The sequence below is a fragment of the Amblyomma mixtum genome, chromosome 8 (assembly GCF_055824585.1).
Source record: "Amblyomma mixtum isolate Tamu chromosome 8, ASM5582458v1, whole genome shotgun sequence".
Classification (NCBI taxonomy): Eukaryota; Metazoa; Arthropoda; class Arachnida; order Ixodida; family Ixodidae; genus Amblyomma; species Amblyomma mixtum.
This window is the reverse complement of record NC_143019.1, coordinates 146,925,693-146,997,781: the sequence shown is the minus strand read 5'-3', so window position 1 is coordinate 146,997,781 and position 72,089 is coordinate 146,925,693. Positions and strand designations below refer to the sequence as shown.

Sequence of the window (72,089 nt, the reverse complement as noted above, 5' to 3'; positions counted from 1 at the left end):
ACGGGAGAGGCGCAACTTCCAACAGGACCGCGCCCGTCAAAGGAGCTAGACATGAGTCGTCCACCAAGAGTCGTTCAGTTCTTCACCGACCACAAGCTTCGACTCACTCAAGGGGACAATTGCCCAGACAACACCAAACGTCCGCAGGATGTCCCAAAAATGTACGCACGTCCCACATCCCTAACGGGACGTCCCTGGGTCATCGGTATGAAGTCCGCACTGGGATTATCCGGAAACAGTCGCGGCTCGAACGTTATACTGACATGACGTCCTTATAAAAGCCGCGGTGGGATCATCCCGAAAGTATTCGTAGATCGGATGTTATAAGGAAGTGTTTATAATCAGAGGGTCCCAATCGTGCAGGTGGCCATCTATCGAGTGAAACGCGAAGCCTTAGCTGCCGCCATTAGCTTGCCGAGCCACTCCGGTAGCATCCGTGCACGCACGCAGACGCGACGCCGTCCGTGCGGAATCGCCCGCTTTCCCCGCGTTTCTCAACCGCTGTGTTGAGAACTACCCGCATCATGCCCGTTCACTGCTGTGTGCCACTGTGCAAGCAAAGAGGAGTGCTCGACGAAAACGGCTCGAAGGCAAGTACACTCATTATCTGCCTTTTCTCATTCATGCACTTAGTTCGTGCGTGACCTTGCGTCTATTTCTTTTGTTGTAGGTGTCCTTCTATTGCTTCCCACGGGACGCTTATTGGAAGAAGAGGTGGCTGATTGCCATTAAACGTGACGAGGGGAAGTTTTTCAACGTGAAAAAATTCACCAAAGTGTGTTCGAGGCATTTCTTGCAAGAAATGCCTCGAAATCTTCGAAACGTAGCGGGGAATCGGCGTTTTCCCAGACAAGATGCTGTGCCGACTGTCTTTGCCTTCTCTGCGCCGAAACCTCCGCCGAGAAGAAAACCTCGAAGCAGGCAATCATGCAGCATAAACTCTGCTACCAACGGTGCTAGTGCCGCTACATCCGACCTTGTGCCGCCCACCGATGTTGTCACCGGAGGCGGCGGAAATGGGCGACGGGAGCATTCCTGCCGAGGCCAGCTCATCGAGCAGCATCGGTGACGACCCTGCGTGCGAGTGTGCGTGCTCGCGGGAAATGGCGGACCTCATGCAAAAAGTTGAAGCTCTGATGGCACATATTGAAACCCTTGAGGCAAAGCTTAAGGGCCAGGCAGAGCAACTGAGCTTAGCAAAAGCCTCTTTCTACAGGTTGCAACGTGAAGGTGAGCTTGTAGAAGCTAAAAATGTGCAGCTTGAAAAACGACTGAGTCGCAAATTTTCCGTTGAATGTTTAAAAGACAGCCCTGAATACATAGCATTCTACACGGGCCTTCCAAGCCATGAGGCTTTCATAAGCTTTTATGATTTCCTTGACCCAGGGGAGAACTGCGGAAATGTTAAGGCCTGGTCAAGGAGTTATAAGGAGGGCACTAACAATGCTGGAAGGCCCCATTTTCTGCCTGCCAAAGAACAGCTGTTCTTAGTGCTCGTGAGGCTTCGTCTTGGGCTGCTTGAAAAACACCTGGTCTACAGGTTTAAGATTTCAATGGCAACAGTATCCAGGTTGTGCACGACCTGGATTAGCTTCATGTACCTGCAGATAGACCAGCTTAACCTCTGGATGTCCAGAGAAGAAGTAAATGAATAAATGCCAGCTGTGTTTACCACACAGGGGTACTCAAGTACTAGAGTAATCATAGATGCAACAGAGGTAAGGTGCGAGGTCCCAAGCTCTCTTGTGTTGCAGTCGCAAACTTTCTCCACCTACAAGTCGGCACATACATTTAAAGCATTGCTTGCTATAGCACCAGATGGGACTATCAGTTTTGTGTCGAAACTATTTGCCGGGTCGATTTCTGACAAGGACTTGGTGCAGAAATGTGGATTTCTGAAGCTCGTGTTTCAGCCTGGAGACAGTCATGGCTGACAAGGGATTTAAGATAGATGACCTCCTTAGTAAGATTGGTGTCGCACTGAATACTCCTCCATTTTTACGGTGGGACTTTTTCACAGCAGAAGTAACCGAAACTCAAGAAATTGCAAAACTAAGGATTCATGTTGAGAGGCGTATTCAGCGCATCAAAGCATTCCACATCTTCGACAGGCCCGTTCCACTGACCATAGCGCCTATCATCAATGAAATGTGGGCTGTTTGTGCATTTCTGACCAATCTCCAGAGCCCGCTTATAGGGTGCAACGATACAGGATAGTGCATGGGCACTATTTGGTAGTCTTTTTCATTGCTGTAGATGTACGCATTTTCTTCCCTTCTTTGCAAATGTATAAGTGATGTTACTGTATGATGTTTTATTTTGCTGCATGCTCTATTCAATGTGTAGGATACCTGGATTCCATCAGGCGCAGCACATCTGCCCTTGCATCTAAGACCTTGTTGTCTGAATAAAAGACATCAATATCACTTGTATATGTTTCGTGTCGAAATGTAATAGACAGTGAAGCAGTTGTGTTATCATTTTCCACGGCCTTTGATGACCGTTTATTGTTCTGCCAAATATGGGAGAAGTGTGTCAAAGTAGAATTTGTCTAGCTTGTTTCTACATAGCTGCCAAGCAGCTTTGTCGAACCTTATCCTTTCGATGACAATGAAATGTGGTGAATAGACAACAAAATCTGCCCATGTGAGGCCAGTTAGTGCCATTTGGCCAAGAACTTGATAGTAATAAAAACCTTGGCGATGAAGCCTGATGACTCCGGTCACGTCCTTCACAAGGCATGAACCCTTCTAGGTTTGGGAAATCCATATCCTTCAATGAATAAGGGCATTTGACCTCAATAATTCCATGGCTGCCTTCTTCTGGGTCCCACACTATTCTATCTGGTGAGGCTCCCAGCCACCGGCAAGCTGGACGTACAGCAAATCCACAATAAAAAGTCTGCACGTGCCTGCATTGTCGTCACGTATCGGCGTATGGCTTGCTGCTCATTTGAAATGCCGTACCTGAAATGAAGATACCAAAAATAGTCATCCACACTGCATTGAAAAACAATATCTCCAGTTCACACAGAAAGGCTGCCAGTGAAAGCAGAAATATGATCATTAAGTAACCCATACCGAACAATATTAGCTATCTTATAATTGTGTCAAACTTTGTTGCATCAGATTGAAGCTGTTGTATCGAAGTGCCTTCGAATGTGTGTCTGTCAAAATGAACCGAGTTTGTTACAAGACGGCATGAACACTTATGATGAAATAACCTGTGCATTATGGAAGAAATATTTTTTCATGTCCAAGTTTGAATAAGAATGTACAAAAGCAGGGAGCACTAAATATTAATAAAGACTAATTTCATGCACTGAACTTTTCGTTACTTTTGCGTGCTTTTATGCTATCAGTGTTTGTTCACAGCGCTGCTAAAGGCTTCATGGCACATCAACCAGCCCTCAATGGCCTCTTCCTGTGATTATGTGATGCATTACTACAGGACGCTTCATAGGCTGAGTCACTTTGGGATGTTAAACCCCATAAACCAAACTGTTACTTCAGAGCCAATGTCCCGGCTTGTGTCCATACAAGAAAAAGGTGTCATAAAATGTAACACACTCGAACAGGTAACGCTAAAAGACTGATGCATTTTAAAAGCAGTGCATGCAAGGATTAGTCTGAGCACAAGACTATTTTTACATGTAAAAATGGGTGCTTACTGGATTGCTTTCACTCGTGACAGGTCCCTCTCGGCAGTCAAGTTCTTGAGCCCCTTCACTGTCCAGTTCTCCCGCTTCATAATTGCACCAAAGTTGGATGCGGTCAGTCGTTGACGGCGGGCTGCCTTCCATGCAGCACTCTTATTTTGCCCACTGGTACTTTTCTCCAGTTGAAGAGCCTCGGTGATGGTGAGAGTTAGTGACTGCAAAAAAAAACAACAGAAAAATATGCTTTCTCAGGTAAAAACAGATAGACTCCAGCAGCAGCTCTGCTTCAACTAGCAGATTTGCATTTGAGAGCAACAACAATTTGCTGTGCATGATGGTTGAAATATATGTGCACATATGTTTACGCAGAATAAGCAGCTACATTCAGCACTTCAATACACCATCCTGCGTTATACGCACGTATGTTATATGCACTTAAGAAAATAAAACTCAAAGCTGCAGCTGCGAACATTTTTGGGCATACTAGCCACATTCTTACTACCATACATTATTCAAATACAACATGTGTATTTACCTCAATTATGGCTTTCTGTGGTGGTAGCAGGCGTTGAGCTGAAGCCACATACACCCAGTAAACCATAAAACGTCACATAGACATCGGCGAGATATTTACGCTGGACATTAGACACCTCCATTAGACATCCATTTTAGTACCGTTTACGAAAAATCTACGTACCTACAACATGAAAATTGGGGTCCAGTTCACGTTGTAGGTACGTACTGCAGACATCACGCTCGACATTTATCAGATATTTGTGAACAAGTACGCCCAGTCTACGTAGTCTAGACGTCTATATAAAGAGAATTTGACTATGCACAGATCAATACCCAGGTGAAAATTTTTAACTGGTTCCAGTCCAACTGTTTTAAGGGACACATTTCCAATTGTTGCAACTAGAAATTTGTTCCTTAAACCAGTTGCGACTGGAACCAGCTGCAATACGAGATGCTGCTGACACCTGTTTCAATTTCAGATGGAACGGAGACCTACTGCATCCCAGCCACAGACTTCCCTATGGAGTCGTCGGGACGTCCAAGCACTCCAGCTAGCTCAAATACAGTTGAGTAAGCGAGTACATGGCCATCACGGGAGCCCAAAATACTGCAGATGATTTCCGCGTGCGTCAGTGTTTTATTGCGCTCGGCGCTTTCACTGAATCTTCTCGTTGAGCATAATCGTCAGGTGAACAGCTGCGGTGGCATCAATACTCTTCTGCCGAGCCCAATAAGTCAGGGATGCGGCAAAAGAAAGCATAATTGTTCACTTTTATAGGTGACAAGACAATAGCACAGCAACCACAACAAACACACCCAGTAATTTACGCCACTTTTACCGAGGCAAGTCTATGAAGCGTCAAAGGTTGCCCTTGCAGCACTAAAAGGCAGCCGTGAGGAGCGGAGTGTGCTTGCACACGCACTTCGGCACACCATCCGAACGCATGCCCACATTTCGGTAGTAGAGGCCAGTTGCATACATCACCAGCCTTTGTTTCAATACACAGCGAGTTTGGCAAAGCAGCCAAACAAGTGAGCGTAAAAATGTAACGTGCCGATAAATGCGTTAGAATTTTTTTCATTACGAACGCAAAAATAGCATAAAATACACTTCAATGAGTAAACTGAGACTGAGTACGCACCAGGAAAGGTCACGATTCCAGCCGGTGAAAATGACTTGTAGTCCTAATTCGTACTGACGGGTCCTCAATTATTTCCCTCGTGGTTCGGTCCTTGCTTCTTTTGAAAGTTCGGCACCTATGAAACATGGGTTTACACTTCCTGATTTTGAGGCCCAAAGGATATCAGCTCTGGGTGACCTTTGCGTCAGCACCCCTTCTCTTGCGCTATCTGAAAAAGAACGGGTGTACTTGGCAAAGCGCGCGACACGTCAATAGGTTTTTTTCAATTTTTTTGGCGCATTTTACCAGTTTGCCGCCTTCGCGCATCTTCCCTTATGTATATATACATGTATTTTCCATGAATAAATTTAGTTGTAAGTCAGCGCTGTGTGTGTCTTTTCTATCTGTGTCCCTGTCTTTTGCGCTGTTTTAAAGAATCATGGTTCACCAACTAGCCTGCACGTCTACCCTTGAAAATAAGCAATTCCAAAAGGGCCATTAGCTGAATACAGAAACCCCAAACTTTAGAACTTCGAAATTAGGGAAGGGCGACCTAGTTACTCTAACTGAACCTGGCTCAAATAGTCCAATTCCCGTTCTGTTATAGCTATCGAGGGTGTGCTTACACAATCTTCTCCTCCAAGATCACAACTTAACCACCTTGACGCCAACTGTATTCCCGCCTTCTGACCATAACAGACACTGACGACGACAGTGACACCACAGCAAAAACAACTGGCCACCTGTTCGTGCTCTTAGAGCAGTGATCGTAAAAACTAATAACAAACATCCTTTTTTGCAGTTATTTTTTGTTTTATTAAGGATCACAGTTTTATTTTTGTCTAAGGTGCATGTTGCATAAAAAAGGCTCTTTGCTCATACGCTCAATGGCACCACCATAGTCATCGCACTACTGAAACAATGCAAGTTATATTTTCTGAGCTTGGTGGTTTGAGGCGTGTATTAGCCAGTTTTCTGTTTTTTGGACCAAAATTTCAAATAATTATTGACGTTCCTACTGCATGTTGGTTTCGTAACGAGTGTATTTCTTTTACGTATTCAGCAAGGTTCCAGCGGCGGGAAACACGGATTGCACATGCGGCAAGTGAAAGTAAGTGGCAGTAGGTATAGTCCTTGCCTGGTGTGTGAGCCGTGTAGCGTGATTTCTAGCTATTGAAGTAATTTTAGCGGCGGTATTAAAGTTCAGTGACGTACTGATCTCTTAACTTAACTCGCTATCAGACACCAGATACTCTCATCTGAAAGATCATTGCCGCGATTGTGGGAAGGAAAATGATAAAAAGAAATAGAAAAACTGCCGCCCTTTGGTCACAAAAACTAAAATTTTTAGACACCGGGATAAATTGACCAGGGAGATTATGGAAGCTTATTTCACACGGAAGAAAGAATCGCAGTGTATCAGCCAGCCTTCTTTGGCATTAGTTGACAAAGAAGTATCGTTTTTAGATAATTCGTGACTTGCTTCATTTCGGTTCTCAGGGGTGCCTTTGTTCGGAGTTCACCACGTGGCATATTGTGCGTTTGATGATCTTGATTCCGCTAGACCAATGCTCGTTGCTCTATTTGTTCACGTGATTGTGATGTATTTAGAGCACTGCACGGGCCTCAATCTGAGGCCCAAGCCCGGCCCGGGCCCGAGACCTGGAGCCCGAGCCCGGCCCAGGCCCGCGGCTTCAACCTCGGGCCCGGCACAGGCCCGCTATATTATCGCTCTAGCGAGCCCGGCCCGGCCCGTGAATCCCGGAGTGAAGCCCAGCCCGGGCCCGGCCCGGCCCGTTTCACAGTAACGCTTGAGTATACTGCTCACTCTGAGCACGTAGACCGCTACTAGACCGATAAGAAACTGGCCGACAAAGGTTCTAAAACCACAGTGTGGCTTGCAGAAAGTTGGTTCTTTTTAACCCAGAAGGAAGTGATTAAGAGTAGTGCTCATCAGGCCCGTCTTTTGGACTGTGATCTCGTGTACGTGCGCAAAGATGAACTCTGAAGTTCCGAGAGCCAAATAAAAAGGGCTGCATACGCGCGTAATAGCCTACTTTGCATTCCCCCATGATTTTACTCAGTTATATTTTGCCGCCGGGAAGTATAACCATTAAAGCAACCTAGCAAGCAGTGGGATGCCATTTGTTTAGTGAACGCGATCTTGCAGGTTGAACTCATAGTCGAACTGGTCGCCTTTCAGCAGAAACGAAAAGCTAAAAGGCTTGAGTATTTCACGGTGTGTGTTTTGCAGACTATAAGCGTCCTAAACTAATATGTTATTTGCGAATGCATTTCTAATAGTGTATGGGTATGTTTTGGGATTACGAACGATCAATGGCCAATTAAGACCGGTTGAATCTTACTCTTGCTGGCGGAGCAGAAGATAACGTGCGAACTTACAGGGCAAAACACCTGTCACGACAACCAGGCTGAAGAAGCGAGGAGGGATAGATGTGATTATGAGATGAGATTTACAAACTCTCGCGAGCTTTTGTGGCTGTTTCATTTACGTGACGTTCCGGTCATCTGATCAAAAAGAAAGCCAAACGCGCTTTAGTTTGTGAATTTTATCGCATGAGAAAAATATAGCTATAAAATTAGAGCTATGTTTTTGGCCCAAGGGGAGTCAGGCCGCTAGAGACACCGAAGCAGAGGGCTCCGGATCATTTGGACCACATGGGTTTCTTCAATAAGCAATGATGCTTGCCGCCTAAATAGCAATGCGGCCGCCGAAGCTAGGACCCGGGTTCCCCTGCTCAGTAATCAAGCGCCTTGACCACTAATTCACCGCGGCGTGGAAATAAGGAAATAAATAAGTCAATGAATAAAGCATAGTTTTTTTCTCAGCGCGTACTATAACCCATGGCTCATCCGTGTCGCTGCTGCAATGCCGCAGCGACACGGCGAAACAAAAAATTCAAAAAATAAAAAAACAGACTAAAGCACACGCGTGCCAGCATTCACATTCAAGGTAGCGTTTTTCTTTTCCTGACAGCAGTATAGATGGCGCGCTTATGCAATCTTCAGTTTTTTGCAATTTTTTGTTTCCGCGGCATGACTTGTGTCTATTACTTTTCATTTTTCACCGCCTGCTAGGTACTTATTCAGGCTGGCAGATAATAAAGATTTCAGTTGTAAGTCAGCGCTGTGTTGTGTCTCTGCCTGTGTCCTTCTTCTTGTCCCGTTCTTTGCGCTGTAGTCATGGAATTAATAGTTTCGATGTCGAAGACCCTTTTTCTTGCAGGAACTCTCTTGATGTTGTTAAATTTTTGCATGACAACAAGTCTTCAGGCTATATGTTTTCTATTGACGTTGTCGATCTGTTCTATTCTATCCCACAGACTGAGTTGTTAGCTGCTGTACAGTCATGCATTGAAAAGAATGGTGTGGTTCCTTTCCAAAATGCTGCAGGTGTTTCTGCTGAGAATTTCATGGCAATGTTAGAGTTTTACCTGTCTTGCACTTTGGTATCATTTGCAGACCAGCTGTTTGTTCAAAAAAGGGGAATTTGTATTGGTTCCTGCGTCGCTCCTGTGCTGTATAACATCTTTCTTGCGGAGCTGGAGAGGTCATTGGTAGATACTTTTGACGAAGCCAAAGTGCTGGAAACTTTAGGATATGCTGACGATTTTTTTATAATTTAAAAAAAAAACAGGTTCCGTCATTTTACTCACAAACAGTGGAAGAAGTTTTATCTGCTTTTAAAGTACTTGGAAAAGGTTTGGACTTCATCCATGAGCTTGCCCAAGGCAATAGGTTGCAGTTTTTAGACATTAACATCACCCTTAAACACGAAAGCTTTTGCTGGATGTATTGCCCTCGCGTACGAAAGGAATTAATGCCCTATGATTCTGCCCATTCAAAGACTGTAAAGCACGCCATTGCCCAGGGGGCATATTCTGCACAATAAAATAATAAAAGTTAATAAAAGTCTATAATAAAAGTTACTAAAACGCTCACAATGCCACCATATGCAACGCTCCCATTGGTTGGCCTTGGCCGGCGTTTTTTGCGTCAACGGTGACGTAGTGAACACGGCTAAAGTGGTGACGTTGCGCACCTAATTATGCGGGCTGAAACTTGAGAGCGAAAAAGGCAGCTCATAAACCGCTCTCAAACTTTGTGATCGAATATGGCGGCTGTTCCGCGCGAGCAACGGTGTAGGAGGGTGCATGAAGACGGTTTTGACGTGCGAAACGAGTTGTTTCGACGCTTCAAGGAGACTGCACAATGTGCACAATGGCTGTGCGACGACCTCGCCGTTGAACTCGGAGTGTGCGGGTGAGCGCGCTGTCGGTGGATCAGCAGGTAGGTACTGTGCCCGCTGCGCTTCTTCACCACCCGTGGGTTCAAGGCGCCGTGGGAAATGAAGCAAACGTCGGCGTAGTTCAGCCGACCGTGTGTTTGCGGTGGGTGGCGGAGACCATTGTCAACGTTGGGTCGCAGAAGGGGATGTGTTCGCTTTCCGGCGAGACCCGAAGAGAAGGCGGCGGCGAAGCAGGGCTTCCTTCGCTTAAAATTTCACCGCGGCAGTATCGCCGGCTGCGTCGGGTGTGTCGATGACACACTCATCGCCATCAAGAAGCCGCGGGCCAGCGCTGCGAGCAAGTCGCAAGGGGTTCTACGCTGCTCACATGAGTGAGTAGACCTTGGCCTCTGTTTTCGACCGCATGAGTTCGGCTACAAGTGCTGGCCTCGGCAACGAGAGTAAGTTCGTGCTGTGCGTGTTTTTTCTCAGATCTGTGGTGCGAACATGCGTATTCTGGCCGTGGACACGCGCTGACCCGGATCCTTCCACGACGCTGTCTTCTGGCGCCACTCCGAGGCGGAGGAAGGCCTGCTGGACGATGGTGAAGTTTTTTTCTGAGTAAGCTGTAAAAAGGCCCTCCAGCCCACTGCATTTGCCCTGATCTGCTAAAGCTACAAGAATGAGCCTGGCTAGTTACACCAGTGCAGACACTTTAGAGTATGGTAGAGTGTATTTTTGGCCAATTACAAGAGAAACACAGCACTCATATAACGTTGTTGAAATACATGATATTTCCTGTCTAAGAAACCAAGGCAAAATGCACCTGACAGCGTTTGTGTTGTGTAGGCAATCATAATTCATCATTTATATCAGTAGGATGGTAGAATACTGACCTTATAGCAGTGCTCACTTATACATCACCATCCTGTGCTGTCTGTATACTCATGAATATAATATTCTGCAGAGCCTGGCTGTGGGCTATTGGCATGAGTCTTCCATTGTATAGTAGAGCGTCCTGTAAGGCTGTTGAGATCACCGAGAAGGAACATGCTTAACTGCGTCATTTTTTGTTATGCAGGAGACAGTGTCTACACATTGGAGCCAGCCATGGCTGCTTGCACCACTGGCGTGGCATCACAGACCCGACCAGCTGAAGACCTGTACAACATGCCACATTTTTTGTGCTATATGCGGTTGAGCAGTGCATCGATGGGCCGAATCGCTACTTCCTGTGCTTTCAAAGGCACCGTACGCACCACCGCCAGTGGGAGCGGACAGTGTGCATCATCACTGCGAGTGCTGCACTTCACCTCTCTTTGGATGCATCCATGTCAGCCGAGTGCACAGGCGACACTGCTACTGACCTAGAAACAACGGGCTACCTCTGCATGCCGGCTGCTTAGTAGAGACAGGATCCCTCCTTGCCTACCTCCAGGGGAGACCGATGCACTACTGTATTTTCGGCCTCTTAGGACGACCCGTTTCCAGAGGCAGGCATACCTTGAGATGGTGCAGGGACAATTGCGGTGGCAACTCTAGCGTCAAGCAATGACTCACCATGCTGGCGTGGAGAGTCATATCACAGCCACTGTTTCTGTTGCCACCGTCATTGCCTCGTGTCGGTGCACAACACGCATCTGCAAGTGTGTGAGCAACTGTGTGATGTGGTTGTGCCTTTGACCACAGCCAGCCTAGTGGTCTGAATGGTTTGCCAAATACAAGCCTTTATAACTGTGTTTAAACAAGTGCCCCACCAGCTGCCACTTTATTGGCAGTGTGTTTGCCAGTATACTTCCCAGTCCCTCAGCAGCTGGTTGCAGTCTCTCTCTGAAAGCAGAACAGGTGTTGAAACAGCTCACCCTGTGTGTTAAACGCATCAGTGTGCACTCTCTTTTGCCAATGCTTACATTGACCCACCTGCCCCTTCCCTGCTATCACTTTCCGCCTTAGTACTGTGCCTGTGGTCATTACCTGTGCGATGGACATGCATAAAACCACGAGTGCAGTGCTGAGTTAAGGCACTAAATGTTTGTGATGGTTGTTGGAATGAGAAAGCACCACCAATGCTTTTTTTAGTGCAACATACATTCAGTAAGAGCGTTTATTGTTTTAGCCACAGCATTTCACATGACCATTCTTATTGCAGTAGAAGCAGTGTATATACAAGCATCACAGAACATCACAGAATAATTACCGGTTAAATAATAGTGGAATTGACTCCGTGTCGTGTATAAAATATCTGGGAGTGTTTTTCAGTCAGAACTTAACCTGGGATGCTCACATTGAATACATAACTAATAAAGCCTTTAAAAAAATTGGTCTCTCGAAACGCCGTTTACCCCTGGCGAACGCTGAAACACGGCACAGCGCTTATACAACGCTTATCAGGTCATCTGTTGAATACGCTTCTGTTATATGGAACTCCTCCCACGCGATTCTTACAAATGCTTTAGAAGAAGTACAAAATAAAGCCGTCAGATTCATACTGTCATCCTACTCACGTCATCAAAGCGTATCAGCAATGAAGCAAGCCATGAATCTTCAACCTCTTGCTACACGTAGAAAGTTCGCCCGGTTGTCATTATTTCACACCTTATACTATAGCGAAACGCCATTCTCCCGAAATCATATCTTTCCTGCACCTCATTGTTCAGCTCGCCTGGATCATGCGCATAAGGTACGTCCGATTTTCGTTCGCACACTAAAATATCAGAAGTCACCGCTGGTTTTGTCAATAAATGAATGGAACTCATTGCCATCCAGCATTGTCGGCCATACTGAATTATCATCTTTTCAAACAGCTTTACTAACATTTCTGAACACGGAAAATGCGTCATAGAGTGCTAGATGATTTACCGTGTCCGTGACTTTTTGGCCGTCCTTTATTTGCTTTGCCATTTCTTGTGTGCTGAACAGCTCCGGAGCCTCTTTTTTGTGCCATTGTATTTTTAGTTACCGTGTTTACTCGCATAATCCTCGCACTTTTTTTCGCAGAAAATCGGTGCGAAGTTAGGGGGTGCGATAATTACGCGGGGAAAATTTTTGAACAATGCTTTGGAGTGCTGAAAGCAAATGTAAATAGGCTGTGAACCGGGGTTCTCAAGCCAGCTATTGTAAATTTAACCAAAACTTCAATTACAAGCAGGACTTACGTTTGTATTAAAACCACAGAGACGACAAACACTAGCTGCAGAAACACTTTATTTGCGAAGGCTGGCCGCCCGCAACATCACCATCACTCAGAGTCCGCGGAGTCCACGTCGACATTGCCATCGCTATCGCTGGCCGCTGCTTCGTCGGCTTCCTCAGCTTCACCCTCTTCATCTTCGTCCCACACCAAGTGGTCTTCTGTCGCGTCCAGGGCGTTGGAAATGCCAGTTTTCTTGAAACTCTTCACGACCACGTCAGCGCCAATCATGCTCCATGCATCTGCTACCCAGCTGCACAGCAGCTCCACAGATGGCCTCTTTATCTTGCCACCCGGCGTAAGAGCGTGTTGGCCTTCGGCCATCCATTCTGCATGCAGCCTCCGAACGTTATCTTTGAACGGCTTGTTCAAAGACACGTCCAGAGGCTGCAGCATCGATGTGAGGCCACCTGGTATTACTGCGATGTCCGTACGCAATTCCGTCAACTTCGCGCGAACAGAGTCCATGAGGTGACCGCGGAAGCTATCAAGAACGAGAAGCGACGGACAAAGAAGTGCTCCCGGTCGCCGTGCCCACACCGTCTTCAACCAGTCGATCATCAATTCTGCCGTCATCCAACCTTTCTCTTGCACCCGCACGTGTATTCCGGAGGGCAGCTTTCCTTTTGGCAGGGTTTTCCGCTTAAAAATCACATATGGTGGCAGCTTCCGCCCGTCCGCAGTCACGCCTAGCATGACCGTGCATCGTTGTTTTTCGGCACCAGTCGTCCTTATGTGCACAGACCGCGCACCTGTCTGCTCCACTGTAGTGCTGCTCGGCATATCAAAATTGAGGGGCGTTTGGTCCGCGTTTCCGATATGGGAGAGCAAGAAGTTTTTTTCCTGCCGAATTCGTATCACGAAGCGATGGAAGTCCACAATCTTGTCTTCATAGGCTGCAGGTAGCCGCTGGCAAAGCGTCGTCCGCCTCCTGAGCGAAAGTCCATTGCGCCGCATGAACCGCGTGGCCCACCCGTTACTTGCCCGGAAATCTTGCGCCGAGATGCCTTCTTTCCTTGCAATTACGCGCGCCTGGTTCCGCATCAGCTCTATTGACACGGCGCAACCATCCGCCCGTAGAGCCTTAATGTAGTCCAGGAGTGCAGTTTTAACCCCAGGGAACTTTCCCGTCTTCGGACCACGGAAGGCACGCCGAGTCTTGCTGGTTGCCTTGAGCTTGTCGTGCTGCCGTCTCCAGTAGCGGACACAAAACTCGTTGACTCCGAAGTGTCTGCTGGCAGCGCGGTTGCCGTGCTCCAAAGCGTACTCGACAGCTTTTAGCTTAAAGGCAGCGGTGTAGCTTGCGTATCGCCCCATGGCGAAGCGGCACCGAGAGCACGGTGACAAAAGTAGCACGCACTGAGCGAGGCCTACGAAAGTCTTCGCAAAATGGCAGAACTATGCGCGGAACTCGGGATAACGTGCGGCGGTACCAGCGGAACAAAACTGACGAAACACCTTCTCGCCTTCTCGCTCTCTTGAATGTTTTTATGTAGCCCAAAGATTCCGCTTTGCTTTGAAGTAATCATTTTCTTTCCTATCTGAGCTGTAGTTGTCTTAGGCTGTAGCTGGGTCATCCGCTCCTTTGTATCTGTTAGTCATTTTATCATTAGTTTGGTAATGCTATATTTTGATAGTGCATGCACTTTTCCTTAGTTCTGTCGAGTGATGTTGGGGATCTGATGATTATGCGAGGAAAAAAAAAATTCCAATTTTCGATAGGCAATGTGGGGGGTGCGAGCATTATGCGAGTGCGAGCATTATGCGAGTAAATACGGTACTTATTTTGCCCAAATTATTACTCACTTGCTTGAACGTGTTGAATTTTGCGGTTTCAATGTGTACCGCACTTAAACAAAAGTTACCCAAACTCTGCCTTCTGTATATTTACCATCATTTGTTATGAGTTGATTTGTTATGTGTGCTTTCTTTTAATCATTCCCCCCTATGTAATGCCCTCTTCTGGGTCTTTAGGGTAAAGAAACAAATAAATACTTTACCTTGATGTACAGTGATCATATGGCATTTTCAAGTGCAATTAAGAAAAAAATTTGAGTTCAAAGTTCCTGTTTTCTTTCACACAGAGGGTGCCTGTTCACTAAGTACTGCATGGTACAGTGTACATAATGCATTTTCAGGACTTGAAAATATTTTGGCATGTATAAAATGCGTAAATACCAAAGATAAGCTTTTAGCTTGATGGTAGGTGATTAGGGGTTTCGCTCTTTAGTAAAAGCTAACTGCAGCAAGGAGAATGCTGTAAAAAAATTCATAATAAATATTGTAAGGTGCAGCGGCCACAGTGAATGCTGAACGACTAGAAAATCTTCACTGATAGACAAAGGTGCGTCAACATCACAGATACATCACTGAGAAGATGGTGTGTTTGTAGAGGTTGTTTTACAATAACAAAACAAGCAATACCATTACTGGGAATGCAATGGTCTACAGCTCGAAGATATACAGGCAATTCCATTATAGGAAAGTTTCAGCACTCAATGACTGCCCCCATAACTGACACCTAGCTTGTTTTGGAATAGGACAACACTATGAAGCCTTGCCCCTGATGACTGTGACACTGACAAATGGCCTGACAAGTTCCTTATGCTGTCACATAATGTGTGCAACAAGTACACCTTACACTGCTTTCAGGCTACTTTTCTTCTTGGTATTTAATATCCTTTTTCAACTTTAATGCTTCGTCTTTTGTACAAACTGGTTGTTCCTTTCTCTATTGGAGGGGCCTATATACAACGTGCCTCAGCTACGAGGGACCAAGATTTAAAAAAAACCAAAGTGTTCTCCTGAACTGAAAGAAAGTGCATGTTAGAAGCTATGAGAAGTATGTAAAACCCTTCAGACACTGCCCTCAGCAAACCCAGCGATGCCAACACCTGCTCTGCAAAATGCAATAACATATTGCACACTACTGCACTGTCCTACCTGTATCACCTCCACACTACATCACTGCCCTGGATCATATGCAAACTTGAACGTTGCCTCTACACAGTCATTGCGGAAAATTCAGGTTGCTGTGTACCAGTCAACACTCAATTGGCTCAACTTTCCGCCCTGTTGCCTTTACACAAGCCATACAGCCACCCTACTTATTCCCTGGTTGACCCCTGACCAGTAAGAAGATCAGCAAATGACCTTGATGGAACAAGCTCATTTCACCCTCGGTGAAAATAACAAATTTACCAAATCAAGTGCTGCCTCTCTCTCTAAACAAATTAAATGGAGCATAAACATCACAATTTCTGCATCTCGCACAGGCACAAAAAAAAATACCACAGCAACTGAGCATCATACGAAAGGAACATCAAGTGCTTAGCCCGATGTGAGCAGCATCACTTGGTTACGAGGGAAATGAGTGATTGTTGCCACAGTAACCGGGCTTGACGGCTCTCATTTCCCGCACTGAGATTGCAAGCTCCCAGCACCTGCACCTGCCTGCTCCCGTCTATCGGAAGTTGCTGCAGTGTGATGATTCATGGTCGTCCGGTATTTTATAAACAAAAATAAACAGAACCACACGTCACCCTTAGAGCACATTTGTCATCGATAGTAGGTGCGGGCGGGGCTAAAGTAGTCTTCGTCGATTTTCCAGACGAGCGCTCCTTGCAAGTCGATCTTGGCAAGCTCGCGGTAATCACCGCCTTCAAACAGATTTTTCTGCGCACTTAAGACATCCGGTTAGTACCTTGATTCTAGACGACGTGCAAAAAAAGCTGCAGAGCCGCGGAATCAGCTGTTTTTCTTTCTGGCTGCCATGTTCACGATGGATACATATGTGGGTGGATGCATGGAGGGTGGGTGGATAAACAAGGCTGAATCCTTTGAATCGAGGGGCAGTTCGCGCCACCTAGCCGACGTTTTTCCGTCAATAGCGCACCCTTGCGGCAGGACAATTGACTGAAGAGCAAACTTAATTGCAAATCTAAGAACGGTTCTTGTTTTGCTTAGTGTTGTTGAGTTTGAAACACAGCTTGTTAGCAAAATAAAACATTGTTTTATTCGCGCTCTTCGCCTGGCAAGCGCTGGCCTGGCGCACTCGCGCGCAGGAGCTTTCATGGCGCCGAGGGGCGGAGCAAGGTCACATGTCGTCGATCGTCCAATCGCTGGCGTCGGCGGCTGGATAACAGCGTTTCCTTACTTTAAAATTATTGAGGGACTTTAACACAGAACGCCGGCGCGCGTCTCGCTCGGCACGCGTCTCGCTCGCAGAACGCCGGCACGCGTCACATGCCTCCTTCAATGAACGACCGTCGTGTGCACACTGCAGCGCCTCCAGGAAAAGCGGCGGTATATGTTGACACGCGCTTTCCTCAAGTTCGCCTCTCCCTGGAAAACTGGTGTACCTCATACCAGTAGGTAGTAGCGCTGGCCGTGAAGTTTCCCAAGGCAACTGTTGTGGTGGTGGTGCAGCTTCCTCCCGCAATAATCTAGGGTGGTTATTAGCTCTCCGACGACAACACCCAGGCTGCCCTATTTTGGTCGGTGGTGACTTTAACGCCCCTCACCCAGACTGGGGATACCCCACTTCAAGCCCCCGTGGTAGGCGTGTGCGGGACGCCTTTGCGGATGCGTTGTTTGTTTTACTCAACCATCCCCACTCAGCAACGCGGGCTGTACGCCATGCTCGCAGTCCAACATATGCTCCGGACCTTACGTGGTGATGGTTAAAGAATGCAGCGCCAAAAGACAAGGACAAACGAAGAAGTGGACAGGACTGGCGCTGTCCACTTCTACGGGGTATCCACAGCGCCAGTCCTGTCCACTTCTTCATTTGTCCTTGTCTTTTTGCGCTGCATTCTTTAACCATGATCACTGACCGACAAGCCCAAGCAGTCACTTCACTTACGTGGTGGTCCGGTCCCGGCACTCCCTCGTGGCACCTGGAGCCTCACTGCTGGGGTAGTGATCACCACCCTATCATCATCGGTCTTCATCCGTTACGGGCCCGCCGATGACGCTGTAGGTGTTCTGTGGTCAATTGGGACACCTTTCGCACCACCCTCGAAGATCTCTCTCTGCAGTCATCTACACTACTTATGGACTGCATACAAACTGCGCTTAATAAGGCTATAACTGTTACCTGGACAGACGTCAATCGCCCGGCGCCGGATGTGGGTCTGCTTAACTTGTGGGCTGCTTGCCGACAAGCGGAGAGGGCAGCCTCCCTAGACTCGGCTTCTGCACAAGCACGCACAAGGCTGAATTACCTTACGGTCAAGGTTCGCAGATATGAACGTGATCTCTCCCGAAGGCAGTGGTATGCGTGGTGTGAGCAGTTTTCGACAAAGTCATCGAATGCTTCTCTGTGGCGAACATTTCGCGCTATGGAACACGGTTCCCGTCGTCCTGACGCAGCGGCCACAGCATGCTTCGCTGCTAACTTAGCTCCAGATGATTTCGCAAGAGAAGCAGCGCGGAAGTTTTTCCCCAAGTATGATGTGTTACCTCCAAGGATCACAGGAGCCCCCTTGGCTGGCATTCCGGCATAGGTCGATAGGCTACCATCTACAGCCGACGCCGAGGGAATCGCAAGCCCATTTTCCATGCCCGAGTTGTTTGCAGCAATAGATGAGGCCCGTCGGAAGACTGCACCCGGCCCGCACTCCATTTCGTACGAGGTGTACAAGAACCTGAGTTCCGCTGTACTCCCTCAACTCCTCGCCACCATCAACAAGGAATGGATAGAAGGCGTCGTACCAGAAACTTGGAAATCGGCTATTGTGATCCCCATCCCAAAGCCGGGGAAGCCGCCGACAGACCTTGGTAATTTCCGGCCTATATCGCTTACGCCCACTTAGTGCAAGCTTGCAGAAAAAATGCTTGCCACACGACTTTCGTGGTGGCTTGGGCACCATGGTTTCTATCACCCCGCCCAAATCGGCTTTCGGACGTCCATAGGTACAGAAGATGGACTGGCGGTCACAATGTAGTACGTACCGTACTGGGCATGTACAGGATCGTCCACTCTTAGTTAGAATGGGCTAGCGCATAGCCGCACTCTTCAGAGGGCCACCGCGTGCGACACAGTCGCTCATTGCAGCAAAGTGGCGCAGGAGAAGGTGTACCTGGACGTGGTGCTTCGCGTCATCTGCCACTTCGCTTCGATGCGCAGCCGTTTCGGACGCAGTGACCCTCCAAAGAGCACGGCCATGCGCTAACGCATTCTAACTTGTGGGGATTGAGCTTCTTGGGCTACCCGAGTGTGCGCCCGCTTCCGCCGTTTTGTTCGTTAGAGAGACCCCCCGTGGGGTGTCCGCGAGCGGAATGCGGGCAGCCACGCTTCTTGTCCTCCCTTTCAAGGGAAGCTCTGTCGAGAACCGCAGTAAATCACCCTCCCTTCCGTTCTTCCCGCTTCGACCTCGCGTCCCCATTGGGTCACCCTGAGTGACAGTTGGGGGCGTTGTTTCGGCGAGAGGTACCGAGCGGGAAATGAGCGGAGAGATCGCCACCGACTCGGGCAGCAGAAAGGTGCGTAGAGTTTGGCTCCCGGGTGCCCCGGCCTTTGCCGGGGGCCCATGAACGCGGGTGATTTAACATGCACATCTAGTATGTATGCTTGAGTCCAGGCCCGAACCTCTGGAGTCGTGTAGCCCGCCTGTGCGGCGCCGACGCGCTCCGGATTCGGTAGGGCCTGATTTGGCTGGTTCTCCGTCATCGCCGGGCCATTGCCGGTGACGACGCGCGATGAGCCATCGATGTGCGACCTGCGCCGTCAAGATGTGCTCCGCGTAGACCCCATCCTCCCTCGTGTTGCGCTGCGCGCGATTTAACGCTTTGGTTGGCCGCGCGGCATGCGATCGCCCTTAGCTGTGCTGTCCCGCGTGTATGTACTCTTTGGTTTGCGCCCGCGGCTCCGCGGGCCCGCTTTCGGGTGCTGCGGCGGGGCTACGGGTTGCACCGAGGTCTGGGGATTAGTGCAGTGTTATGTAATGCAGCTTTCTGTGTAATAAACACTTGTGCTCTGAAATAACTGCGCCTTCCTTCCTTCGGAGCGAGAGCGCAGGCGCGCACCAAACACTGGCAGTGCCCTCAGCTTGCTCCGGCCCGAACTCGCGATATGTGGGCGAAGTGCTACCTAATTAGCACACCGTCACTCGCGTGATGACGATCCCACAAACTAAGAGTGGACGACCCTGTACATTGAAAATGCGTACGATAATATCAGTCATGCTGCTATCCTGGAATCCCTTGACATGCTGCATTTCCCCGTTAGGGTGTGCAATTGTGTAAAATCCTATCTGGAAGGCCGACACTTTGCCATACGCCTCAGTGGTGAGGCCGTTGGAACTTTCGTGCCTCTTCGTGGCGTACCCCAGGGATCTGTGTTATCGCCAACATTATTTAGTATTACTTTTATCCCCCTTGCTTGGCGCTTACATGATTTGTCTGAAATTAAGTTTTTATTGTAGGCTGATGACATCACTGTGTGGAGCACCCACCACGACCTGTTACTCAAGCCTCCGCCCTATAATCAGCCCTAGATATAACGTCGACAATTGTGATGGCGTGAGTCTGCTGGCTACTAATTGCTGGCAGACGCAACGTTCTCTGTGGGGTGATCCACAGCGTCAGTATAGACCCCTTCTTCATATCGACAGTGGCTTCCGCATGCCACGCAATTTAGATAGACATTGCCTGCACTGAATTCGCATGAACTTTCCCTTTACTAAATGTCATCTTCATAAAATTGGTGCATCAGGTAACCCTCTGTGCCCGACATGTGGTGTGCAGCTGCCAAACCTTTATTAACCATTGCCAGGCACTGTTATGTGCTTTAGGACTCTGTCAGGATGGCCCCGTGCACTGGAGCATGTTCTTGGACCCTGGAGTGATATGGCTTTGGCTGCGCAAGGGACAAAAGCGTTATTAGTTTTTCTTAGGAAGATGGGTTTGGTGGACACACATTGATAATTATGTGTTTGTGAGTGCGTGAGTGTTGACAACGCTATATTTCACTTTTCATCCTTTATTTTTTTCCTTTCCCTCTCTTTTTCACCCTCTTCTTATCTTCTTCTCTTCTTTCACCCTCACCTGGAGTAGCATGCTGCGCTAACAACCAAGCAGACCTCTCTGTATTCATTGTCTCTCTCTCTCTCCCTTCAGCAAAACAAGGGTCCCATGCAGCACATAAAATACTCTGTGTCATTTCTATTGGATCAGAGAAAGAGAAGCAAATACTATTCAACGTGACGAGGCTGTTTTTGATATTTCCACAAGCATAATCTCACAGTTCCTTTTGTGATAGAGCAGTGCTAGGAGTTGTATTTTGTTTACTGACTACGCGATACAGGTGGACCAACTCCGCAATTTTCAGTGCAAGGCTAATCTTGCCTGCCCCTTAACAACATCACTAGTGCCACAACATCACATGTCCTTGACAAGAAGTGAAATGTTCATGTACGTTACTCTCATAAGGTACCTGATACAAATTTTTTTCCTTCAAAAAAGTACATTGCTTGAGTTATCAATTACCCTAACAAATAAAATTGTAAGACTGCCTAGTAATAGCTAGGCAGTGGCTTAGAAGTTAGAGCATGCACCTTGCATGTGGATGGCGCTGGGTATAGACGCCAGCTTTCTACAGGCCTTGCTTTTAGCTTTTGTGGCATTAAATGCTTTGGAAAAGAGTCCTTTAGCAGACAATTTCTTCAACAGGCCGGTGATTCGGTCCGCTATCCAATAACTGAAACCTGCTTCGTGCAATAAAGCCCAATTGTGGCCCTTTTTCTAATGTTTTCAGACAGGAAAAGTAGCATTCCTTTAACTTGGGAAGTACTATTCAAGCTACCCTAGCCAAAATCAAATTTACATGTTGCAAAAGAACACTGCGTGTTGCATAGTTGATGTTGGTTTACATTACACACAGCAAAGCCATCAAACATAAAAAATCTATTTCTCACCGTGACCATATATCCTTCCACAACTGTCGTATCTCAAGCCAACCTCGCCACCGTTTTATAAATTTTGAAAATAAGTACATTGGAACCTTTGCTTCAGTCTTACAGGATTTGGCTGACAAATGATCATCATGCAGCCCTATGATTAATAAAGAAACTAACTTCAACAGGTTGTTCAGTACAAAAACCAAGTCTCTGGACACTGCAAGATTATTTTCTGTAAGCGTCTTTGTATTTCTCCAGTGTGTGATATATGCATTTCAGTTTGCACGTGTCCTTTCTTAGCGAAACGTCCTATGCGTGTTAATGAACATTCGTGAACGTTTACCATAGGTGGTCACGTTTGGAATTTTTATTCCGCTCCTCTGCTTCGTGCTCTGTATGTAAATTTATTTTTTCCCTTTACTGCTTGCACTTGCTGTATGCCCTCCCCATATCATAGTGATGTAACGAAATCTGTCCTACCATAACGCAACACGTCCGATACAAACGGCTTAGTAGTCTTATAAACTAATACTGCTCATGTTGCTCAGACTGATACAGAGTTGTCGTACAATTTTCATATAAAATTATAACGCATTCTGACGTGCTTACCAAACAATTTGAAACATTTAGACTCTTTTATAAGCATAGCATTCCTATTGTGTTTAGAGTACACTCAAAATTATGCTTGATATTGTCGGCGTCTTCGTGTCTTCGTGTCTGCGGCCGGACTTGTAGACAATAGTAATGTCAAATTCTTGGAGCCGTAAGCTCCAGCGTGCCAGGCGTCCAGATGGGTCTCGCAAATTTGCCAGCCAGCATAGGCAGTGGTGATCGGTGACCACTTTGAATGGGCGGCCGTATAGATAAGGGCGAAACTTCATGGTGGGCCACACGACCGCAAGAAATTCTTTTTCAGACGTGGAGTAATTGCTCTCGGCGCGGGAGAGAGTACGGCTAGCATAGGCGATAACCCTCTCAAGGCCCTCTTGGTGTTGAACAAGGACAGCGCCAAGACCGATGTTACTGGCGTCGGTGTGGACCTCGGGCATCTTCGTCGAAGTGCGCAAGAACGGGAGGTGTTTGAAGGCGCTGGCGAAGCGTAGAGAAAGCGGTCTGTTGCTCAGTGGTCCAGACAAAGGAGGTGGTATTCCTGGTGAGGCGCGTCAACGGCTCAGCAATCGTGGAAAAGTCCGCAATAAAGCGCCGATAATACGCACAGAGACCCAGGAAGCGCTGGACAGCTTTCTTGTCGGTCGGAACGGGAAAACGTGCGACGGCGGCAGTCTTTTCGGGGTCCGGCCGCACTCCCTCAGCGCTCACAACGTGACCCAGAAATTTGAGCTCTTCGTAACCGAAATGACACTTCTGGGGCTTCAGGGTAAGGTCTGCCGAGCGGAGGGCTTCGAGGACAGCCCGCAGGCGCTGGAGATGTTGGTCAAATGTTTCCGAAAAAACTACGACGTCGTCCAAGTAAACAAGACAGCTTTGCCACTTGAGGCCTGTGAGGACGGTGTCCATCATCCGTTGGAACGTAGACGGGGCGGAGCACAAACCGAAAGGAAGCACTTTAAATTCATAGAGGCCATCTGGAGTCACAAAGGCGGCTTTTTCGCGGTCCCGTTCGTCTACTTCAATTTGCCAATAGCCGCTCTTTAAGTCAATGGATGAGAAGTACTTAGCGCGCCGTAATCTATCCAGCGAGTCGTCAATGCGCGGCAACGGGTAGACGTCCTTTTTGGTCACACTGTTCAGTTTGCGATAGTAGACACAAAACCGGAGAGTGCCGTCCTTCTTCTTAACAAGGACTACAGGTGAAGACCACGGGCTTTGGGAAGTTTGAACAACGCCATCGTCAAGCATTTCCTGAACCTGAGTGTGGATAACCGCCCGTTCTTTAGCGGAAGGCTGCTGTCGATAAGGCTGCTGTCGTATAGGGCGAGCGTCGTCATAAGTGATGATGCGGTGCGGCGTGATGGGTGTTTTACGAACCTTCGAGGAGGAAGCGAAGCACGACTTGTATTCCTTCAGCAGCTGTTCCAAAGCCAGTCGTTGCTCCCGAGACAGGTGGCAGTTTATGTCGACGTTTTCAAGGGAAGGTTCGTCAGTGCCGGCTGCCGCGGACGCAAAACAAACGGGAATATCGGTAACAGGTTCGGCAGAAGCGATAGCAGTTCCTGCAAAAAGGTGCCGGTACTCATTAGAAAAATTAGTGACCAGGAGCGCAGACCGGCCACCACGAAGCGTCAGTAGACTGCGAGCGGCGCAGATGCCTTGAGTAAGCAGGAGTGAACGGTTAGCCTCGACGACAGCTTCTGCGTCATGCAAGTCGTTGCAGGTGACTTCAACCAAAACACTGCTCCGTGGCGGCAACGTGACACTGTCTGCAGAAACACGAAGGGCGGCACTGCGGTGGCAAGATTCGGCGAGGTGGGTCGCTTTACGGTCGAAAAGGTGATGATTCGTTGGCGGAGGTCGATGACAGCACCATACTCCCGCAGAAAGTCAATGCCGATAATGAGATCGCGGGAGCAATTGCACAGAACTACACAACTGACGACGAACGTAGATCCCTGAATCTCGCGAGCCGTGCAAATACCCTTTGGAGTAACGAGATGACCACCGGCAGTACGGAGATGCACTACAGAACAAGGCGTAAGCACTTTTTTTAGGAGAGTCGCTAATTTATCACTCATAATTGAATAGTCGGCCCCGGTGTCCACTAATGCACTGACTCTGTGACCGTCAATGAGAACAGGTATGTCCAAGGAAACGCAGCTGTCTTGGTCAGACGACGGTGCTATCTGTTCACGGTCGGAGCGTAGCGGCGGCGGCGGGAGGTCTTCAGCGCAGCGACTCCCAGCGACCTCGCCCCCGAAGGTCGCTGGTCTCAGTTTTCCCGGCGAGGGCTGGGCGAGCGACCCTGTGCTGCTCGCGAGGAGCTGTGGGGGTTCGGGGAAGAGCGCCTCGGAGACGATGAGCGCGGCTGATGCGGCGCGCGGGCTGAAATTCGCTGTTCCGCTAGGAAGTCTTCAATGGCAGGGGGCCGATGGCCAAACCGGGGTCTGTGCGAATCGGCTCGAAAGCCCTGCAGACCGAGGCGCCGATAAGAGCAATGACGGTAGAGATGTCCGGGTTCTCCACAGTGAAAGCAAAGTGGCCGGTTATCAGGTGTGCGCCAGACATCGGCCTTCCGCAAGGGCGCTCGGCGATCGTCGAAATACCGCACTGGTGGCACTGAGGACCGCGGCTCAGGAGGCATTACCGGAAACGGTGGTGGCGAAACCGCAGCCGGGCGCCTCGCAATTTCAGCATAGGTGGGGCGGTGGCAGTCTCCTGGTAGATGAGGTGTTTCGACAGCAGGAGCCCTGAACGCCTGTTGCACCTCTTCGCGAACAAGAGCAGAAATCGAACCGAGCGCTGGCTGCGAAGGGCTGCAAAATTTCCGGACCTCTTCACGCACGATGGTGCGAATCAGTTCGCGCAGATCCTCAGGGTGGCTCCCGGAGGTAGCAAACGATGCGGTGACAGCAGCAGCATGCACGGGCCGGTCGTAGGTCGCAGAACGTTGTTGCAGCACCTTTTCCATCGTTGTGGGCTCTGTAAGGAATGCAGCAACGGTCGATGGTGGGCTGCGCACGAGGCCTGCGAAAAGCTGCTCTTTGACGCCACGCATCAAATGCCGGAGTTTCTTTTCTTCCGGCATGACCGGATCAGCTCTTCTGAAAAGGCGCGTCATGTCCTCGACGTACATCTGAACGCTTTCGTTCGACAGCTGGATCCGGGATTGCAGCGCACGCTCAGCTCGTTCGCGACGATCAGCGCTTGTGTAGGCCTCGAGCAGCCGACGACAGAACTCATGCCACGAGATTAAAACGTCCTCTCGGGTCTCAAACCAGGTGCGAGCACCATCCTCGAGGCTGAAGAACTGAGGATTGGGCGAGTTGGTGGTGATCCATTGTAGAAAAAACCTGCGCTTACGAACACGGACAGAGGACAAGAGAAACAGACTGACGGCGCTGATGAAGTAAACGTTCCGGAGTTTGGCTGCGTCGTCCCATTGGTTGAACGCAGCTACGCGTTCAAAGTGAAGGAGCCAGTCCTCCACATCCTCAAAAAGTTCCCCACGGAACGTCTTGGGAATCCGCGGAGTCTGCAAGGTGTAGTGGGATGGCGCGGCAGCAGCGGTTTGCAGAGGAGGAGGTGCGGCTGTCGCCATGGCGCCGCTCTCTAATGGTCCAACCTCCGATGGCAGTCCCTGGATCCTCCGGCTGAAGCGATGTACCGGGGTGTCAAGCGGTACAGGGCTGGCTCGACGGCTGCCTGGAGGGGTCTCTTGCATGGGCTCACAGGTACCCGGCACCTCCACCAGACTGTAGCGTACCAGACTGTAGCGTACTTGCCGACGAAGGGGGCTTTTTAGCAGGCCCGAAAGGGAAAGCCAGGCAAGCTGGGGCAACAAAAGCGACAGATTCCACTCGGCGCGAGCCCTACTTCTTCGTCGTCATCCTACTTCGTATGCGCCACCTGGCAATACTAGGCGGCATTATTCCCCCCTTATGAAAAAAAAAGAGCGCTGTCGCTGTCGACGTAAGGGTGAAACAAAAAATAAACAAAAAAAAACAAGCAAAGTGTCGCAACTTAAGCGCGCGAAAACATCAGCACGGTTGCATTACCGTGTATAGTACGGCTTAAGCCGCAAAACGTGCACAATGTCAGAGTCGGGCTATCGGCGTCGCGGTTGCGCAGCACCGTCCGGAACCACTTCATAGTTAACCTCACTCACACGCCGTACCACTCTGTAAGGGCCAAAATAGCGGCAGAGCAGTTTCTCACACAAGCCTTGGCGACGAACAGGAGTCCACACCCATACTTGGTCACTGGGTTTGTAGTCAACCTGTCGGTGGTGAAGGTTGTAACGGCGCGCATCCGAGCTCTGCTGTTGCCCGATGTGCACGCGGGCCAGCTGACGAGCTTCTTCAGCACGTTGGGCAAACTGTTGGGCGTCTGGGATGAGTTGGTCATCCCCTGGGCACGGGAGCATGGCATCAAGCATGCTCTGGACTTCGCGTCCGTACACAAGGTGAAACGGGGAGAAGCGCGTAGTTTCCTGCAGGGCGGTGTTGCAGGCAAAGGTGACATACGGCAGGACCTCATCCCAAGTTTTGTGTTGGACATCTACGTACATGGACAACATGTCCGCTAGGGTTCTGTTTAATCGTTCGGTCAAGCCATTGCTCTGCGGATGGTAGGCCGTGGTCTTGCGGTGTGTTGTGCAGCTCAGCCGAAAGATGTGGTCGATTAGCTGCGCTGTAAACGCCGTCCCTCTGTCTGTAATCACGTGCGAAGGAGCGCCATGTCGCAGGACGATGTTGTGCATGAAAAACTCTGCGACTTCTGAAGCTGTGCCACGAGGGATCGCCTTGGTCTCGGCGTAGCGAGTCAAATAGTCGGTAGCAACTATGATCCACTTATTGCCGCCCTGCGACAAAGGGAAAGGGCCGAGGAGGTCCATGCCGATCTGGTCGAACGGAGCGCGAGGGGCAGTAACGGGCTTGAGAAAACCCGCCGGCTTAAGTGGTGGCGTTTTCCGGCTCTGGCATTCTCGGCAGCTTTTAACGTATCGTTTGACATCAGCAGAAAGTCCAGGCCAGTAGTACATGTTCCGCACTCTGGCGAGCGTACGTGAAAAGCCCAAGTGGCCAGACGTGGGCTCATCGTGGCAGGCGAAAAGAACGTCAGATCGGAGGTCGGCTGGAATGACGAGAAGGTAAGGTCTATCGTTGCCTCTCGAGTTCTTCTTGTACAAGAGACCTTGCCGCAAACAGAAGGAGCCAGGACGTCGAGAGAAGTGGCGAGGTATAGCCGTATCACTACCTTCAAGGGCGTCAATGAGAGGGCGAAGGTCCGAGTCCGCCCTCTGCCGAGTCAGTAGGTCGGAGGCGGTGAGAGTACCAAGGAAGCCGCTGTCGTCATCGGGCGCTGCGTCGGCAGGATCAACTGGTGCACGCGACAATATTTATCTGATCTTAAAGGGCAACTGCACCACTTTTTGAAAATTCCACGCTACTCAAGGATTCAAATCTATAGACGCTGTAGGTAAAGCATGCCAACAGTTTTGGCGTCAGCATTTAAAATATTGACATAATCAAAGATTAAGTTATAGACGTTGCCTCACAACACCGGAGGAGTGCAGAGAAGGTTGGTGTGATGCTTACAAGGTTAGACGTGCAGGCTAGTTGGTGAACCATGATTCTAACGTCAGCAGGCTACCCGAAGCATTTCCAGATATCTGTTGCAGAGGCCTTGCTCAAGCATGAACAAAAAGGCGAACATAGCCCCGAGACAGTGTCATCAAAGAAGCAGAAAAAGACGGCAGTAATTCCCTATATGCATACATTCTCGCACATTCTAGCCCGGCTTATTCCTCTCTTGAACATAAAGAAGCTAGCGCAGCGTTCAAACATTCGGGTAGCCTTTTCTGCCCCGTGTAAGCTTTCCATCCTTAGTCGTATGAGTAGTCCCGCGACAAAGCCAATTGTTGCATGCAAGAAAAATCATCAAAACAGGTACTTAGATTGCACTGAAGGGATAGTTTATGAACTTCCACTTTCTTGTGGAAAAATATACGTCGGACAAACAGGGCGTTGCCTCAACGACAGATTAAGGGAACATAAAAATGATTTGGCTACCTCCAAAGACCGCAACCTGCCGCTTCACTGCTCTGAATGCACAAAGGAAAATCAGGAAGTGTGTAAACCGATGTTTCATAAGTGCCGAACTTTCAGAAGAAGCAAGGACCGAACCACGAGGGAAATAATTGAGGCCCAAAGGATATCAGCTCTGGGTGACCTTTGCGTCAGCACCCCTTCTCTTGCGCTATCTGACAAAGAACGGGCGTACTTGGCGAAGCGCTCGACACGTTATTAGGTTTTTTTCAACTTTTTTTGACGCATTTTACCAGTTTGCCGCCTTCGCGCATCTTGCCATATGTATATATACATGTATTTTCCATGAATAAATTTAGTTGTAAGTCAGCACTGTGTGATGTCACGGAAGGCAAGATTTCAAATTTTCGCTGTCGTCGACCACACCCTGCCGTGCCTTGTTGGGTGCTGCTGAACAACGGTAGGTGACCTTTGCCTTTGATGACCTTGGATTTGTTTTCCTTGAAAACAAGCCTTTATGCATTGGAAATGTAGTGGTACCTTTGATGACGTCATGATGCGCCCCCCGCCCCCCCACTTGGGGCCATGCGCTGCGGAGAAGCTTGAACGCCGTCAGGATTTCAAACAGCATTTACATCATCATTTCAAATATTCGCCCGAAAGGACTTCGCATGCTTTACCTGCTCTTCGCTCTTCGAATTTCTGAAACCTATGCAGTTGCCTTTTCAATGTCAAACTTGGCTAGTTATGAAACATATTATATTTGTGCCATTAAAATGCTGTTGCTTGCAGTAATCTGCTTCCCAGAGCCTCCATTGCTAACCAGTAAAGCTAGCACAAGGAAGCATGCCCATTCTAGACACATAACTTTCATCCTTAGAAGCATCTGATGTAACACCGCCTGGTGAACTCCATCCATTGCAAGATGAAGTCCTCTCCAATATCCCGCCTATTAACCATGTCCTCCTGCTCTAGATGCAGCCACCTTATCCCTGCAATCATACTAATCTCGCCTGCCCACCTGACTCTCTGCTGTGTCTTTTTGCTTGCGAATTCATTCCTTTAGTATAATGGATCATCAGTTGTCCGTACTCCTCATTACTCGCTATGCACATTTCCTTGATTTCAGCTAGCATTTCCTTACCTCCTACTTGCTCCCTAACCCATTAGGATCTGCTCAAACTCTTTATCGTTGCCCTGTCATTTTACTTTCCATGCTTCACTGCGCTGTCCTTAATTCAAATTCCCCCCGCCAGATAAAGGGCTCAGTTCAGAATATTTGCCAACTGCGCTTCACTACTCATCTCAATAAAAGTGCGACTCCCTGGCCCACTTTATTATTCTATACATATGAACACATCACGAGGGCACGTTTTGAACATTGTCTCATATGCCTGCGCATGCTTAATAAAATTAAATGTTTTCTCTGACTTAAGATTCTATACATATCAACACATATAGAGAGGCACAATTTTGAAGACAGTGTCATGTGCCTGTGCATGCTTAAAAAATAAACTGTTTCTCTGACCTTCAGCCTTATGGTATTGTCTTCCTTTCTCCACACTAAACCTGGACAACAATAAGCTGGATGGTCTCCGCCACAGTTCACACAATATTTTAAAAGGTGGAAGTGATCTGGGCTAAAGGGTGCTGTTGATGCCCAGAATTTCCAAATTGCCAGAACTGCCTTTGTTCACATAAACTGGGCTCTAGGGGCGAATTTATGCCAGGATGGGGAGGAAACTCTTTCCCAAGCAAGAAATTTTACATAGGCAAAAAGAACTGAACCCTATTTTTTAGACAAAAAAGCCCCCGTAAATACATGGTCCAAATGGGATCCTCCCCTCAAACCACCTCCTCCAAGAGTGACCCATAAGCCTGCCCCTGCTTGGCCCATGCCCATATTCATAACTAGTGCCGATGGGGTGCAGAGTGCTTTTCATGCCAGATGTGATTTTTGTTTTAGGAAGGGGCGTGAAACTAAATCTAAAAAACAGCATTTTATTTTTGTCACATCACATGATTAATTTTTACAGAGCAATTACAAAATGGTATCGTGAACTCAGACATTTTCTTTTTGTACACATCAACACTTCAACATAAAAATTTGCTCCGAGTTCATAGACTAATGGGTTGTTGATGTTTTCCTGAAGGCACCGAGTTTCCGTAAATTTGGGCTGAGCCGGATAAAAACATTGCTTCTGCAGCCACATTGTTCATGCTTTAAATTTGCCACCACGCTGTATTGGGCGAGTTGGATGTAGTTCATCTTGAAGACCAGCCCAAAACAGACAAAGGACCGACAAAAGAGATGCACAGACACTGTCTAACAACTGAAGGTTTAATGGAAAAATCAGGAAATATACAAGGTGAAAACGCATGAAACTTAAAACAAAGAAAAACAAAAAAACATCAAGAATTAACGTGGAAGATTAGGTTTGTTGGTACATGTCTTAAACAAATAAATGGCAGGGCAAGGAGACGAGGACTAGTCGAGACAACAAGGACGGTGCTGAACTTCCAACTTTTATTGCCAACGAATCGTGCGAACATATATGCACTCTGAACAATCCGGCATCATCGTCAGTGCATGCGCAAATATGTCAGCTCATTATCAGAAAGAGTGATAGAAGCGGAGTTAACACATGCTTCTCCCCGATTATATATAAACTCCGATTCAATGATTTCGCGCGTTACACGTTGATTATTCTTTTTTCTTATGACGGTGCTAGTAAGATCTGGGGAACATTCTTCACACGTTAAACCTGGAAAGCGCAATAAAAACAACGGACAACAGAAAGAGACAGACACACGAGCGCTTACTTCCAACTGATTTTTATTTTCATGCGAGAGCAGAATATATGTACACTTCAGATCACCTGCGCATGCACATGTTTCTTAACATGTTTCTTAACATGTCTAACCAACTCGCCCAAACGCTGCCATTATTATTCTTCACACGTAATGCAGTGCGCGGCCATCAAAATCTTTTCCTTTAAGAACATTTTCTACATTTTTAGCATGCTCCCTCAACCTGTCATTCACGCATCTCCCAGTTTGGCCGACATAAGTTTTACCACAGTTTAACAGAATTTCGTATACTACGCCTTCTGCGCATTCAACAAAGGGCCGCCGATGCTTCTTTCCACAGTTCTTTTGCTTCGTCATCTTGCACAGCTTTGACAGCTTGTGAGGAGCAGAGAAGACGACTTTCACGTCGTACCGCTGCGCTACCTTTTTCAGCTTGTGTGAGAGCTTGTGAATGTAAGGTATCACAGCTACCTTATGCCTACGCTGCGCGTGGGCGTCACACTTACACACGTCAGTGCGCAACTTTTTGAGCACGCCTTCAGCAACCGAAATGAGAAGGTGCTGCGGATAACCGGCACTGCTCAGCCTATCGGCTTGACGGTTCGCACGAATGTTCGCAACGAATGTTTGCATGATGGTTCGCAACGAATTTTCGCACGATTCGTTGGTAATAAAGTTCAGCGCCGTCCTTGTTGTCTCGTCTAGTCCTCGTCTCCTAGCGCTGCCAATTATTTGATCAAGAATAACACTGCACAGGAAAGGCACTTATTAAGGAATGCTGTCTCGTTTCTCTGCAAAGCAAGGAACGGTTTTGCAATATGCGTTAGAGTTCTTAGCGATGCAATATGCTTCGAAAATTTCCCTTCCTATCTGGTTACTACTCTTGCATGCTATCGACGTGTTATGTAAGTCTGGCAGGCAAGGATGATCTTCATGTTCTTTGCATTCGCGGCAGTGTAGCACGAGGTTAGAAGAAGGTGATTTTTTCCTTGTGAAGGGAATTTTTCGCACTCTTTCAATCTGACGTTTCAGCACCTAGCCGTTTGACTATATCTTTCCGCATTACAAAGGAACCCTACACACCACCCCTTTTTTTGCAACTAATGAACCTGTCTGCACGCGGCACAGTGCACCTTTGAACCTCCTTTCTCGAAGAGGCCGGTACCAGCTTCTTATTCACTGCAGCAAACAGTTTCGAAACTTTATGATTGGCGGAGAACACCACCTGCACGTTGTGTCACGCTGCGATCTTTTTTAGACGATGAGACACACCGAGCAGCTGCGGAATGGACACGACCTTCTTTTGTGTCTCTTCCTGGTGCCCCTGAGGAGAAGGTGTAGCCTTTTTCTTTAGCTTTCCGAAGAGTCTTTCCGCCAACCGAGCAAAGTTCTACTCTTAAATTTGGCACTGCAGGCATACTGAAGTGACTATAAGAACTGCAAAATTAGTCATATCAGCACACTATTTTTGGCTCTGGGACTCAGCTAAAGTGCCTTAGAACAGATATGTTTCAGGCGTTTTCTTTGGTCTCTATATGAGGATGAGGAAATTAAGTGTTCCCATGCAGTATTGTGCTCTACCTATGGCACCACTCACCCACCGTATATAACAATTAAACACGAATGGGTGTAAATGTCTTCCTACTCTCCTATGGAGGGAAATATACGTTAACAGACGCAAGACTAACTTGAGCTCCCTAGAAATTGCAAAAAAAAATTAAATTGCAAACTATGTTACTTGACACCCCTCAGCGACACGTGAGCTATTAGGAACAGCATAGCGGTGGACACCAGATTAACTTCGACCAGCTGGGGTTCTTTAGGGTGCACGTGCAATTTACAGCAATTGAGGATTTCTGAATTTCTCCTTGACTGAAGTCCTACTGACCTAGCCACATGCCGCGGTAATCCCACTGGCCCAGTGGTTCAAATTGGAGGAGTGTATAGAACAGCAGCAGGAAAAATAGTTTTGCAAAAAGGACTCGAGAAAGAAAAAAACTTGCAAAGACAAAGCTAGGAAAATGTGGTACATAGCTTTTCCTTGGTAATATCCTACAAGAACCAGCTCGAGCATTTCGAAAAACAGAATCCAAAGCTATCTGCACCCAGTTTACACATTTTACATCAGTGCATATTTATTTATTTATTTATTTACCCTCAAGGCCTAGGAGGGAGGCGTTACAGCGGGGGTGGGTACAGGGGTTGAACAAAATTCCAACAAAACAATTTGAGAAAAAAAAGAGATAAAGCACACGCGTACAGGCACTCCTGCTTGGGCAGCACTGCTGCTTGCAGTATTTGGAAATAAATGAATACCAAAACATATGTTGCAGGGCTTAAGAAAAGAAACAAAATGCTCCAGACACAGCAAACAAGTGATTAAAAAAAAACATGAAATAAGCAGGCTAGACAATCAAAAAAAATTTTAGTGCTTCTTTGAATGCCACAGGATCTTGAATATAGGCAATGGAGGGGGTAAGGCGGTTCCAGTCCGTTATAGTTTTTGGCAAGCAAGAGACAGAAAACAGATTTGTACGGCAGTGTGGGGCGCGAACTTTGTATGTGTGATCGACACGCGTTGATACGTATGTAGGTTCAGAAAAGAGCTCACTTATATGAATTTCACTTATATGAAGAGTTCACTTATATATCCTCATATGTGCAACCAAGATATGCAATGCACCATTTCCAACTGCAGTTCTCACCCTGTCAGACAAGAAATAATGACCTAATTCTAGAAAAAGAAGGATAGGGTTTTCACATAGTTCACCTGAACAGGCGTGCAAAAGCGTGTGTTCAGCCTGATTGGCTCATGGTTTTGCTTTGCTGGGTCGTCGGAAAGTCTGGCAAGGACTAGGTTAAGCTCTAGACGAGGCTAAGGTGATCTGATGTATTCGCGCCTGGAAGCGGATGAAGACGACAGTGTGCAATGCAGAGTGCGTTGCGTGGTCGGCTGTCGCGATAGCATAGTGCTCTAGAGAAGTTCAGAAGTGCAAGATGCCGGGCTATGTGTCCTGTTTCGAAATAAAATTTCAGTTGTTAGTCAGCGCCCGTGTCTTCTTCCTTCGTGTTTTCGTCCCGTTCCTTGCGCTGTTATTTCATCGTGCTCTAGAGCTGCTCTGTTCGCGCCGCTGCAGGCTGAAATTCCAGTCGCAGCAATATTTATTTTATTATTTATTTCACACACACACACACACTTAATGTGGTGTAACTGTTGCTAGGCAACAGCTCAAGACCAAAAGATCGGTTGACAAGATTCATGGTCGGGGTTGGTGAGCGCACGAGGACGCGCAAAGGGTCAGTCAGAGGATGCCTTCGTTTGAAAAACAAAAGTTGGATAGAGAGGCTTTTATTCCAGGCCATACTGCTAGATAGCTTATTTACAGAAACATATGCACTGAGATCTGCACTTTGCTTTATGTGACAGTAACTAATGAAAGCCAGACAAACGGTCTGGCTCCAGAGCACTTCAGATCTTTCGTATTTGAAGGCATCACGGATACTTCATAACGTCCCCCCCCCCTAAAAAAAACAATTTTGAGGGGTGGGCACAGGGGACTTTCTTTGCTTTCAATAGCTTGAAGCATCACAGCGGCACCGAGCGCAGTGCGGCATTGAAACCCTGTACGGAATTAGAAACTGCACTCCATGAAATTGCTATGCACGCCAAATCTTCTGAGATCCTGCATGATAATTCTTTCACCGCTCTGGAACAGTGGAGAGCTGAGTTAGTCGAGACAGCCTGATGATGACTGTGGCCTTGTCCTTTGAATCAGACGGGCACAGCTGGTGTGGTGCCCAGCCAGAGTGCACAAACACATGCAGACAGCACACTACTCTCGTAGTCAGTCTCTCTCTCTCTCTCTCTCACACACACACACACACACACGCACACACACACACACACACACACACACACACACACACACACACACACACACACACACACACACACACACACACACACACACACACACACACACACACACACACACACACACACACACACACCCGGAACAGCAATGACAGCAGCACATCGTAAGCTTGGTGGCCATTTCAGTGACTGCTGCCATATGACACCCCCAACCAGTGTTTGCAGAGGTGCTCCTACCCAGAAAACACACCTACATCCTAAGGACGTCCTTGGGAAGTCCGCGGCAGGACTTTATGCACATCCCGCGGATGTCCCGAAAAAATCCTGAAAACATCCGAAATGAAACGCCGAAAGAAGTCCTTCGGATGTCTGGCGAGTACATTTTTAGGACCTTCGCAGGACTGCAATAGGAGCTATATACGTTACTATTATTTCCTTCGCCGGGACCCAATATAGCCTCGTGTCCTTTTCAAAAGTGTTGCTACTGGTCACGCATGACTGACCAAAATACCAGAAGCACAAGCAGTGCCTCATAGCCACAACAGAACCAGCTTCCGCTTCTGGCATTTCGGCCAATTGCATATGGCCGAGAGCGATGCTATAGTAAAAACGACACAAAGTTAGAACACAGGCCTGGATTATGCTGCACAGTGATTTAAAACACAAAGCTTTGGCTAAAATAGTTTTATTCAAATATATGGGGCATGCTGATGATCAGGCCGAATGCTGATTCACAGCTGAATTTTATTTTTTAATAACAGCACATGAAACAGGACAACTCACATAAAGGAAGCACTAACACAGCTTTAACAGCTCCTCTCAGGCATTTCTCGTTATTGAGAGCAAGGTCATGGATGGTGTGCACATAAACCTTCCTTCGCAATGCGTGTAATAGGCCTCATTAATTTTGTTTACCTTGTCTGGTTAGTATGAGCCAAAATTATCATGTTTTCGAACTTGAAGCAGTAGGATTCCAATACAATAAGTAGCCAAGCCAACCCCAGATGGAGAGTTGCAAAATAGAGAGATGCAAAATAACTATACGGCTAAAACAGCAGGTATATACATATAAGTCATGTAAGGTCTAAACAGGCTTCGGGATGATTATCTTGGTCAGAATAAAAAATATTAATTGCACTGCAAAGGGCGTGACATTAAAATAAACAGTAGCGGCATACTGTAAGGCATAAATATTATATGACTATCTTATAAACAATGAACGCAACAAAACACAAATATGCCACACAGTGCCTCATTGGTCATATGGTGCTCGGCTGCTGACCCAAAAGACGCGGGTTCGAACCCAGCCATGGCAGTCCTATTTCGAAGGAGGCGAAAAGTTAAGAGGCCAGTGTACTGTGCGATGTCAGTGCATGCTAGAGGACCCCAGGTAGTGGAAATAATCTGGAGCCCTCCACTGTGCCATCCCCTGTAGCCTGGGTCGCTTTGGGATGTAAAACGCCAAAAAATGAACTAAAAACACAAATGCAACTTTTTTTTACTGAAACAACAATACAAGCATACGCAGCAAAGGTGAAAAAATCTCGATCACACTGCACGTAGCATAGCTAAAATGAGGCATAGGAAATATTGTCTTATTTAGAATAATCAGTGTTCTTAAAACACAAATGACCTTTTCTTGCTATAACAGCAATACAACCCAACTACACAGATTAGACATTAAAATAATAGCATAAGCACTATCTGTCAGGATCAAATTTCAACAAGCATGCAACTAGAGATAAAAGCAGGTATATAGCTGTGCATAAGTAGTAGGTGGCCTTCAAGGCAATTAGCACGGTCAGAAGATAAACATTTCAGTCAAGATGCATGTGGAATGACTAAAATAAGACAGGTTGTCTGACTGCTACAAGGTACAGGAACTATGCTTGTCCCACTCAAAACAATAAAGATTATTAAATTACAAATTAGCCTTTTTTTGCTATAACAGCAATACATGCACACAGATAAGAGGTTAAAATATTGACACAAGAACTACCATTCAGAATCACATTTCAGCAAGCACAGGACTAGAAATAGAAAGCATGTATAAGTGTGCATAAGGAGTAGATAGGCTTTAAGGCAACTAGCACGGCCAGAAGAAAAAAAATCTAAAACATGCTGCGTATAGTGTGATATTAACATTAACAAGTTATAAGACTGCTACAAGCCATTGCTCGAACAGCAATACAAACGCACTATGGGGGTGAAAAATAACTCTAGTAGTAGCAGTCAGGAACAAATTTACACAAGCATAGTGGGACTAGAGACCAAAACAGCAACTATAGCTCGATACAAGCAAATTTCAGATGTGCAACAAAATGCCCAGCTTGGTCAGAGAAAAAAAAATATTGTTCATGCACAAAGCATCGCATTTCTAGACACTTAAGTATACTACAAATGCCAGGTATCAATAAAGTGACATGTTTTCAACATATTGTTTGGCTTCTCATTCTAGGCAGTCTTCTTTTCGGTTCTGCTATAGTGTCATCGAAAAGAAGAGTCACGTATACATGTAAAGCAGAAATCCTGCCACCTGGGCCAATGCTGAAATAGGCTGCCTTGCTGGAAGGAAGACAAAAAAAACCCTATACATATCGACACTTCTTTCAGTTCACCTTTTTCTTCAATCACTGACTGCATTTGAAAAAAAAAAACTTGCAGCACAATACTCAAATTGCAGCACCTTCACATGGTGTTGGCACCAAATGGTACTTGCGGCAAGGAATTAATCCTTGCACAAGTAAATGTACATACTTCCAGGAGTAAAACCACCACAAACAGACGGCCAAGTAAAGAGAGGTGCGTGAGGACGTAGCAGGCTAAGAATACCCGAGTTAACTTCAAGATACCTTCATGATTCTACCTAACTACACAGGCTGATATGAAGAACTTTTCACAGTATCTATTGAAATAATCTACTGAATTCTGTGCTCTCTCAAAATCAATCACCTCTCAGAACAGTGTCACAGGAAAAATATCAACAGTTTCGAATGAAAAATCCTCGACCCAAGATGTTAATATCAACAAAAAAATGTAGCACACTAGCAACACACTCACCATTCAGTTTTGCTCAGGAGCACAGGTTTGTTCGCCAGTTTTCTTGCGCATTACCCGTTCAGTTGCGTGCCGAAACCATGACATGGCTGCCTTTTCGATTTCTTTCAGCGTAGTTTGCTGTGCCTGAGTTGAGGTCTGCTGGTCGGTTAGGCAACCTATATACAAACGAAGGGTATATATGTTATGTATATTTTTATAGAAAAATATATCTCACCTTTAAAAATTTTTGTAGCCAAACTTTACTGCATTTCCTTAATTTTGAACCAGCAGGCAAAGGCATAGGCTTGAGTATTAAAGGATGGCATATTTCTACACATCTGATTACCAATTCCATTGCTGGACCATGCCTTCTGTGCAGGCAGTATGAAAACAATCCCAAATGCACACTATGAAAGCTGTAATTCTAGCTTGTTCTAACCTGTGGTAACATTCATGGCACTGCATCAATGAGCCAATGAACCAGATGACAACAAAAATCCATGTGGCTAGTTGTGAAGTGCGTGAATGTTCAGACTGAAAATAAACAATGAAAATTTGGCATTTTTTTTTTTCAAAGCAAATATCACTGGTCTTGACGCAATCCTGCCAAGACCTTCCTACCAAGCGCTTGTCGTGTGTGTTCTTTTCCTTTCGTTTCCGTCTTGTCGCGCTTTGGAACTCATCATGAATGTCTACCAAGACCTAGAAATTCAATTACAAAAAACGTAATGTAGATATTGATTCTGTGATCTCATTTATATTCGAAGTCTTAAAGGGATATAGACAGAGTGTTTTGGGGTGTTCATTTTTCTGCTTTTAATGAGACGTAAAAGCCTATTAATCATGGAAATGAGCTAAAATATCTAGTGCACAGTGTGAACAGCTAAACTTTTTTATATGAGTACTTTTGGTCTCTGTCAGGTCAATGCCAGTGCTGGAGTCGATTATGGCATCATGTGATGGCATGGTTAGGACTTACCCCATGTTTTGCTAGTGACTCTGCCAACCAGTGCATATATAGATGATCGATGTCAGCATTGGCTAACAGCTCCTCTGTCAATGATTTTTAGCATGTGGAATCAGTGAAATCAAAGAATTCGGAATAGTAAAATCCTTTGTGCCCAGGACACAGATCGGATCACTTATTTGAGTTTAAAATTTTATATCTGTGTTCCTTTAAAATTTGAAATAGCTTCCTCCAAATAATACTTACTGCACATGATTTTGCATATATTCAGCTCACAGAGCCTGTTCTTCCCTTGGGGCCATACCAGCTGTAGCTATAAGCCAGTTCAGATGTTAGAATACTTCACAGAATGCGAGATGTCTTTTCTCTTGCAGTGTCTCCATCTTGCACAGCCATGTGATTTCTCTAGATCAAAACAGAATTAGGTCCGAAATCAGACCAAGAAAATAAAATCATGATTTCTCAAGTTAACAGTGGTCTGGGCAACTTTTTTGATGCGGTGGGATAGACTGTGGACGTACGGGACTGCGACCCGCCGCTTAAGTCTTTCTTCACCTGCCTTCACTTTGGCACCACCAAAGTGTTGGTGTTGGTGTTCTGTTGACAGCCCCTGAAAAGCTGGTACGATTATGTTCAGCAGTCAGAGAAACAAAGAAGCCGTGTTGCAGCAAAAAGCACCAAATGAAGTTTGTAACCTGCCGAACGGGAGTGGTGTACACCATTCCACTTGCCTGTGGCAAGGTATATATAGGCCAGACCGGAAGGTGTGTCAACGATAGGATTAGAGAGCACAGAAGGTATGTTTCATCACAGGCCGGTGGAGCTGAATTGGTGAAGCATTGCAGAAGTTGTAAAGGCTGTATCCCTGTATATGACGCTACGTCTGTGATGCATGTGGGAGCCGACAAAAAAGAAATGGAAATTATCGAAGCCTTTCGTATTCAAGAGGCGGGCGACATGTGTGTAAGCACTCCCTCAATGGCGTTGGAAGAAAAAGAGATTGTTTACCTGCGCAACCGTATGCCTTGCAGGAGAGGGGAGGGCGTAGTTAGACCTGATGCGGATGACGAGGCACCTGCGTGTGCTCAGTGATACATATTTATATCGTACAAGTGTCCAGTAAAGATTGTTGAAGTCTAGCGGGTGTCCTGTGTGTGTGTGTGTCTCTTGGTGTTGTGTCTGTTTCTTACCGCGAAGAATATGATTCCTTCAAGCCGTTACCAACTAGCCCAACTTAATGTTTTATCAAAAGCTAGAAATCACGCTACACGGCTCACACACCAGGCAAGGACTATACCTACTGCCACTTACTTTCACTTGCCGCATGTGCAATCCGTGTTTCCCACCGCTGGAACCTTGCTGAATACGTAAAAAAATACACTCGTTACGCAACCATCATGCAGTAGGAACGTCAATAATTACCTGAAATTTTGGTCCAAAAAAACGCAAAACTGGCTAATACACGCCTCGAACCACCAAGCTAAGCAAATATATCTTGCATTGTTTCAGGAGTGCGATGACGATGGTGGTGCCATTGAGCTAATGAGCAAAGAGCCTTTTGATGCAACATGCACCTTAGACAAAAATAAAACTGTGATCCTAAATAAAACAAAAAATAACTGCAAAAAAGGATGTGTGTTATTAGTTTTTAGGATCACTGCTCTAAGAGCACGAACAGGTGGCCAGTTGTTTTTGCTGTGGTGTCACTGTCGTCGTCAGTGTCTGTTATGGTCAGAAGGCGGGAATACAGTTACCGTTAAGGTGGTTAAGTTGTGAGCTTGGAGGAGAAGATTGTGTAAGCACACCCTCGATAGCTATAACAAAACGGGAATTAGACTGTTTGAGCCAGGTTCAGTTAGAGTAATTGGGTCGCCCTTCCCTAATTTCGAAGTTTTAAAGTTTGGGGTTTCTGTATTCAGCTAATGGCCCTTTTGGAATTGCTTATTTTCGTCCTATTCTTAACGGTTTTTTTGGATCTTTCAAAAAATAAGTACTGGGTTGTGTATTACTTTGTGACATCTTGCGCTTATACTTGTTCCAAACAGCTGTATCAAGCCCGCTAGCCAAAGACGTCGCAAAAGGACAGCGTGCCACTCGAGCGCTCATGAGAATTGTACGGCCATCTGCACGATTCAGACCCCCTGAATATAAACACTTCCTTATAACACCCGATCTGCGACTGTTTTCGGGATGATCCCACCGCGGTGTTTATACGGACGTCATGTCCGTATAACGTTCGAGCCGCGACTGTTTCCGGGATAATCCCAGTGCGGACTTCATACGGATGTCCCAGGGACGTCCTGTTAGGGATGTGGGACGTGCGTACATTTTTGGGACGCCCTACGGATCTTTGGTGTAGTCTGGGTAGTATCGTCGGTACACAACCCCCACCACCCAGCAAGCTGCTTCTCGATGGTCTCCACCTAGGCTCGGACATTACGTTTGCTGCTCTGATCGCGGTCCAATTCCTCTACCTGGGTGCGAAATGGAGACCCAGACGCCTGTATAATTTGTCATCCGTGGTGGACTAGAAGGGCCTTGGCAGCAGAGAGCCAAGTGTTCCGCAGTTTTGTCTGCTTGCCCACACATTCAGCATAGCGTGCTCTCCACTGTCTGATGAAATCGGCGCCACGGAAGGTAAGGGCAGCCTGTCGGTAGCTTTTTGAAGGCTGTAACGGATTTTCAGCGAGCATCTCCACTCCCAGACATCGGAACTATAAACTGTGGAAGAGGTAAAAAAAACGAAGATAAAATGCGGCCATGAAATGGGTACTAAGGATGCAATGGCGAGTATTGATGTAACCTATGGAATGATGGAGTGCTTAGTCCGACAAATGGGCTGACGAAGTTCACTGCATGAAGAATGCATGAAGGTAACGAGCAAGTGAATTTAAAGCTTATCGAGATGTCCAATGTCTTTTAAATATGTAAATAGAAAGTTCATTGCAAGTCTCTGTTGCCTAAGGGAGGCTAAGGTACCTAAAACTTCGTCCATTGTTAGGGGCACTGGGCAGAGATACTGCATGCAATGTTCATAGTACGCACGCTCGTTAGCATACGCAGGGCGCTCAAGCAGGATATGTTCTACAGTTTCTATCGAGGCACAGTTTTCACAATGCGGACTGTTCATTTGTCCAAAACGGTCTCGCAAGCCGTTTGTATATGCAGCATTCAGACGAAGTCGATCATAAAGTGTTTGCAGATGTCGAGGAATTCTGGGTAGCATTCAGACGAAGTCGATCATAAAGTGTTTGCAGATGTCGAGGAATTCTGGGTGAGAGTCTTGATCTAAGATGTGGGTCGACTGAGTGAAGAAATTGGTACTGATGTGTCGGCAAACTCCATCTCCGATACGTTTCTTCGGAAGCAAAACTTTTAGCCATTTGGGACGCATCAGATTTCGTGAAAAAAGTTTGAATGTATCTCCGATGTTGATGGCCCTTACGGGCCGCTTCATCTGCTTTTTCATTAGCCTGAATGCCAGAGTGAGCAGGTACCCACTGAAATGTTATGCAGTGGCCTGCGGCAATAGCTAAATGATGTAGATACCCGATGTCCAGGGAAACTGGCTGGTGATTCGTTTTCTTCAGCAGGTTGGCCAGGATCTGCAGAGATGCTTTTGAATCGGTGAAGATAACCCAACGGCCGGCGGTTCGGCGCAGGATGTAAGAAACAGCTTCCTTAATGCCGTGAAGCTCAGCTGTCGTAGAGGATGTCCACTGCTGCAGCCGATAAGAAAGGGCATGGCCTGTTGAGGGCACATAAAAGCCACAAGAAGAGGTTTCTATAGTAGTTGAACCATCGGTGAATATGTGGGTGTGCTGCCTATATTCCTCCGTTAAGTAGGCGAGAGTAGCTTGCAGAAGTGCTGCCTGTGGAATGCGGCTCTTTGCATTCACACCTGGAACAAACTTCTTCACCTTTAGAGGAGAGTGTGTCCATGGAGGAAAGGGCAGAGGTAGTAGTTTCTGTGGCTGATTAATAGTAGGGAGGGGCAGGAGCTGCACTGCCTGACCAAAGGTAGAGTTGCTGTGAGTTAGGTGGACACGGTGCAGGAAGTGCTTCTTTCCTTGCAGGACATGGCGGAGATGGGTACGCATAGTTTCCTGGGCGGCAATCACCTCTAGTGGGAGACATCCTGCCTCCGCTACTGTTCCTGATGCAGAGGAACCCTTTGGGAGGCCAAGGCATATTCACAGGCAGTTGTTCCGTGCGGCAACGAGAGTCTTATTGCTTGATGTAGATAATCTTTGAAGCACTGGTAGACAGTAGCGCAAGGTTCCTTCAACGTAGGCTTTTTCAAGCAGAAGCATTGATCGGCAGTTGCTACCCCACCTTGTTCCCGCCATGATCCTAAACACTTGCAATGCTGCAGTGATCCTCTCGTGGAGTTTTTAGATCTGAGGTGACCATGACAGATTATAGTCGATTACAACACCCAGGAATCGCTGAGATCGTACATATGGTAGCGATCGTCCGCCTAGGAGCAGCGGATATCAGGTCATCGTTTTTCTTGTAAACGCCATTGCAACACTCTTTTTTCTGGCGAGAAACGAAGACCTCTGGAAGCCAGGTACATCGAAATGTGCAATAGCGCTCTCTGAAGACGTTGCTGGGTAATATAGCGCGAACGTGATGCGGTCCAGATGCAGATATCATCGGCATAAGTTGTTATGCGGACCCCTCGCGGAAGGTTTCTTCTTATGTGTATAAGGACAATATTGAACAATATTGAACAGCAATATTGAACGAGTAATCACGTCCTGGCAGTTGCTTAGCAGAAATTGCAAATTGCAAATCCACAGGCAGTACTAGATCGTCCGCGAAGGCTTTACCCGGCAGTCCGCGGTCGTCACCCATGCCAGCTGAGGCGGAAACCAATGTGCGACCTAAGCAGCTCTCGCTCGATGCTCGCCATATAGAATATACGAGTGGCCGCCGCGGTGGCTCAGTGGTTATGGTGCTCGGCTGCTGACCCGAAAGACGCGGGTTCGATCCCGGCCGCGGCGGTGGAATTTCTTTGGAGGAGAAATTCTAGAGGCCCGTGTACTGTGCGATGTCAGTGCACGTTAAAGGACCCCAGATGGTCGAAATTTCCGGAGCCCTCCACTACGGCGTCTCTCATAGCCTGAGTCGCTTTGGGACGTTAAACCCCATAAACCAAACCAAACCAGAATATACGAGTGGCGACGACAGACACCCTTGGCGCAGACTTCACTGCGATGGGGCCGATCTAGGACCCGAAGTGCGCGACGACCGTGTTTTCCTCACAGAGACGTAGAATGTCGGCTAGCAGATGCTCCGGAGGCCCCAGGTCCGAGTCCGGCAGAGAGGTAAAAAAATTGGCAGAGGCTCAGCTTGGTTAAGCCCGGAAATTGTTGTCGTTGTTGCCTTGGTGGCATGGCACATACCCACGACGGGGGATTGGCCAGGATTCAGTGGGGAGAGCCCAAAGAAGGTAAATTGGTGCCAAGCTAATGGATTACCTTTTGTTGTTTATTTATTTTATTTATTTATTTATACAATACTGCAGGCCGTGAAGGCCCAAGCAGGAGTGGGATAAACATACAGAGAACTCCGACGACCAGCAGAAGACGACGCCAACAGCAGAATGCAGTAGAAGCGATACGGAGCATGAAAATAAAACAAGTCGCAACAAACAACAAACAATAGTTAACGGTCAAGTACTTGTTCAATGGCGGAAAGCACATTTTCGGGTACAAACACATGAGGGGGTAGGTTGTTCCATTCTGCTATAGTTCGAGGAAAGAAAGAATATTTAAAGTTATTGGTGCGGGCAAACAAAGGAGATAATTTATGCGGATGGCAATGCCTTGTTACTCTAGTTGTTGAAGGTTTCACATACAATGAAGGGTCAAGACGGAACTGAGAATGGTAGAGTTTAAAGAGGAATTTAATTCTTGCTAGTTTTCTCCAGTACTCTAAGGGTTTGATCTTGTTGATTCTCATTAATTCAGATGGGGAGTCATGTCGTCGGTACCGGTTATATATGAAGCGAACTGCTGATCTTTGAATCCGTTCAAGTTTGCTAATGCCTTTTTTAGTGAAAGGGTCCCAAACTTCGCATGCGTACTGCAATCTAGATTTGATCAGTGTGGTGTAGGCCAGAAGCTTTACATGGCAGGGGCTATATTTCAGTCTGTGTCCTAACTGGCCGAGTTTGCGGCGCGCCGAGGAGCAGATATTGTCAATATGAGCGGACCAGCTTAAATGTTCTGTAATCGTTACACCCAAATATTTAAAAGAGTCAGTTTGAGTTATGCGGATCTGCTTGATAGTGTACTGGTGAGCAAGAGGAGACTTTTTGTTTGTGATACGCATGAAAACAGTTTTATCAGGATTCAGTTTCATATCCCAGCGATCACACCAACTGGAAACAGCATTCAGACTTTCATTAAGCACAGCCTGATCATTGATATTTTTAACAGCCTTGAAGAGCAAGCAGTCATCCGCAAATAATCTAATACTGACGCTTTCATGTATGACGGAGGTTAAGTCGTTTACATAAATTAAGAAAAGAAGAGGGCCTAGGACGCTGCCCTGCGGGACACCAGAATTGACAGAGAGGACGTCGGAATAGTGCCCTTCGAAATCAACAAATTGCTTGCGCTTATCAAGATAAGACGATACCCAGTCAACTACAGTTCGTGGCAAACCCAGCTCGTCAAGTTTGAATAACAGACCGGAATGAGTAACCTTATCGAATGCCTTGCTGAAGTCCAGGAATACAACGTCAAGCTAATGATTTGACTTTGGGTACGTATTCCTAGGAAATTACGAAAGCAATTTCATCCGTTTCTTCAGCCCGCATCCGCCGTGTCTACCGCCGCCCTGTGCCAACGGCTGTTGTTGTTGTGACTGAAGGAAGGATGAAAAGGAAATTGCACGGGCCTGCCGACTGGCTCGAGCCGAGCCATCACGGCTGCCGCGTGCAAATAGAGGAAAATTGAAACGACAGAGGAAACAGAAAAAGAAAAGAAAAGGAAAGACGCGCATCGCAGCAACAACCGCGTCCGCCGAAGCGGACGCTGCTGAAAAAACAAATAAGCGGCCGAAGCCGCGATCGCTCCACCACCTCACGAGCTGGAGCTGTTTATACAACTAGTATGACGTCGCTCCGACCGCAGCGCTCCTAGCGGGAGAAGCGAGAGGCGCACCGCCCGCCGTGTCTACCGCCGCTCTCCGCCGACGGCACGAGTTGGGACCGTTCTCTTCCACAGATGGTGCGACGTCACTCCTACCGCAGCGCCTCTAGTGGGAGAAGCGAGAGGCTCACCGCCCGCCGTGTCTACCGCCGCTCTACGCAGACGAGCCGAGCTGGGGCCCTGGTTTTTCGCAGCTTGCATGACATCACGTCTAAGGTCACGCTAAAGGTCAAACGTGTCCACCGCCGCGCTACGCTGAAGGGCTCAAACTGTGAGCAGAATTGCTTTCGCAATAAAACATGGGTAAAAGGACAGCATGGGGTACGCTGTCGTACCCTTGCTCGGCATCGAGTATCTCCGTATGGGCGAACTAACTGCCGTCGAACCGACGGTCTGGACGAAATTCATTCTACTGTTCATATGCGCGAACTCCGCCTCAAGCCGTGGCCACCGCCTCGCCTTAACTCATGCGCTTTAAAAACATATCAACTAAATTCAAAAACAAAACCTAACAATTGTATTATTATAGGTGAACATTTAAGCTGTAATTGAATATTCTAGAAGTTTATGTCGATTTTGTGCGCCCTTTTGTTTTCCTGTGATTGTCACTTGGTTATGACGTAATTTTGTGCTTATCACGAGCGATCTATAGCCCCCTACCTCGCTATTGACACGCGTGCGGCAGGATCCCTTGCCATTTAAAAAACGTTTGTTGCACAAAAAAATAACCAGAAACAAGTTTTTTTTACGTCAAAAAATGACAATTTGAGACTTAAACTTTGAAGTAAAGTAAAACAGCATAGCAAAACGGCTATCCGAACACGCTTTTAGAGTTCGGAACCGAACCTGCCATACTTTTTTCAGGAATTGTCGCAGTTCAAAAAATACAGACAGAAGTTTTTGTTGATTCGCAAATTCTTGGTGGAGGTTTATAGCGTGAATCAGGAGGTTTATAGCTTGAAGGTTGAAGCAGCTTGATCAAACGGGAAACAAAACACGCTTTCCCGTTTCATAACCGATACCTGTCCAACATGTTGGTAGCCAGTTTAAAATTATAAAAATTTCTTGCACGAAAAACAACCAGAAACAAGTTTTTTTACGTGAAAAAAAAAAGACAATTTGCGACTTTGAAGTGAAGTAAAACAGCTTAGCGAAACGACTATCCGAACACGCTTTTAGAGTTCGAAACCGAAACTGGCAGTCATCTTTCAGTTATAATCGTTACCATTTTATAATCGTTACTCTTTAAGATACAATCGTTACCCCTTTTTCAGCAGCTGTCGCAGTTCAAGAAATACAGACAAGTTTTTGTTGATCCGCAACCGGTTGGGGGCGGCTTATAGCTTCAATAAAAGTTGAAGCAGCATGATCGACAGGCAAACAAAACACGCTTTACCGTTTCAAAACCGCAACCTGTCCAACACGTTGGAAGCCAGTTCAAATTTTTAAAGGTTTGTTGCACAAGAAATAACCAGAAAAAAGTTTTTTATGTTAAAAAATGATAATTCCCAGTTAACCACAAACCTCCATCCGACGTACCAGATAGATCCAAATGTCTATGTCTAAATATAACTGCCACTGAACGTTACAGTATGCGTCACTTCATGGCATACATCCATGGTATGTCGCATTTGCCATGATGTTGTACATCTTCCGCACATCCACGAACAAAGAGCATGGGATGTGCAATGTCCGGCTGCTCGTGGCCGACCAAACTTGCCACACAACGCAGGATATATGCCTCCTCAATATCGCACATATATATACATCCACGGCCGCTCAATAGAGGCGCACTTGGTGCGGCCCGCCGCGTCGCGCCTCAATGGCTGGGGAAGCGCGTATTGGGAGAAGTTCAAGTTTCCGCCGTTATTCTCCGCGGGGGCGCCACCTCTCCGTGACAAGTCGCCGCTGGCACAGACGGCCAGACGACGCGGAAGGAGTGCGCTGGCTGTGTTGGCGTGTGTTTTCGCTGTAACTGCTCTGCATGACCGCGTGGTTCTGCTAGTTCTGCGAGCTTATCATCGGTGCCTGTGTCGACAGCGTCCTAAGCGCATGCGACACCATGCCACGCAACTGCTGCGTGCCGCTGTGCACCACAAATGAAAGAAAAGATCCGAAGATCGGTTACCATGAGTTCCCGCAGAAGCAGCAAGCTATGCAACATGGTGGTTTCAGCCCTTCATCCCTATTTTGAGCAATGTCCGGAGTTGATTTGCGAGAGAGAAGACCGCAGTCACATCGAGGACATCTGCAAAGCCTTTCTAACTAAACTAATGCGACCACTGCTGACCAGTTGGGCAGAAAACATCAATCTTACGGTGGAAAAAATCATACTTGCACATAAACCGCTTTCGAGGAAAGTTTTTCGCTTGTAAAATAGGCTTGAATTCCTTCGGTACATCACGTGGCTTCAAAATAAAACGCAAAACATTGGCCGAGCCTGCTGGAGTCTGGTTTAACTGGCTGTCTTGTGTTGTTTCTTTTGCAACTGTTTGTGTCAGCAGTACATTTACGAGGGCAATCCGAAAAGTAAGGTCTCCAAAGTGCTGCGACCGCAGGGAAACTATATGCGTGGCTGCTCTGCTATGTTCATTGTTCCCCGTCTTCCAAAGAAGCCATGACTCAGCGCGAAAGGGACTGTCAATCTTGGCCCGGCAACCATTAGAAATGGAGCTCCCGTTTGTCGCTACCGCCAGGAGCGAAGTTCACGCAAATGGCGTTCAACCAATCGAAAATTATCGTCAGTTGACGGAAGTGTACGGAGAGTCTTGCATTGGATGTTAAAAACTTGCGCAAGTGGTGTAGGGAGTTCGCAGCTGGTAGCACTGGAATTCACGACGAAGAAGCGGAAGACCGACAATTTCTGATGAGACAGTCGCCAAGGTCGAAGAAATGATGCGGCAAGATCGGAGGATCACACTCGACGAACTCTGCATTTTGGTTCCTGGCGTTTCTAGAAGCACTATTCATAGGAGTTCGACAGCAAAGTTTAAATATCGGGAGGTGTGCGCAAGGCGGGTTGCGCGAATGCTCACAGACGACCATCAACGGCAACGCGTTGACTCCTCCCGCGAATTTCTTCCGCGTTCTGGAGATGAAAAGGAGACCTTTTTTGGATTCTTTTGTTACGGGTGATGAAACCTAGACATTACACTTCACGCCTGAGACCAAGCAAGAATCACGTGAGTGGCGGCACTCATCTTCGCCCAAGGCGCGAAAATTCAAGCGAACACAGGCTGCCGGCAAAGGCAACTGCGTTTTGGGATCGAAAATGGGTATTGTTGGTAGACTTCTTGGCTCATTCAAAATCGCAGAAGAGGACCAACGCTCGCTCCCACGTTGCCTGTCAAACCATCGCTCTTCTAGAACAGTTTGTATGGGACGTCATCAGCCACTCACCCTACAGTCCGGACTTGGTACCAAGTGACTACCACTTGTTTCCAAAGCTAAAAGAACATCACGCTGCAAGGCGCTTCACTGATGATGACGAAGTGAAAGATGCGGTCAAACGCTTCCTCAACGGCATAGCGGCGAGCTGGTATGACATGGGCATACAAAAACTGCCCCAGTAGAAGAATGGTGTCCCTTTTAAGTGATTTGTAATTTGCTTAAAGTAAACACATCTTTCGATTTATAAAACAACTGCAAACCTTAATTTTGGGATGGCCCTCGTACTTGGTGGTACCCACTTGAAACTATTTTCAGCGAAAACGGAGCAACAGGCTGAACTATAATGCTGAACGTTACGACCACAAACGTAAGTCTACAGAGAGTGAACATTGAATAAGTGGCCCGAAACCTTGTTGTAATAAGTTATTACAGTGGTTGAAACGCCCGTAACTGAATGGATGACGACTCGGCGAAGCGCACTCCTGCCTCGATTCTCGGTGTAAATGCACGTGCGATTTGGAAAAGCGCAGTGATGGTGACATGCCGCTATCATGCTATCAGTAGCAAACTTGCACGTGGCATGACCATAATGTGTGAAACGCAGCTCATAAATGCTAAAATTATAAAGCGCCTACCGCGCGGACGCCTAAACGAAAGCACTGCCTCGTCCGCTGCGCGCAGCTCTCCGCCCGGACTCGTCCCGGAGCGGTGGCGCCGCAGCGGTGGCGATGAGAACTAGGTGCAATACGGCTCTTTCGGGCGACGCGACGGGCCGCACCCAGTGCGCTCTCCATTGAGCGGCCGTGATACATCTCTGCTAAGCTCAGCGCTACGCATTATCCAGGTAACAACCGAACCCGACTGGAACCACATACTGATTACAAAGCCGACGCTTTTGGATACCTTCTTCACGGTTGATCGGGTTTGGGCAAGATACGCGCTTTTGAACCTTATTGCCAGCCACTATTCGCAGAACGCCATCGTGTGAGTCATTCCATGTCTATATGAAAAAAATCTCTTTTTAATGGAGAAATCATATCACTGTCTGCAGAAACCTTGGAGGCACAAAGCACTAAGAGCACATTGCACTACGCTGTCCACGCAAAAGGGGGAAAGGGGCAACGCCCTGCATGCATGCATGCACGCAGCTCACAATTATTAAATTGGTTTCAGTTAGGGTTTTTTTGCATTTGCGTTTTTTTTTGTTTTTGGAATTAAAGTTTTCATTGAGAAAATTTTCGTTAATTTGTTCTTTTATACCCTGAATTTTTTTGTATACTAAAGCTTTGCGCCTGTGTACTGTGCGATGTCCATGCACCTTAATGAACTCCGGCCGGATGTTCGAAATCATCTGGAGCCATCCACCGCGGCGGCCTCATAGCCAATTAGTATCCGACCCTGTAAAACCAAAACCAAAAATGTCCGTGCAGCGCCTCGAGCGCCTCCGCCAACGTTCTCGTAAGCTTTCCAGTTTAAAAAAAAATGAGTTCCCGCTAATTGTTAATGTGCGAATTGTTCGTGTGACGAAAAGGCGGGAAGTTTCTGTCACCCCAAGGTTGATGCAGTAAGTTTTACAGCTCTTTGTTATACCCAGAGCCATATCGAAGTGCCACGGTTTGCGTCGTCTTGCAAAATTAATGAACCGATAGCTGCTTGCCCTGTCGTATGGTCAATTGTAGCAATTGGTACTCCATCAGACATCAAACAACGAGTGTTATATCAGGATATTTTGTCCAGAGAAGGTGCCGTTTTGAGTGAATGCCTTTAATTGTAACCTGTATCGTGTACGCGAAGACGGCCACATTACCTTCCTTGCTTTTGTCGTGATTACTCGAAAAGGCGGGAAATTTTAGCGGCTGAAATAGCCACCTGTCCGTAATTCACGCAGAGGATTAAGTTGCCCGCCGTTTGATGATGGATTCTCTTTTACCTCAATTGAGATGTGATTTACCACAGATATTTTCAAACGGTGTGTTGCAAGAACGAAGTGCCGCCTAACTGCTGTAAGGTACAACTTAGTCATCAAATAAATTTATAAGATAATTTTCTGCAGAGACGGTGGACACTTAATTGTGCCCCCCAAACGTGGAGTGCAGATGCGGGAGGAGCCACCTTTTTGTAATCCTTGAAATAAGATGTCTAACGCTTTGTTTCATCTTGGAAATCTCATTTAATTATTCTTTCTACAGCCGTGGAAAGTCGCACAGGTTGCATCGACCCGTTGCAAGGGCCAAGCACCGCCTAACTGCAACAAGGTACATATCTGTAGTCAGTCGATTCATTGCAGTTTATTTCTTCCCCGTTATGTGTACCCTTATTTTGCCCTGTTTCACATATCTTATACTGCCTTGCTTTCTTATGTTACTCCGTAAATGTAGGAAATGTGGGCTGCGAAAGCAACCTCTCTTTCTATGTAGACCTCTGGCTGAAGCTAGAAAGTTTCGTTTTGCTTTTCGTTTTTGTAATTTGTAATTGAATGCTCAGCATTGCTCTATGGCTGTTTTTGAATTTACAACCATGAAGCAGACATTCTTGGTATGCTCATTACTTTTCATGTGGTCTCTGGTAGCTGCCATGACTGCTGTGCAGAACTGCAGTGAATTCGTTGTTGAGCCATCAGGGATTGGCTTCGCCATGCTCCTGCGAGTCATTGAGATGCATGTGGAAAGGTATTTCACTCAGTTTTCCTATACTTCAAAATTTTCATTGTGTGTTATCACTTTATTGCCAAATTTGTGCTATATTTTTACATGCGCTGAAGTAGTGCAACTATTTCACATGGCGCGTGATATTTTCTGATAGAACTTTGGAAACATTTTAATGTCCAGCAAGGGAGTATTCAGCGGTTCTAACAAAAACTGAAAATGAGCAGAGAATGCAGTTTGCATGCATGGGGCATACGCCAATCTGTTGCTATTGTGCTGATTTTATAGCAGTGAAGATTCCATTTAGAAGTTCTCGATAGTGTCCCATGAATTTTGTACTAGTGCAACTGTGACAACCAATTTTTATCGTCAGAACTTAGAGTCTCTTACCCAAGACTACAAAACTTTTGCCTCAAAATGTAGAGAATCCGCCTTTTAACACTGCAGTTAACGAGCTCGTTCCGCTGAAAACCCGGAAACCCTTCCATCACTCGGAGAAAAATCCCAGAAATTTCAAATGAAGTTAGGGGAGGGTCCAAATGTAGGTAAAATTAGCGAGGAGGTTGCTCTGGGGGGTATTTCGTAAAATAGAGGTAATTCGTTAAATTCGTGTATTGCAGTTCAAACCCAGGCCCTTCGCATGCCAGGTCGGCACGCAACACAAAGGCAATGAAGTGCTGTCGGTTGAGCGCGTTGCAAGAGCGACCAGCTAGCGGATGCGTTGTTCGCTTATAGAGATTGTTCACCGATAATTTTAATCGATGGTGTGATTCAACATTGAAAATTAATAAATTCAGAAAGCGTAATTTTTGCACAGGGGCCATCAGGGAAAGAGCTGGCTGTAATGATGTGTGGAGTTTCCATCAGGCGTGCTTGCAGCTGGGGGTACTGTGGAGTGATGACGTATCACACGGGGTATAAACAGTTAGTAATAAACAGTTAGTACTAGTCACTGGGGGAGCACTTTTGATGGCGCTCGTAGTGCCTACTAGTGCGGACGCTATCTTGTCTACTGTTAAGGTGAAGCTTAGCCATACCCTAATATTTCACATACCTTATTACTCTTGTAACTAAAAATTTAAGCTGCAAGAACATTCTGTTTAGATGCAAGCATATAATTGCCTACATGTGTTGCGACAGTCCAGAAGGCAAGCCATTCAGCTTATTAGATTATTGCAGTGTCTGTCCCAACTGAAATACAGCTGCATTTAAGCGGGCAAATAAAAAGAAAAAAAAAATGGTTTTATTTCATGACTGAGTTGATTTTGAAGCACAACTTTTGTGTAGTCAACTGCAGTGTTTTATGAGTTGGAGTGCCTACGTGACAGATAACCATGTGAAAAATTTCTTTGTTCACTTCAGCCAAACTGCCATTACAAAATAGCTGGCTTGTGAACTAGTGCGAGATATTTTGCCTGTTTTATTTTAAGTGACGTCCAGAGATAAGGCATAAAATGAACAAGGGGCAGGCTGGAGGAGAGGATAGCTGTTTGTGTCTGCTATAGCAGATTAAGGCTGCTTTTGGATTGGCTTGTTCGTTTTATGCTGTCGAGAATCTAATCTTGCCCACCTTCTTTCTACTGTAGAGCCACATAGATGTAAAGATTATGTTTTGCATTTTGCGTTTGTGATGTCTGGTGAATGGATATTCTGAAAAATTCGAAACCAGTGGTGGTGTGTTCTGATTTTTTTACTATTAATTTGGCATTCGGAAACTGTACAAGGAAGCAGGACAGAAAGATCACATGAGGAAACAGGCTCCATTGTTCATTTCTAAAAGTGTAAAAGTTAGCGTTGATGCTGTATTATAGTATGTCCAAGCATGCCTGGACCCTGTTCATTTGTAATCAGTATAGGATCCACACAGCTAGTTTCAGGGAACTAAATTTTCAGCATGCTAGAAGTTTAAGGTATTTTATTTATTTTGGGCACAGCGCTGAAGTTTCCTTGTCGCTTTTGTTTCCCAGCGGAGTGGCCTAAGCACAGCTGAGCAGTGAACCTACTAACTTCGAGCCAAAACAAGAGCTGCAAGGCCTCGTCGCTTTTGTTGCCCATTGGAGTGGCCCATGTACAGGACCTGCTGACTTCAAGCGCACAAGCAAGATCTGCCAAGGGGTCTTTACGGGACAGCATATTTATTAGAAGTTATAAATGCGTGAAAAAACAAACTGGAAACAGTATGCAAGCAAAAGCTTGTAGACAGACTAGAAACAGGAGTTGTCACAAAAAAAATCTAGCATGACAATTCAAAAGACAGTGAACGGGCTGGCAGGGACTGAGAACAAAATTGTGACCTAATGCAAGTCATGCACACGCGCCTAGCCGGACAGAAGCCGCCCCATTTCTGTTATCTAACCGCTTGCCTATATAACCGCTCGCCTTCTTGAATGAATAAAGCGTCATTCATGCACCATGCTTCATCGTGTCCACATGGTGTCAGAAGTGGCCGGTTAGCGACCGCGCAACGCAACCGGGCAACGTAACCGACGGCAGACGCACGGCAATCCGGGAGGCCCGGGTAATTGCATCGGACCAGAGCCATGACAGACGCCGAGCAGCACCGCGCCCTGCCTGCCACCCCCGTCACTTCGCTGCTGCCACCACCGAAGGCCCTGGATACAGCGGGAGATGTCTGGCATAGCTGGGAAGCATGAAGGCAAGAGTTCGAGCTCTTCTCAACTGCAACCTACCTGGACCAACAACCGAAAGAGGTACAGGCAGCCATTTTTCTCATCAGTATTGGAGAAGACGCACGCAAAACGTACAGCACTTTCGTATTTGATGCTGGAGAGGATAAAAGCGACATTGCTGTACTGAAGCGAAAGTTTGAAGCGTTCTACAAACCAGCACTAAACCTAGCTTATCATGAGTTTCGATTTCGAAAGCGTGACCAGAAGGAAGACGAACATTTTAACGATGGGTTAACGGAGCTGCGTGTACTAGCAAAAAGCTGTGAATTCGGCGACCTGGAAGAACGTATGCTAAGAAGCGGAATCATCCTGGGAATGAGAGACAAGAAACTTCAAAGAAACGCTTCTTTCAGAAAATGCTTCCTTGGCCAAAACTGTTGAAATGTGTCGAGCTCGGGAACACGGCAAAGTGCAAAGTGAAGAAATACACTCCAGCAAGAACAGTCAAGTGGAGGTCACTGCAGTCCTCCAAATGAAAAGTCGCTGTAACAAATGTGCTCGTGTTCACAACAGTGAAACATGCCCTGCAAAGGGACGCACGTGCTTAAAATGTGGCAAAAGATAATCATTTTGCAGCTGCGTGCAAAACGAAGAGCGCTAACCTCTGCGTGAAAGAGCAATGAGTGGCGTCACTAGAAGCGAATTCAGACTGACATGCAGATAATTTCTGTTTGGAAACTTTATCGCAAAGAAGCAAGAAAGACGGCCGCTGGACTGCAATCGTGAAAATAGAAGAAACGCCCGTTGCCTGCAAGCTCGATACAGGAGCCAATTGCTCGGTCATATCACGCAGCCAGCGGCAGAAGATAACTCAAAAGCAACTCGAAAACTGCGCTGTCGGGCTAAACACATTTTTTGGCTTTCAGAAAAAAGCAACGAAACGTAGTCACCTTCATGTGACCGGACCCGAGGGAACATTTGAAACGACATTCTTCGTAATGGAAGACGACATACCCGTGACTCCTAGCGGCTCAGTTACCGAGAAGCTAGGCTTGATTCGCCGAATTGCTTCACTGGAGCGCCAAGAGCTGTACGACATAGTCAAGCCGTATGAAGACGTCTTCTCCGGATTAGGCGAGCTCAAGGGTGTCGTCTACCACCTGAAGCTCAAGCAAGGTTCCCAAGGAGTGGTCAAAGCAGCACGCCGGATTCCGTTCGCAGTCGAGGACAGAGTAAAGGCGGAAATGGACCGCATGGAAGCAGCCGGAGTAGTTTCCAAGGTGACCGAGCCAACCGAGTGGTCCAGCCACATGGTTACCGTCATAAAGAACGACACGACACCACAGTGAACTTGGTCACGAAAATGCCCTTTCTGATGCAGGCTATCCTTTGGAGCATCGCTTTCGTCTGTCACGACAACGTCGGCTATTTCCTGCCGAACCACCACAACGGATCCGCCTGGAACCTACCGGCCAAGCATTATCTTGAAGAAGAAGCCACTGACCGGCCGCCGCTTCCAGCACTTTCCACATCGTTCGTCTGGCAACATCATTCAGCTATCTTCCTGGGAGGTGCTACCCGGTCACTACAAAAGCCACCGACGCCTTGGAACCAGTTGGGGCACGACACCACAGTGAACTTGGTCACGAAAATGCCCTTTCTGATGCAGGCTATCCTTTGGAGCATCGCTTTCGTCTGTCACGACAACGTCGGCTATTTCCTGCCGAACCACCACAACGGATCCGCCTGGAACCTACCGGCCAAGCATTATCTTGAAGAAGAAGCCACTGACCGGCCGCCGCTTCCAGCACTTTCCACATCGTTCGTCTGGCAACATCATTCAGCTATCTTCCTGGGAGGTGCTACCCGGTCACTACAAAAGCCACCGACGCCTTGGAACCAGTTGGGGCACGACACCACAGTGAACTTGGTCACGAAAATGCCCTCTCTGATGCAGGTCAGTTACTTACCACACGCTACTTGCGTTTGCACTAGTGATCCGTTCGTTATAGCGGTGTCGTGCCCCCCTGGCATTCGCGACGCCTGTCGTAGGATGTTACGCTGCGCATGCATGTGTTCGCTCAACGCGTGTATTGTCTACTTACAGCTTATTATGTCAGGCGATGTCGAACTGAATCCCGGACCTGTCGACAGTCATGCAGATGTCACACTTGAAACTATTGCCAACGCAATAGCACGATTAGAAGCCACCCAGAACTCCGTACTCGCAGAGCTTACGCTCATCCGCACAGCTCAAACGAAATTTGACAAACTTGTAAACGACCTTTCTTTGCGCGTAGACGCACTGGAAAAAAGCGTTGAAAATCCGAAGTCAATCAGGGCAGACTAAGATTCAATCGCGAAATTGACCACGCACATTAAACAGCTAAACGACAAATGTGATGACGCGGAAAATCGACTTTGCCGATCTAATCTAATATTCTTTGGGATTCCAGATGCCAGTGACGAAACATGGACACAGTCAGAACAGCATATAATATCACTCTGTTCACAGGAACTAGACATCAGTATCAGTGACACCGCGATTGAACGCGCTCACAGACTGGGCCGTTTCAAGCCTGGAAAGAACCGTCCAATTATTGCTAAGTTTTCTCATTTTAAAGATAAGACCAAATTTTTGTCAGCTATACCGCAGCTCAAAAATTCAACCTATGCAATACGTGAAGACTACTCAGCCCGAGTCCGATTAGCCCGCCAGAAATTGTACGCTTTTGGCAAGGAATGTAACAGAAACTTCAAGATGCGTTTCGACAAACTTATCATCGATGAAAAGCAATTTATCTATGATAACGAATCCGATTCTGTTTTAGAGGTTAAATCATAGCGCTCACTGCTGACGGCTATGCTTCCATTTTCCACTCCCCCTCACCAACAGTCTGGCCGGAATAGAATACCTGCTCATAAGGTCATGTCAGTAATGTACACAAACATCTGCAGTTATTTATCAAAAAAAGAGGCCATTGAAACCCTCCTTCATGACAACGACACCGACATTGCCATTTTTACGGAATCGTGGCTGAATTCTGACGTTGATAACAGCGAGTTACTTGACGATGAAAACTTATTCACTATTCATAGGCTTGATAGGGTTGGGCGCAGAGGAGGCGGAGTGCTGGTTTTTGTAAAATCTAGTATACCTTCATTTCCAGTCAAGATTACTTGTAGCCACGAAATAACATGCGTCCGAATATCTCTACCTTCTAGCACTGTTATCCTCACTGCTTGCTACCGTGCGCCTGATTCCGATAGTACCTTTGTTGACGATCTTTGCAGTGTCCTTTCAAACTTGCATTTTCGCTTTCCAAATGCTGAACATGTGGTCTGTGGGGATTTCAACTTCCCAGACATTGACTGGAACAATCTGTATGCACCTTCTCGTCAGTCCAACGAATTTCTTGACATGGTACTCACATTTAACCTCATGCAAACAGTTAAAATAGCAACCCGGGGCACTAATATTCTTGACCTTATCCTGGTATCAAATCCAGATTTTATCCAGTCACTGTCATGTGTTGATTTCCTCAGTGATCATAAATTGCTGTTGGCCGCCGCGGTGGCTCAGTGGCTATGATGCTCGGCTGCTGACCCAAAAGACGCGGGTTCGATCCCGGCCGCGGCGGCTAGAATTTCTTTGGAGGAGAAATTCTAGAGGCCCGTGTACTGTGCGATGTCAGTGCACGTTAAAGAACCCCAGGTGGTCGAAATTTCCGGAGCCCTTCACTACGGCGTCTCTCATAGCCTTAGTCGCTTTGGGACGTTAAACCCCAAAAACCAAAAACCATAAATTGCTGTTGTGTGATCTTTCTATTCCAATCCCCACGAAACAACCGCCAATAAAATACATCCGTAGTTACAAAAGAGCCGATTTCGCTAAGATTAATTCCGAGCTTAATAAGTATTTTCCGTACTTCCTAAATTCTTCTCCTGCTCGAACAATAGATCAAAACTGGCTGCTCTATAAAAATAAAATTTTATCGCTTATTGATGCTTCAGTTCCCCTCATACGTATTCGCGGTGATGATAGGAAACCGTGGTATTCCAACGCACTAAGAAGACTATCGAATAAAAAGAAACGCCTCTACCGTGAAGCGAAAAATTCTACTTTCGCTTCTAAATGGTAAAAATACCTGGCATGTCTTCACCAATATACACGGTTATTACGACACAGTAAAAAGAAATTCTTTCATCAGGACCCAAAGAAATTTTGGTCCTTACTGGCACCACACACTCACCGTTCACGAGATATCACCTTGTTTGACGAACGTGGTGCATCTGTTCCCACAGAACTCCGCTCAGATACAATGAATTCATATTTTTCATCGGTGTTCACCCATGAGCCCCCTCAAAATATACCACCAGTTCCCAATTCAAATTTTCCCCAAATGCCCCCCATTCACATTGCAGCGGAAGGCATTGTGAAAATAATTGATGGGCTTAAAACGTCGAAAGCACCAGGCCCTGACGGAATTCCTGCAAAATTTCTTAAGAGCGCTAAGGAAAGTTCTAGCCTATTCCTTCAAATCATTTTCGAGCAGTCATTGTCTACGGGTTTGCTTCCGAAAGATTGGAAAATAAGCAAAGTTGTGCCGGTGTTTAAAGCAGGTAACAGATCAGATCCCTCCAATTATCGCCCAATCTCTCTTACATGCATTGCCTGTAAGCTTCTAGAGCACGTCATATATTCACATATCGCATCACACCTCGATCAGAACAATTTCTTTTTTACTAAGCAGCATGGTTTTCGTTCCGGTCTGTCGTGTGAAACTCAGCTATTTGAATTTACCACTGACCTCCCATTAAATATGGACTCTTCATTCCAAACTGACATTATCTTTTTAGATTTTTCTAAAGCCTTCGATCGCGTGCCCCATCTTCGCCTCATGTCTAAACTCTCCGGACTGTCCATTGATCCTCTCGTTTTATCATGGATACATTGCTTTTTAACAGGTCGCTCCCAATACACAGTAATCGACAATCATCCTTCAGGCACTACTAACGTTATCTCTGGCGTTCCCCAAGGTTCCGTTCTTGGCCCACTTCTTTTTCTAATCTTCATTAATGACCTTCCTTCCGGTGTTTCATCCACTATTCGGCTTTTTGCGGATGATTGCATCCTTTATCGTCGCATTGTCACTAACAGGGATCAACTATCGCTTCAGAATGACTTACACATAATAGAACGGTGGTGTTCCGACTGGCTTATGCAGCTGAATGTCTCAAAGTGCCAATTCATGCAAGTATCGCGAAAACGTTCCAACATCAGATCTGCATATTCACTCCTGTCAAACACAGTAACCCAAGTCCAATCATATCGGTACCTTGGAATCACTATCTCCAGCAAATTAACCTGGTCGGAACACATCTTATATCTAGCATCTAGAGCATCAAAATCACTTGGCCTCATCCGAAGATCCCTGTACCTAGCCCCTCCTTCTGTTCGAAAATTAGCATACGAAACATTCACCCGTACCATACTTGATTATGCGGCGGCTATATGGAATCCTCACCAAGCATACTTAATTAACACCTTAGAAGCCGTTCAAAGCCGAGCAGCCCGTTTTATATCCTCAAATTACAATAGACACAGCAGTATCACCAGTATTAAATCTTCACTTAACATCCCGCCACTAGAGCTCCGACGGAAAATCGCACGACTCTGCCTCTTTCATAAGTTATATTACAATTTTCCTGATCTTCGTGACATATTATTACTAGCTCCCATCAGAACATCGCGCCGCCTGTTTAACCTCCTCAGCATTCAACGTATACATGGATCGACCTTGGCATTTAATAAATCTTTTCTTCCAACTGCAATAGAAAATTGTAACCTGCTACCCGACTACATTGTTAACGAGCGCGACGCTACTAAATTTCGACAGGCATTAATTAATCACTGTACTGAATAAAAGACACTGCTCAAACTTCACCCAGTTACACTTATTCTTTTTCTTGTTGTAGTTGTTGTTGTTGTTACCGCCTAATTCAGCCTTGCGCCCTTCATTATTGACCAACGTTGTATTGTGATGTATCGTTTTTCATTTTATTGTATTGCATTATGTTTTGTTGTATTAATCAGTTGCATTTGCTTTGTCCCCCCCCCTTATGTAATGCCTCAACAGAGGCCTTTAAGGGTAAAATAAGTGATGATGATGATGATGATGATGATGATGACAAGGTACGCATATGTCTCGATCCATCTGATTTGAACAAAGCGCTGCTGAGGGAACATTATCCTATGCCAACGCTAGAAGACATTGCACCGTCTCTGTGTGGAGCACAATACTTTTCGACTTTGGATGCCGCTACGGGATTTTGGCAGATAAAACTGGATGAGGAAAGCTCCAAAATTTGCACAATGAGCACTCCGTACGGTCGTTACAGGTTCCTGCGTATGCCTTTCGGCATTTCTTCGGCTCCCGAAATATTTCAGCGCGCCATGCACAAAGTACTAGAAGGTCTCTCACTGGCACAGCAGTCGTAATGGACGACATTCTAGTCTGGGGTCGAACTAAAGAAGAGCATGACGCAAATATTGTCAATGTGCTGACAAGATGTCAAGAGCACAACTTGAAACTGAACAAAAAAAAGTGTAACTTCTTGCAGGAATCTGTCAAGTACCTAGGCCACGTGTTGACGCGCGACGGGTTGAGCCTGGATCCAGAGAGACTGGAAGATATTTTCCACGTGCAGGCCCCTTGCAACCGGAAAGAGCTACAGACATTCTTGGGTATGGTGAACTTCGTTTCCCGCTTCATTCCTCATATGTCAACGCTCACAGCATCGCTCCGAGAACTTTTGAAAAAGAATGCCGCATGGGTTTGGGAAGACAGACATCAAAAGAGCTTTGAAGCACTGCGCGAAGCACTAGCAACGGCTCCCATATTGGCATATTACCAGAAGGGCAAACCAATCACCCTATCTGTAGACGCCAGCCAAAACGGAATTGGCGCTGTGATAATGCAGGATAGACACCCCTTAGCTTACTCATCTCGCTCGCTGACAGAAGCGCAGGAAAGGTACGCGCAGATAGAGAAAGAGATGGTAGCAATCGTCCACGGCTGTGAAAAATTCAAAGACTACATTTTTGGGCAGCCAGAAGTCATTGTGGAATCTGATCACAAGCCGCACGAAATGATTTTCAAGAAGCCATTATGCCAGTGCCCTCTCCGCCTGAAGCGTAAGCGTCTAAACCTACAAAAATACCATATAAATGTCAAGTACACTCCGGGAAAACAACTCTTCATCGCTGACGCGTTATCACGTTTTCCTAATAAAGCACAGCTCGTAGAACAGTGCGCGCATTTCCACGTTAACACTATCGCTTGTCTTCAAGCTTCAGACAGGCGCCTGGAGCAAGTTCTGCGGGAGACGGACCGTGACCCAAGCATGGTGAAACATCGCCAGTATGCAAGCACAGCGTGGCCCATTGACAAGGCTGACGTCACTGCCGAGCTACGCAGCTACTGGAGCTTCCGCGACGAGCTGCATACTGAATCCGGCCTTGTGTTCCGGAGCAATCGCCTTGTCATTCCTGCCAGACTGCCAGACTAATATTAAAATATTAAAAAAACGGAATATACGCGGTATTACCGACGCTAATAGCACCATTATAACTCACTGTATGCGATCAACAGGCAAAATAGTCAACTAAGGTAGCGTTTCTGGGCCCCTTTAATTGTGATAGCAAGAGTAGCCACTGCTAGCATGTTTTAGTAGTGTTTTGCTGAGACCTGTGCTCTATATACTCACCTACCAAGCACAATAGGCACAGTTACTGAGCTGACTGACTAAAGTGACCATTTTGATGTTTCGTTCTTCTGTAGTGTAGTAGCTGTATATCGTATGCTCATTTTATAAACAGTAAAGACAATCCCTTTTCATTTGGGTTTTCTTCAAGTGTTTTGCTGCTTACTGCTAAAATGTGTTATATGCTGTTGTAAGACATTTTTCTAAACTATTAAGATGTTGATGCCAATTTAACGCGGCTGGAAAGTCTCTGGAAAGCTTGATCTACAATAAACATCTGTTGTTGGTTTTTTCTCGACCTTAGCTAGACTAGAGGATTGTGATCCTAATTATTGCACATCATTCAAATCACATAGTTTACTTTTACTACATTGATTGTCAGTAAACCTACATGTTATCCGTATTAGCTAGCCTAAATACAGTTTATACACAGGCTTCAGGTAAATACTAGGTGCTATATACTACCAATGAGGTTTCTGTTGCAATGCATAGGAAGCACTATAGACGTCTAACTGCACTCTGTGCACATCCATTATATGCGACAAATGTCCAGCCGTAACATCTCAAGGTTAGGTTACTTGTAAACATAAATACCCCCGAGAGCAGAAGATTTGACAGCCGTCGCCGTAGCTCAGAGGTAGAGCACCGGACGCGTTATTCGGAGGTCGTGGGTTCGGATCCCACCGGCGGCATGTGGTTGTTTTTCTTCTGCTTTTCTAATCGATTATATTTAAGCGGTAACATATTCAGTAATATTCTAAATTGATCAACACCACAAAATAAATAAATTAATTTCAAAAAATCCCCTGTGCCCCTTGGTTTCTGTGGCTGTTGGCTTCTTTCATACTATTTTAGAGGTACGGATGCATTTCTGATAATCCTGTCGATATCCCCTCAGTGTTATGCAGACATATTTGGAGTTCTATTGGACATACACAATGGCCAGCAAGTGCTGTATTTGAGACGTCTAAATGCGGTATGTGGTTATCTGGGTTTAAGACTAAAATTTTTAAGTAAACTAAAACAGAATAGCGAAACGGCTATCCGAACACGCTTTCAGAGTTTGAAAGCGAACCTGCCAGTTCTCTTTCAGTTATAATCATTACCCTGTCTATTATTTTTCAGCAGTTGTTGGAGTTCAAAAGATACAGCCAGAAGTTTTTGTTGATTCGCAAATTCTTGGTGGCGGCTTATAGCTTGAGCAAAAGTTGAAGCAGCTTGATCAAACGGGAAACAAAACACGCTTTCCCATTTCAAAACCGATACCTGTCCAACAAGTTGGAAGCAAGTTCACTTTTAAAAACGTTGGTTGCACAAAAAAAAAACCAGAAACAGGTTTTTTCACGTCAAAAAGTGATAATTTGCGACTTAAACTTTGAAGTAAAACAACATAGCAAAACGGCTATCCGAACACGCTTTTAGAGTTCGAAACCGAACCTGCTAGTCCTCTTTCAGTTATAATCGTTACCCTGATTATACTTTCTCAGTAATTGTCGCAGTTCAAAAAATAGAGAGAATTTTTTTGATTCGCAACCTGTTGGTGGCGGCTCATCGCTTGCATGACCGAACGGCAAATAAAACACGCTTTCCAATTTCAGAACCGCAACCTGTCCAAAACGTTGAGTGCCTTGTGGAAGCCAGTTAACATTTTTGAAACGTTTTTTGCACAAAAAATAACCAAGCACCAGTTTTTTACTTCAAAAAATGGTAATTTGCGGCTAAAACTTCGAAGTAAAGTGAAACAGCTTAGCGAGACGGCTATCCGAACACGCTTTTAGAGTTCGAAACTGAACTAGGCAGTCCTCTTTCAGTAATAATCGTTACCCTGATTATACCTTTCGAGCAGTTGTCGCAGTTCAAAAAATACAGACAGAAGTTTTTGTTGATTCGCAACCTGTTCATGGCGGCTCATGGCTTGAATAAAAGTGGAAGCAGTATGACCAACCGGCAAAAAAAAACACGCTTTAACATTTCAAAACAGCAACCTGTCCAACACGTTGGAAGCCAGTTCAAATTTTTAATGCGTTTGTTGCAAAGAAATAACCACAGACAAGTTTTTTATGTCAAAAAATGATAATTTGCGACTAAAATTTCGAAGTGAAGTAAAACAGCTTTGCGAGACGGCTATCCGAACCCGGTTTTAGAGTTCGAAACTGAACTAGGCAGTCCTCTTTCAGTAATAATCGTTACCCTGATTATACCTTTTGAGCAGTTGTCGCAGTTCAAAAAATACAGACAGAAGTTTTTGTTGATTCGCAACCTGTTCATGGCGGCTCATGGCTTGAATAAAAGTGGAAGCAGCATGACCGACCGGCAAAAAAAAACACGCTTTAACATTTCAAAACAGCAACCTGTCCACACGTTGGAAGCCAGTTCAAATTTTTAATGCGTTTGTTGCAAAGAAATAACCACAGACAGTTTTTTTATGTCAAAAAATGATAATTTGCGACTAAAACTTCGAAGTAAAGTGAAACAGCTTAGCGAGACGGCTATCCGAACACGCTTTTAGAGTTCGAAACTGAACCAGGCAGTCCTCTTTCAGTAATAATCGTTACCCTGATTATACCTTTTGAGCAGTTGTCGCAGTCTAAAAAATACAGACAGAAGTTTTTGTTGATTCGCAACCTGTTCATGGCGGCTCATGGCTTGAATAAAAGTGGAAGCAGCATGACCGACCGGCAAAAAAAACACGCTTTAACATTTCAAAACAGCAACCTGTCCAACACGTTGGAAGGGAGTTCAAATTTTTAATGCGTTTGTTGCAAAGAAATAACCACAGACAAGTTTTTTTTATGTCAAAAAATGATAATTTGCGACTAAAACTTCGAAGTAAAGTGAAACAGCTTAGCGAGACGGCTATCCGAACACGCTTTTAGAGTTCGAAACTGAACTAGGCAGTCCTCTTTCAGTAATAATCGTTACCCTGATTATACCTTTTGAGCAGTTGTCGCAGTTCAAAAAATACAGACAGAAGTTTTTGTTGATTCGCAACCTGTTCATGGCGGCTCATGGCTTGAATAAAAGTGGAAGCAGCATGACCGACCGGCAAAAAAAAACACGCTTTAACATTTCAAAACAGCAACCTGTCCAACACGTTGGAAGCCAGTTCAAATTTTTAATGCGTTTGTTGCAAAGAAATAACCACAGACAAGTTTTTTTTTATGTCAAAAAATGATAATTTGCGACTAAAACTTCGAAGTAAAGTGAAACAGCTTAGCGAGAGGGCTATCCGAACACGCTTTTAGAGTTCGAAACTGAACTAGGCAGTCCTCTTTCAGTAATAATTGTTACCCTGATTATACCTTTTGATAGTTGTCGCAGTTCAAAAAATACAGACAGAAGTTTTTGTTGATTCGCAACCTGTTCATGGCGGCTCATGGCTTGAATAAAAGTGGAAGCAGCATGACCGACCGGAAAAAAAAAAAACACGCTTTAACATTTCAAAACAGCAACCTGTCCAACACGTTGGAAGCCAGTTCAAATTTTTAATGCGTTTGTTGCAAAGAAATAAGCACAGACAAGTTTTTTTTTATGTCAAAAAATGATAATTTGCGACTAAAATTTCGAAGTGAAGTAAAACAGCATCGCGAAAGGGCTATCCGAACACTCTTTTAGAGTTCGAAACTGAACCTGCCAGTCTTCTATATATAATAATCGTTGAAGCAGCTTGATAACAGTTGAAGCCGCATGATCGAACGGCAAACGAAACACGCTTTCCCATTTGAAAACCACAACCTCTCCAAACGTTGAGTGGTTTGTGGAAGCCAGTTTACATTTTTGAAACGTTTTTTTTTGCACAAAAAGCAACTAAAAACAAGTTTTTATGTCACAAAAAGACAATTTGCGACTTTGAAGTAAGGTAAAACAGCTTAGCGAGACGGCTATCCGAACACTCTTTTAGAGTTCGACACCGAAACTACCAGTCCTCTTTCAGTTATAATCGTTACCCTGACTATACTTTTTCAGCAGTTGTCGCAGTTCAAAAAATACAGACAGAAGTGTTTGTTGATTCGCAACCTGTTGGTGGTGGCTTATAGCTTGAATAACAGTTGAAGCAGCTTCATCGAACAGCAAAAAAAAAACACCCTTCCCATTTCAAAACCACAACCTGTCCAACACGATTCAAACCTGTCCAACACAACCTGTCCAATTCATATCTTTAAAACGTTTGTTGCACGAGAAAAAACCAGGAAGAAGTATTTTTTACGTCAAAAAATAATAATTTGTGACTAAAACTTCGAAGTAAAGTAAAAAAGCTTAACGAAACGGCTATCCGAACCCGCTTTTAGAGTTCGATACCGAACCTGCCAGTCCGTTGCCAGCAGTGGCCACCTTATCCCAGCAAACTTCCAAACCTCATCTGCCCACCTGACCTGATCCTCTCTGGTGTGCTTGCTTTCTCTGAATCCAGCCCGTTACCCTAATGATAATGGCCTCCATGTTACATGCGCTGCCCATATTTCGACTATGATGTTTTTAACTTACGTTAATAACATCGTAGTTCAAATAACAAAGCCGGCATGGGTAAAAAAACGCACTTGGAAGCCAACATGGTACCCCTTTGAAACTGAGTTGGAATTCAACTGGTCCCAGTTGGGGCCAAGGGGGAGGCAAATTGTTGCAGTTTTCCAGCAACTGGGAAACATCGTTTTCCTCTTGCTGGAAACTGGGAAACATCGGTAAACATGGGTTGGTAAACTGGGAAACATCGTTCCCCAGTCGTGGGCCAATGGAAGGAGCTGGGGACCAACTGGGAAATAAGTGGTCAAGTGGGAAGCAAAGATTCCCAATTGAGGGCCAACTGGGCGGAACTAGTCGTGGGCAAAAACCAAATGGGAGTTTTTTTACTGCTTGGAGGGACGATGAGAAGGAAATAAACGCTGCAGTGGCTCACCAGTCATTAGGCGCAGAAATGATTGGTTTGGTTGGTTTCTGGGGTTTAACGTCCCACAGCGACTAAGGCTATGAGAGACGCTGTAGTGGAAGACTCCGGAAATTTCGACCGCCTGGGGATCTTTAACGTGCACTGACATCGCACAGTACACGGGCCTCTAGAATTTCTCCTCCAAAGAAATTCAACCGCCGCGGCCGGGATCGAACCCGCGTCTTCCGGGTCAGCAGCCGAGCACCATAACCACTGAGCCACCGCGGCGGCTAGGCGCAGAAATGAACGTACTGTGAAATTAGATTGAAGCTGGCTTATCAGCGAATATTAATCTGATAGCACTGTGTGCACTGCATGCGCAAAATGCCGGTAAGCGCTCTCCTGGCTAATAACGCCACTTCCCTATGAACTCTGTATTGCGAGTTTAGCATGGGTCGCGCTGCAGCGAACATATCGTGTGCCCGCGTTAATAGCAATGCTATTTTTTCTTCATTTTATTAAGTACGCTCTCTTTCTATCTCCAGCCCGTTGTGACATAGGCGTTTCAGGCAGGATAACATTATGATTATTTATTTATGACTGACCCCACCGAAACGAACTTCTAGCACGGCACTTTTTCTGAACAGACGTGAACTGGTGCACAACGTGCAGGAGGAAACATGCCGTGACTGCTGCGGACCGGCGGCGGTGCGGAAACCGCGGTAAAATTGTCGACGCCGCCATCGCGTTGACATTCGTATCGTATCGTACGTGCGTGCGAGGCATCCTGGACGGAGAAATGGACACTGAGGTGTCCGATCCTGCCGCTTTCCTGTCCTCATGGGCAGGGATTATGGAACAACCCAGTCTGGTGCCACCTCTTCGAATCGACAACCTCCGTCTGGATCCAGAGAAAACTCCATTGCGTCCCATCTCCTCTAAGGAAATCAAAAAGTGTCTCCCACCACTCAGCACCGCAGCAGGGCCTGATGGCTTTAGTCCCGGGGATCTACGTGCTGTTCCAACTACCGTCATCAAAGTCCTTCTCACTCTCTTTATGCTCCAGTGCAGGCTGCCAGTCTGCCTCTCTGGAGCCCGCACCATTTTTGTCCCAAAGAAACAAAATGCGTCTCAACCCGGTGACTTCAGGCCCATCCCGGTGTCCTCCGTGTTGGTCCGCCTTTTTCACAAAGTACTGGCAAACCGTCTTCTAGCTACCGTTGACCTTGACTTCCGACAGCGCGCATTCATCCCTGTAGATGGGTGCGCCGAAAACATCTCTTTAGCTGGGGTCCTCTACGAGGCACGACGCCACTATCGGCACCTACACATGGCCACACTGGATGGGGCGAAGGCCTTCGATAGTGTCACTCTCGACGCTATCTTGGAGGGCCTCCATCGGAAGGGCATCGCCGAGGAGTTCGTCGCCTACGTGGAGGATTTCTACAGATCTGCTACAACAGTCCTCAACTTCGGGGACAAACCCGCGTCGTCCATCCGTCCTGGGGTGTGAGACAGGGAGACCCCCTGTCTCCACGCCTATTCAACCTTGTACTCGACCACTGGCTACGAAACTGTTCCGGGGGGGTTGCCTTCAGGAGTGGGGAGTTTGAGGTCAGTGCCATGGCCTTTGCTGACGACCTCGTGCTGTTTGCATCCACCCCGCACGGTCTACAAGCGCAGCTGTACAGCCTTGAAGTGTACCTGGCAGAGCGGGGCTTGCGCCTCAACCCTGCAAAGTGCCTGGCCGTGTCGGTGGTGGCCGATGCTAAAAACAAAATAACCAAGTTCTCCGAGGACCAACAATTCTTCGTCGCACGCCAACGGATTCCCCAGGCTGCTGCAACAACATTGTGGTGGTACCTGGGTTTCCAATTCACGCCCACTGGAATGGTGACATCCCCCGTGATACCCAGCCTCAAGGAACATTTTCTCCGTCTTACTAAAGCCCCACTAAATCCCCAGTAACGACTCCTGGCTCTGCGTTTCTGCTTAATCCCACGTCTTTTATTTACATAAACTGGTCCTGGGGCCAATCCCGGCCAAGTTGTTGAAGAAATGCGATTAAACCATCCGGTCCGCCATTCGTCAATGGCTCCGCTTGCCGCATGACTTTCCGCTTGGGGCGTTTTATGCTCCGGTGAGGTACGGGGGACTCGGCATCACATGATTTCGGACCTCAATCCCAGCCAAACGCAACAAATGTATTAAAAACCTCACAGGCTCATCCAGCGAAGTCTGTCGCGCTCTCGCGCAGATGGACTATCTCAAAGCCCTTCGACAACAGTCTAACAGGATGTGCACTTACGAAGGCACCCTGATTGAAACCACCTCTATCAATAACACATACTGGAAAACCCAACTACACAACAGCAACGACGGCTTGGCCCTGCAGGGGGTTTCCCATGCTCTTAGCTCATCAGCGTGGATCGGTGAGGGAACTTCCCTGCTGCGCGGCCGGGCCTTCATCGACGTCATCAAACTGAGATATAATGCCGTGCCGAATCTCTCCCGTACGAAGCGGGGGCAGGACGTCCCGAAACTATGCAGAGCTGCCTGCCAAACAGCTGAAACACTTACCCATGTCTTACAGAAAATCCACCGCACAGACGGGGCGCGTATTCACCGCCACAATGCTCTGGCAGCCTACTTGGCCAGTAGCCTCCGCAAGAGGGGCTACGAAGTCTCGGAGGAGCCCATCTACACTACATCTCTTGGGGACAGAAAGCCCGACCTTGTCATCACAAAAGATTCTCAGGTGGTGGTCCTCGACGTCCAGGTTGTAGGTGGAGGGGTGACTTTATCCGCAGCACATGAATGGAAGGTTGCAAAATATATGATGCCTGACATACTAAGACAAATTCCTTACAGCAACAATAATCCTCTCATCACTTCCCTGACCCTCAGCTACCGAGGTGTCTGGGCAAGAGAGTCGATCCAGTCACTTAAACATCTCGGATTTTCCAAACATGACATCAAACTTCTAACCGTTCGTTGTCTCGAGGGGGGGTCCGGTGCTTCCGTGTCCAGCAACATATGACGGGCATGTTGATGCGCTGAAGCTCGGGCTCTCCGGCTGCAGCCCCGCGCCATACCTAACAAGCGTACTACTGAGCAACCAAACAGTAGGAATCCGTTTCTTTTCACTTTCTGCGCGCTACCAATTGGCTCTAATCTAATTTGGCCGACGCGGCGCAGTTGTCCTTCCAATGTCCCCAAACAGTCTACAGTTGACAAGACCAGTTTGGTCTTTTGGGGCTTTGTGATTGGCAACGGCGGGAGGTGGGGACGACCGCAAAAAAAAAATAGCCAAATGTCTCGTCATCTAATTAGTGACGCGCATGAATGGATTAACGAGTTTATCAATAATAGCGCCAACTGCGCATGGCGATTACAGCTGTGAAAAGAGTAATATGCTACAATTTAAGAATTATTAATTTATTTTTTGTGCCACAGCAAGCAGACTACTAAGTATAAGAAAGGCGATACAAACATGCGTCAGTTTCGCACACTGCGCATGAGCGTCAGCCATGGCGGCAGTGGTTCAGCGCACGGCGTGAGCGATTTCTCATCGTGTTCCGTGGGAACGTTGTGTTTGAAGAATCTTGACATAGAATTCATTATTCGCGTATTAGGGGAAGTTTCTGAGAAAGCTGTATAGCTTACCTTTGTAGTCATATGGCTGCGCTCGGGTGGATGTCAATGAGTAATTGCTTCCTTAGCACTGCTATAAGGTCAGTATTCTACCACCGTACTGATATAAACGATGCATTATGATTGCCTACACAACACAAACGCTGTCAGGTGCATTTTGCCTTGGTTTCTTAGATAGCAAATACCATGTATTTCAACAACATAATATGAATGTTGTGTTTCTGCTGCAATTGGTTGAAAATACACTTTACCATACTGTAAGCAGGGTGTCGAACCGGCATTTTTTCGGGTTCGGTTCGGGTTCGGGTTCACGTCTTTCGGGTACAGTTCCGGGTTCGGATCCAGAGGGCCATTCCGTTCCGGTTCGAACCGGTTCGGACCGTCTCGAACCGGTTCAAACGGGTTCAAACGGGTTCAGGACAAAAAAAGTAGAACGAAGATGGGTTTCAGTCAAGCTTGCTATGCATTTTCTTTTTTCCTGCATATCGGTATACAAAATAAAAAAAATGCAAAGATTTGTTTACGAGAACATAAAACTCGGCTAGTTGGTAAGGGTTCATGCTTAAGCAGCACAGTAAACAGAACGAGAAGAAGACTGGAGACGACACAGACGCTGACTAACAAATGGTTATTACATTCTCGGAAAAGTATATGAAGGCGTAGGCCACAGTGAACAATCCAAAAAAGAGAAGAACGAAGATTAAAACTAAAAAACCATACTGGGCATGCACATCATAGTCGAGTAATGACATCTTTTTCAACGAAATTGGAAGACTATATTCCATAGTAGACGGCACTCATATATCTCCTGGACCTCACGCAGTTGCCACGAAAGCCTGACTCCTTATCTATGAAATTGATGGATGGTGAAGCAACACGCTCATCTGCTTCCTTCCTGATCATAAAGGCCTCATCTATCTCCCTACAAATTCGATCAGGGTGATTAAACAGGAGACTTGTCTTTCTAAGTGGGGAAGCAGTGG

At 46.5% G+C, this 72,089-nt stretch overlaps 1 protein-coding gene and 1 pseudogene across 1 annotated transcript; both read right to left on the bottom strand.

Moving 5' to 3' along the window:
• Positions 1–2,504: 2,504 nt before the first annotated feature.
• On the bottom strand, positions 2,505–14,051 carry LOC149334723 (uncharacterized; annotated as a pseudogene).
• Positions 14,052–20,526: 6,475 nt separating this feature from the next.
• Positions 20,527–25,973, bottom strand: LOC149334722 (uncharacterized). Its single transcript, XM_089557985.1, has 3 exons — positions 25,647–25,973; positions 24,990–25,559; positions 20,527–20,595 (listed from the first exon to the last, which is right to left on the bottom strand). Exons 1-3 carry the CDS (start codon positions 25,971–25,973, stop codon positions 20,527–20,529), a joined length of 966 nt encoding a protein of 321 aa, XP_089414111.1.
• Between the last annotated feature and the right edge of the window lie 46,116 nt (positions 25,974–72,089).

Excerpts from the sequence above, each read along its gene's own strand:
- LOC149334722 (XM_089557985.1), bottom strand. The coding sequence starts at position 25,973 with ATGCAAGAGACCCCTCCAGGCAGCCGTCGAGCCAGCCCTGTACCGCTT. Across the intron at positions 25,560-25,646 it reads ACGTTTACTTCATCAGCGCC|TTCTTCAGCCTCGAGGATGG; the intron begins GTCAGTCTGTTT and ends CCCAATCCTCAG. Across the intron at positions 20,596-24,989 it reads AGGCGTTCAGGGCTCCTGCT|CCAAAGCCATATCACTCCAG; the intron begins GTCGAAACACCT and ends TCCCTTGCGCAG.